At 44.6% G+C, this 72,089-nt stretch overlaps 1 protein-coding gene across 1 annotated transcript; it reads left to right on the top strand.

Annotated features, from left to right (window-relative positions):
• Positions 1-34,107: 34,107 nt before the first annotated feature.
• Positions 34,108-48,665, top strand: LOC144754958 (homeobox protein MSX-2-like). The gene is made up of 2 exons (XM_078643322.1): positions 34,108-35,284; positions 44,289-48,665. Exons 1-2 carry the CDS (start codon positions 34,960-34,962, stop codon positions 44,702-44,704), a joined length of 741 nt encoding a protein of 246 aa, XP_078499448.1. The 5' UTR covers positions 34,108-34,959; the 3' UTR covers positions 44,705-48,665.
• The last annotated feature ends 23,424 nt before the right edge of the window (positions 48,666-72,089 follow it).

Here is a 72,089-nt window from a genome sequence, read left to right as displayed (position 1 = left end):
GAGGATGTACAAACACAAAAGTGAAACAGCCAACTTTTGATTGGGGCAATAAACAAGCACTATTCATCCGGGGAATGGGACGGATTAAACACAATGGTCAAGAGTTACACAAAAAGCCGTACGCACATAACAATAGCAGTTATTCACACGGAATTACATCAAATATAAGAAACATATTACGCAACTTGGATTCAGCGCTAACAGCATCAATAAACATTACATAGGTCTCTTAGCTTCACAAAACAAATGTGAGCTACAGCATGCAATGATGTTTATCAGGCTTCAGGTCACAAAACAAAAATTATTCGGACAATATAACACCAACAAAACAACGAAGAAATATCTGGCAGGAAGCGAGGACGAGGATGTACAAACACAAATGTGAAACAGCCTATTTTTTATTGGGGGAATAAATAAGCATTATTCACCCGGGGAATGGGACGGATTAAACACAATTGTCAAGAGTTACACAAAAAGCCGTACGCATATAACACGAGCATTTATTCACACGAAATTACATCCAATATACCAAAAAAAAAATGTCCCTACTCTACAGTAATGTGGACATAAGTCAAAATTCTGATAGCAACATGGAGAAAGCATATATAACAAGACAATATTGCTTTAAAAATACATCGTAACACAAAGCGGAGACATTGCATTAATTATTAAAGAAGAGGAAGTATCACAAACCACAGCACGAAATTTACATACACATCAAAATAAAAAGCTATACAAACATACATTTAATAATAACTGAAATAACATAAAGGAAAAGATGAAACAATATAAATTATTCACGCAGATATACAACATACTACACAATTACACACAAAAAAAAACTTCTCTAATTATTAACACAACTACTAACCAAAAACAACCATTTTAAAAATTAGATCTGAACAATAGGATACAATGCATTACATACATAAAGAGCCGACAATTCAAAATAAACATCCTTCGTTGCAAAACAAAGACACTACTATGCCAATAAAACTAATAGGAAACAACAAATCGAATAATTCATAACACTATACACACACAAAACAAACAACAAATAACAACTTACCTGTCGAACGATGCACGGAACAGCCAACGAAGCCAACACTCCTTACACGGGACCCGCTTTCAACAATATGGCGATTACCAATTAGACGCAAGTAAATTGTTACGCAACGTGAGAGGATTTTGAAATCTCATTGGCTGACACGGACGTCAATCAAAATAGTACGGGATTCCAAATAAAAACTAGAACGCTATAACTTAAATACGTTAATATAATTATGGGACAGTCACACAAGCACACACACCACAATCACACAAATACACAACACACAAACACCCTCACACACCCTCACCCTCACTCACACCCACCCTCACCCCCCCACCCTTACAACACACTCACCCTCACTAACCCTCACACACACACCCTCACACACCCTCACACTCACACACCCTCACCCACCACCGCCCTCACTCACACACCTTCACACCCTCAACCTCACACATCCTCACTCACCCTCACACCCTCACACACCCTCATTCACCCTCATGACCTCAACCACACACCCTCACATGCCCCCACCCTCACACACCCCCACCCTCACACACACCCGCCCTCACACACTCTCACACATCCTCACACACCCACACACATTCTCAATAAGCCTCACACCCTCACCCTCGCCCACCCTCACTCACCCTCACCCTCACTCACCCTCAACCCCTCACCCTCAATCACCCTCACCCTCAATCACCCTCAACCCCTCACCCTCACTCACCCTCACCCTCACTCACCCTCAAACCCTCACCCTCACTCAACACCTCACCCTCACTCACTCACCCTCACTCACCCTCACTCACCCTCACCCTCACACACCCTCACTCACCCTCACTCACCCTCACTCACCCTCACCCACACTCACCCTCACTCACCCTCAACGCCTCACCCTCACTCACCCTCAACCCCTCACCCTCACTCACCCTCAACCCCTCACCCTCACACACCCTCAACCCTTCACCCTCAACCCCTCACTCACCCTCACTCTCACTCACCCTCACTCACCCTCAACCCCTCAGCCTCACCCTCACTCACCCTCACCCTCACTCACCCTCAACCCCTCACCTACCCTCACCGTCACTCACCCTCAACCCCTCACCCTCACTCACCCTCAACCCCTCACCCTCACTCACCCTCAACCCTTCACCCTCAACCCCTCACTCACCCTCACTCTCACTCACCCTCACTCACCCTCAACCCCTCAGCCTCACCCTCACTCACCCTCACTCTCACCCTCACTCACCCTCACCCACACTCACCCTCAACGCCTCACCCTCACTCACCCTCAACTCCTCACCCTCACCCTCACTCACCCTCAACCCCTCACCCTCACTCACCCTCAACCCTTCACCCTCAACCCCTCACTCACCCTCACTCTCACTCACCCTCAACCCCTCAGCCTCACCCTCACTCACCCTCACCCTCACCCTCACTCACCCTCAACCCCTCACCTACCCTCACCCTCACTCACCCTCACTCACCCTCACCCTCACTCACCCTCACCCACACTCACCCTCAACCCCTCACCCTCACCCTCTCACCCTCACCCTCACACCCTCAACCCTTCACCCTCAACCCCTCACTCACCCTCACTCTCACTCACCCTCAACACCTCAGCCTCACCCTCACTCACCCTCACCCTCACTCACCCTCAACACCTCACACTCACTCACCCTCACCCTCACTCACCCTCAACCCCTCACCCTCACTCACCCTCACCCTCACTCACCCTCACCCTCACTCACCCTCACCCACCCTCACCCTCACTCACCCTCACCCTCACTCACCCTCACTCACCCTCAACCTCACCCTCACTCACCCTCAACCCCTCACCCTCACTCACCCTCAACCCTTCACCCTCAACCCCTCACTCTCACTCACCCTCACTCACCCTCAACCCCTCAGCCTCACCCTCATTCATCCTCACCCTCACCCTCACTCACCCTCAACCCCTCACCCTCACCCTCAATCACCCTCAACACCTCACCCTCACTCACCCTCACCCTCACTCACCCTCACCCTCAACACCTCACCCTCACTCACCCTCAACCCCTCACCCTCACCCTCACTCACCCTCAACCCTTCACCCTCAACCCCTCACTCACCCTCACTCACCCTCAACCCCTCAGCCTCACCCTCATTCACCCTCACCCTCACTCACCCTCAACCCCTCACCCTCACTCACCCTCACCCTCAACACCTCACCCTCACTCACCCTACCCTGTGGAAGAGGTGTGGCGCCGCGGCCAGGGCGACTGACGCTGGAATCTGGGGACCACGGTTCGATCCCCGGCTACGGCGGCAGGTCAGCCCAGCACCATGTGACTCTGGGCAATAGCTCGCTTAATCTTCCCGACGGCCCCCCAGCGCCTAGAGACCCTTACGGGTGATTGTGCGCTTTACAAATGTGGACTTTACTTTACCCTCACTCACCCTCAACCCCCCACCCTCACCCTCACTCACCCTCAACTCCTCACCCCCTCACTTACCCTCAACCCCTCACCCCCTCACTCACCCTCAACGCCTCACCCTCAACCCCTCACCCTCACTCACCCTCACAACACATATTGTGTTACAATAGGTGTCACATTTGCGAAAGATAAAACTATTGGCATTGTAAATAACAAAGCTATTATTTCGCTATTTTAAAAACAAGCACATACATAAACAAGCATTGGAAATGCAATAGGTCTCGCAGCATTAGAGTTAGTGCTTTTAGAATTGTTTATGGGTTTTTTTTGTAAATCTTTAGCATTTTTGTTTCCTGTAGGCAATGCTAAAGAATTACAAAGAAAAAAAGCCATAAACAAATGTAAAAGCTCTAACTCAAATGCTCCGAGACCTATTGCACTGTTCCACTAAAGACCACCACTTCAGTAAACACCGCTGATCAGTTCAGGGATTGAAAGTGTTAAGTAATGGCTGGACAGATATTGGGAACTATTGAGAGCGTTAAGCTGTGCTTACAGTAGGCAATAACCTCAAGTTGAAAGTAATGTGAGAAAATATATGGGCTAATAATGTAAACATTAAATACGAAACTCTGCAAATGCTGAGAGGGTTACTTCTGATAGTCATCCTCATGTTTGGCTCTGTATCAATTACAAAAGAAAGTGGGGTGCATTTTGAATGTCTCTAATTTGACATTTCATAAGGGGGAGGGTGATGACAGGTTCCAAAGACAGTGGAAGTGCATTGCCTACTTTGATGTAGCTCAAAGGTGGCAAGCCAGGCATAGTGGAGGAAGAGAGTGACAGGGCTCCCTTCAGAAATTCAATGAAGACTTAGTAATCAAGGGTTTGTCGATTTTGTATGTGGAGGTGCTTCCTGTTGAGGGTAGTGAGAATAGGGAGCCACATACATTTGTCATTGTACTGAACACCTTCACTAACCATAAAATCCCTTATTCTTTTTAATATGTAATTTGCAATGCAACAGGTCTCGCATTTTAGAAACATTGACCTATTGGTATTGTAAATGACAATGCTTTTTATTTATGTGTTGTTTTTTAAACACATAAATAAATGGGATTGTCATTTACAATGCCAATAGCTCAAAATCTCACAATTGCGAAACCTATCAAATTGCAAATGCTTGTTATGTCACGTCATGCAGTCTTGAATAGGTTGAGAATACAATATGGCACAGTCAGAGCTCCCCACCCACGTTACATTGTATTTTTCTGCACACTAGGTACGGTTTATGGACAAGTTAGATTCACTGGGGACCCTTCAACCACCGAAAGGTACTTCATCATTTCCACATAGCTAGTTTGATATTTTGCACAATATGATAAAAAGCATGATCCAAAACCGGCAAGAGACCACGTCTTTTCAGACATAGCCACCGGGTACACACACATGTTTGCAGTGGGCTACGACAATCTGTGTATGCATTTCTCGTGCTTATCACAGTTCAAGATGGGCATTGCCTTTAAGCAACATGACAATTTTTGAACTGCATGGTAATTTGACTAACGTGAACACTTTGGAACAAGTAAGATAAAATGTTTGTTTAGATCCACATGGCACACATAAATGTCATAAACCGCAAACATGCACTCTTCACTAATAATATTGGACTGTAATGTTTCGAACGTAGTTGGATTAATATGCAATTGGTAGTTGGGAAGCCGTTTCAACTGAAAACAGCATGTCTACTTGTTATACGTTTGGATTAACACGCTACATGCAAGTGTTATTGGTCTTGGCTGCACTTCACAATTCGGGGGTTACATGGATGCGCAACCATTCTTTTAACAGGGCGCAACCCCTCATTGTTTTACCATTTGTTTTGCTGGATTCGGAATCACTTGGAAAATCTGACACATTCTCACTAGATTCAGACACTTACTGATTCAACACTTACTGAGACATGACGCCAGGGCCAACCGCCGCGTTAAGGAGTTTAAAGTAATTTTTTTATTAAATGGAAGTGCGTGAGCCTCGCCCTGCAAAATAAAATTAAAAATAGGGAGACATGACGAGTGTAAACACACAGAGTATGAAGGGAGACATGACGTAAGAAAACCGACCCGGCTGGCGCGCTAAAGATTTTAAAGTTCTTAAAAAACAAGCTCTCGGCATTGCGTGGCGGGAGGGGGCGGGGGGAACGTCGAGGGCAGGCAGGATGACTCAGGGGAGGGGGCGGACACATTCTCACTAGATTCAGACACTTACTGATTCAACACTTACTGAGACATGACGCCAGGGCCAACCGCCGCGTTAAGGAGTTTAAAGTAATTTTTTTATTAAATGGAAGTGCGTGAGCCTCGCCCTGCAAAATAAAATTAAAAATAGGGAGACATGACGAGTGTAAACACACAGAGTATGAAGGGAGACATGACGTAAGAAAACCGACCCGGCTTGCGCGCTAAAGATTTTAAAGTTCTTAAAAAACAAGCTCTCGGCATTGCGTGGCGGGAGGGGGCGGGGGGAACGTCGAGGGCAGGCAGGATGACTCAGGGGAGGGGGCGGACACATTCTCACTAGATTCAGACACTTACTGATTCAACACTTACTGAGACATGACGCCAGGGCCAACCGCCGCGTTAAGGAGTTTAAAGTAATTTTTTTATTAAATGGAAGTGCGTGAGCCTCGCCCTGCAAAATAAAATTAAAAATAGGGAGACATGACGAGTGTAAACACACAGAGTATGAAGGGAGACATGACGTAAGAAAACCGACCCGGCTGGCGCGCTAAAGATTTTAAAGTTCTTAAAAAACAAGCTCTCGGCATTGCGTGGCGGGAGGGGGCGGGGGGAACGTCGAGGGCAGGCAGGATGACTCAGGGGAGGGGGCGGAGCGGGGCAGAGCGGCATGTGGGTGTGAAGAAGCCGGGCCTTTGAAGTGAAGCTAAGCTTCACTTCAAAGGTGTCGGAGGAATGCGGGCGGCTGTGCACGCGCTTTTAAGCTCAATGCACATGCGCATTGAGCTTAAAAGTCACGGGCACTGCAAGGAATCGCCACGATTCCTTGCAAGTTAGATAAAGAGTCGATGAGCCCCTATAGTCTCGCTTGCTCGATGCGCATGCGCGTCGACAGGCGAGACCTAAAAATGTGTCCTTTACAATACCAATAGCTCAAACTTTCCTAATACGAGACATATTGCATTGCTGTGCTTCTCTCCCCTGCTGCACTCTCCTGCTCTCTAGAGATGTAGCATAACGACGAGAGCTGCCATATAAGTCACGTAAATACAAAACATGTTGCATTCCAAATGCTATCGGTGTCACATTCGCGAAAGTTATAACTATTGGGATTGTAAATGACAAAGCCATCAATTTAGCAATTTTAACAACGAAAAAATAAATAAAATATGTCATTTACAAGACCAATAACTACAACTTTTCTAATGCGAGACCTATTGCATTCCAACCCCACTCATCCACGCAACGCCACTCACACACGCAACGCCACTCACACACGCAACGCCACTCACACACGCAACGCCACTCACACACGCAACGCCACTCACACACGCCACTCATCCACGCAACGCCACTCATCCACGCAACGCCACTCATCCACGCAACGCCACTCATCCACGCAACGCCACTCATCCACGCAACGCCACTCATCCATTTGCAAAACGAAAAATTTCAAACTCTTCTATTGCGAGACCTATTGCATTTTCAATGCTTGTTTCTCCAGGCTCTATGCCCTCCGTGGTTGCTGGGTCTGACTGGTTAAAGTGGGTTTCTATGGATAAAGATGTTGTCGACCCCCGGGTTGATCTCTGTAATGGGCTCTTAGTTGTTGTATAGTCGGTGCCGGTTTGGAAATATGCCATTATGTTGGTCTTCCTGTTCTTGCCCTTGCTCCTCTGTTTCCAGCGACTTTTTTTTTCGTGTAACTTTCTTCCTTCTTTTTCTTCTTCATCAGGCTGGTCTGGCAGGTTGGAGCACATTCTAGTTAGATGTTCTTGCCCCAGTTGCTGCAGGACACTATTGGACTCTGAGTCTTCGGCGTCTGTGCTCGCCTCGGACTGATCTTTGCAGCTTTGTTCAATTCCTACGCTTGGCAGAATAGACAGTTGGTACCTTATTAGGTCCTCTCCCATCCACCTCCCTCCCCTTGTTCAAGAGTTCATGTGCCAGACCCCCTCCGAACAGCGAAACAACCAGATCGGGAATCACCCAGCTCTGGCTCCTGGTTCAGGCTCCGGCTTCCCTAGTTCCCGGCTCCTGGCCCTGGTTCTGCAGCCTTCTGTTCTTGTGGGCTGCCGTGTGTCACGCCGCCTGGAGCTACTGCCTCTGGTCAGTCAGGCGAATGTTGCAGGGTGTCCTTGCCATTCTTGGCCGACCTGAGTCCAAAGTCGACATGGGTCGGCCTGCCTCCTGACTCTGGCCGAGTCACAGAATAACGTGAAAAATGAAAGTGAAAAATGTACATCACAGTAACGTTGGAATTAATACAACCTACTCATACCGATCCTCCGCTTCAAGGGATGCAGATGGCATCTACAAGAGACATTTCAACAATACTCCTAGTTAGTTCACTAAAAGAGAAGATAATCTCTTGTCTTGTAGTAAACAATCACAACGGTTGTACAAGAATTTAATTTCTTACCCGTCTTGACCGGGGACTGGACCTCACCTCACCTGGACCTAACTCAGGATAACGATAGAGAAGAAAACAAGGGGGAAACAAAGGGTAGAGAGGTTTGTCTAACCACTGTCAGTCCTTGCCCTCTCATCCCAATTCAAACCCCCATATCTTAATCCTCTCCTGGCTCTCAGTACTGAGATAATCAAATTATAATAATGCCCAATGGCTCCCTCTCTACAGCATCTTTGCTCACTCAACTATGCATAACGTTGCTAATTCAAGCACATACATATCGATAAAACAGGAGGCTATCTACTAATAACCTATTAGTCTCCAGAGTGTACAGTTGTCTTTTGCAATTTCTATATGAATAATAACAACTGCCTCTAGTTCAGTACAGGATAGGTCCTCACAACACAGTTGTTTCCAGTTGCAAATGAACCCCCCTTAAAAACTAGGACCCACAATGGGGCAGTAAAGAAGGCAGGAGGAAACGCCAAAGATCGCTATCAAGTTCATGTTGAAAAAAAATGTCAACTCATATTACCACCCTCCTAACTGATGCAATCTAACATACATTGTGAGCAGTATTTGCGGAGCCTACCTGTCCGTCGTTACCTTAGGCGTCTACTAAGTCGAGTGGGAGGTAACGATCGGAACAGGCGGCGCGCGTTTATCTTCAAAACCATTACTGTCAGCAGATGTTCACAGTTATCAAACCAAAGCTTTGCGTGCCGATTGCATCAGAATTAAATAGCGCGCTCGCTTAACTCAATAAACTTACATCTTTTTGCACGTGCCCTCCATGTATAAAATAGTGGCCATTACCTTTCTCAATAGATGTTCGAACGCGATAAACAAGCACCTTGCTTCTATTGCCATTGCCGCCGGTCTGCGGCCGCCTCCTGCTGTTGCCGTAGCTCACGAGATTTTTTACTAAAGAACTACAAAATGACGTCACTGCCGTGACGCTGGTAGTTCAAGCAGTAGCGAGATACTCAATTACTAACGCCCTTGTTTTACAAATATCCTAAAGCTCCCAGAAGGCTACAATTGTTATAAAAGATGTTTCTTTTATGTCTTTGATGTTTATTTTGTAAAAATGGTAAGAGAAGATATATGGACCACACTGTATTTCGGGGCATCATATCCACCTCAATTACTGTCACCCGATTTTTACCCATATCCCAAGGCTCCCGGAGGGTTGCAAATATTCTAAAAGATGTTTATTTTGTATCTTTGATGTTTATTAAGTAAATAAAGTAAAAGAAGATGTATGGACCACAGTGTATTTCGAGGTGTCCTATTCACCTCCCGCCACTCTACATTATCTATATTCTAGTACTCTGTTCGTGATTCCATTTCTGGTAAAGAACGTGGCATGAAATCCAAAAGTATTTACTCAACCAAAAACACGGCCATAAAAACGGGAGCATTGTTCTTATGACAGTGTCGAGTGCTTGTGCAGGACAGATGCTATACCTAGGTCAACCAAAGGTGTTTAATCTACTGATGTTATCCCACCGTAAATCAGCTTAATCACCGTCCTCAACCGCCACTCTACCCTATAATATGTTATACGGAATAAATGTAAGTGTAAGGTCTCTACTATCGTTCTGACACCTAATGATGATCCCACTGCAAACTCAAATTAGTCCCTAATACCACTGCTCTGTTGAAAATCTGATTTCTGCAATTGGAAAATTCTGACCAATCTAGGTGACTACAAACTGGTCTAAGGTATATCATAATTTAGACCTCGTATGTCTCTATGAAGTCTAAAAACCAATTTCTGTTCCTTAATGAACAGGTATTTGGAGATGTCACTAATATGTGAGAATATGAAAGGTTTTTCCAGTACTGTCCAGTGGAAATCCTCTGCTCCATGGTTTTTCTCAACAAAATGCTTGGTGAGCCTTGTCACTGTTTTCTTGCATCTAAATGAGCTTTATGTTCAAGCATCCGTGCTTTAACTTTACGGGTAGTCATTCCAACATACTGGATCTGACAAGGGCAGGTCAGTAAGTAGATCAAATTATCACTGTTACAGTTTGTGAAATTAGATAGGACCCATGGTCGGTCAGTCCCTATGTCAGAGGTCTTCAAACTTTTGTAGGTTGAGCCCCCCCAGCAGAATTTGTTTAGATGTTGGGCCCCCCCACCACCTGATAGAAATTTCTGGACTCGACCGCCACGCGCACATTCCGGGCATATTCAGCGAATAACATTCAATACAATAAGAGTGTTTAGTAAACTGCAGGTTTGTGAGTGGGAGGGTGTGGTGAAATGACAGAGGCTTATTACACAGCTCAAAACACCACTTTCCAAGATAAAATGTGTTCATAATAAGGCCAATGTACAGCTTACTTATAGCTCGCAGCAGTCTGCAAATCATTGTCGACGTTGCATACGCAATGAGCGTGTATTGTTTCACAAATGATGCAACGCTAAAAACAAACCGCAATGTCTGATTTCGATGTAGGAGCCGTGCACTGCTTATGCAGGAAATTGAGAAACGAGGGCAGTATGGCAGGCAGGTATTTTGGCTGATTTTGAAAATCACACAATGACCTTGTTTTGCTGTTGTGTGACTGGAATGCTCTCAGGCAGCCCTGGAACGTCCTCGACCGAACGTATCATTTCTAGCCTGCCGTGCCGATTGATGCCCGATACAAACACTTCTGTGCCCCATTTCTTGTACTATGGCCAAGTCATACTTGAGGTGTGCAGGATAATAAATATCACTGAGCCCTCACTGAAACTCATCTTACACTACCCGGTGTGGAGGACGTACACCTGTGAACACGAACGTGTAGTCACATTCACAGGCGAGTCTATTGGGTCAGTGTGTTGGCTTGCCTATCGTCCACAAAACATTAACAACAAACAAAGAAGTAAACTTTTACGTTTATTGCTTGTAATGACTAGGCCAGTAAGTCCTACTTTAATGTGTTATATATCCAAACCTGCCCTCTCTAATGACAGCATAATGATGCTACCCAATGCTTGTTTCTAAATGCCTCGAATCCTATGCGTCATGTCAAAAGTGTCACCAGTTGGTAGGAAGACCAAAAACGGGTTCCTAAATGTTGGCTCTACTTCAGGACTGGAGATCCTGGCATGTTTTGCTTGACCCGTGTCCTTGGCCTGGGCTCTTCTGTCAAGCACTTAAACCACCTTAACCACTGTGTATATTCTTCCCAGTCCCCAGCTTTAGCATCCAGATGAATTTACTCACGGTCTTAGCACTTAAAAAAATATGAATTCAAAGCCCCTACGAACTAAATGTGCTCACTTTGCTGTTTTGCAACAAACGGGCTGTTGGATTTGTTTTTTATTTGATGGTTTTATTATTTGTGATGTGCACATTACACATGGGAAACTAATGGCGGCACTTCATGTGTTGCCATCTGGGTCTTTTCAGAGTATTTATGGCCAGATAGCAGGAGTCGCACCAGTGCATTGTCTTCATTTTTAGAAACCCTCCTGGATGCCTTCATCAGACTAACACTTCAATTTCCGCACTTCCCAAATCTAGCAAGAACAACAACAACAAAAAAGAACAACTAAAGTTTAATTTTTTTATGATATTGCTGCGTTCCCTCATGTGTTGTTTTGTTAGGCACGGGGAGATTAAGTGATTTGCCCAGAATCACAGGATGTTCAGCTTCTTTGCCGAGAGTCGAACTCTGGAAACTTTGTCGTTCTAACTCTCTTACTTGCAAATGCAACAAGGGCCGGAAGAAGTTTAATGTGATTTCATATTAACCGCCTTTGTCCAGTTACTCTGTAAGATGAAGTAAAATTGAAAACGGAATGCATCCGAGAGACGAACACGCCGAAATTCCACGTACTGACTCACCATCACAAGCCTGTAAAAAAATAAGGTGCAAGGTTTCTCGCTAAAGCAGGTAGAGGGATTGCATGAAAGTCTAGAATCCCGCAAAGCTTGCATAAGAAGCAGGCACCGGAGGCACCCTCCATGCACACAGGCATATGATTGAGGAAATGGATGGGAAGAGACCATAAAGAAGCTCAAATCTACGACTTTATGAGCACCTGTTGTATAATATCTTCACAAGGGATGACTCTAAACTGCACATTAGATCTGCTTCTGGCTAAAAACAATGCATGTCAGGTTCACCCATGTGATTCCTTATAACTGCTACCAAAGCCACACTGGCAGCTTCAGGGAGCACCCAGTGAAATCTAGAATCTCCCACAGAGAGGGCACTGGGGGTCCCCCAAAGGACTCGGACCATAAGTCACAATTTATGAAGGCTCTGCCATTTCGGGGGATACTAATAACAGAGAGAGGTTGATTATGTATTAAATAATGCTTCTCTCCGAGTGTATGGCCGCAAAAAGTATGTCAGTCACAAGCTTAGAGTACTATTTTGTGTCTTTCCACATAATTCCCTAAAACAGCCCATGCCACAATAAAGTGCGGATAAATGGCTCGCACCTCCCTTCACCCTTACTGCCTAGGAGGCGCTGTGATGCTTGAAGGACTGGGTTGGCCTTAGTTATTAGCTACATTAGAAAGTTCCACTTTGTTTTCAACCTTCCTTGACATTTCAATCGGTCACAAGAGCTGCACATAACTCTTTCCGACACTCTGCCATGCCAGCAATCTTCCGCAGATAATAGAGAAGGCCGTGTTCCACTTAGGAGTTCTAACTCTCCCAGGAGGGGGTTAATTCACCAAGCTGAAATGCTTTAGCTGCAGTGAGAGGCAAGGGGTCTCCTCTGCTAAAACCGAAAGCAAACCAACAGACACGCTTTCGGTTTTAGCAGAGGAGACCCCTCGCCTCCCACTGCAGCTGTAGCATTTCAGCTTGGTGAATTAACCCCCTCCTGGAAGACTTAACAAGACAAAAGAAAGGGCACGTCGTGCTCCATCGATCCCCCTCCCTCCCCCTTCCACATACCAAAATCGGCCAAGAAGACTTGCAGGGACGGAGTGACACAGGGAACAAATGTGAGATTGAAGTGGAGTGCGCGCCCGCCCTGGGAAGGTGTCGCGCCCCCCCAGGGGGGCGCACCCCACAGATTGAAAAACACTGTCCTATGTCTATTGTTGTCGAATGTTTAGTCTGAGCCAGATAGAACAGCCCCCACAGGGGTGATGTCCCAAGACTGCAGGTAGATCTCACAGAGTCCATACAGGTCTCCTAGGTGTCGATTTGGGGCGTGTGTGCACCAGACGATCCCGTATGCTTCCAGATCTCTTGAAAGCAAACAACAGTGGAGCAATCTTCTCATTGCAACAATTCAAATTCCGCCAGTGTCTACGAACAACCTTCTGTATACTGTTGGCCTTCGTGCTGAATATGCTCACAAATGTCATGCGGTCAAGAGCTGGTTTGTTTACCGGAGGTTCCAATAGGGCTTCACGATGGTTATTCCTGGCCTGTTTCAATGAACGTTTTATCAATTTATGCGGAAAATGCATAGATACCAATTGCTCAGTGTGAGAAGTTGGCCTGATGTATGATGTCCCCAGTTCTGTGAGCACCTTGTATCAGTCCAAGCAATCCCTTATGGTGGTGGTTGTAAGTCAACCTTATAGACTAGCTATCTTAGGGGTAGCATAGACCTAAGCAGCCTTAGGCTTAACTCAAGAGGGCATGTGAAGCCAGCTGTTTTACCATATGCAGTCCTGTAATATCAAATGAAAGGACACGACACAAGTTATATATTATAAAAATATATGTATTTATTACTAGAATAATCCCCTGTACTCTTTATGGGTGCAGAGGCACAAGCGTTTAAACAAAAGCACAGTTAAACATACAAAAGTTGCACAATTCTGGATATATCCGGTGGCCACTCAAACCATATATTAAATAAGTGGTATAAGAACCGCTTCATGAACAGTGGTAAGGCCTAGGGCCTTGGGAATCCCTGGGACTACACTGGACTAATAGTAATTAGGACAGGAGTAGCCCGCGGGGTTCGGGTGCAGTGCTAAAAGCACACGCATGCACCAATGCAAAGTCAAAGGTGCGTAAAAGTTACAAAGTTACTGTTTTAGAAGTCTTCCGACTGGACTAGAACTTAGCCACTTAAAACTAGGACACTAGAGGTGTAAACCACTACAGGAGCACCGGCGTTCAATCGTTACCTCACCCACAGGAAGCGGGTGCATAGGTGCCAAAGTGTGTCGGGTTTCGTCGTGGAGTTCTATGGAGCCTGGAGATGAAGATGCTGCAGGCGGCCAGGGGAGAAGAGTCCGGTTGGATCCAAGGGTGGATCAAAGATGTAGAGTACCTGAAAGCAGAGGGGCCAGAGTCTGGGTCACTAGCCAGTGACCAGGATGGAACCAGGAAGGAACCAGGCGATGTCGGGCGCAATCAGGTGGTTGTCGAGAAGCTTGTCTCTGCTGTCACGTGGACTCTGGGGCACCGAGGATGACCAGGAGTGGATCACGAGCTGTGCCACGAAGGCTCTCGCTGTTGGCGGTGTCGGCTTCCGGATCGGAGTCAACAGGCCTTGGCAAATGCAACCCACGCAGGAACTGCAGATTGCTTCTTACTCGGACCAGCAAGGTCAGAGAGGTGGCACCTTTTCAGGGGAGCGAGGGCTAGTCTGGAGCAACCAGACTAGCAGAGTAGTTTCAATGTTTTGTCGTCATAGTGACCACTAGCCAACGGGCAAGTGACCGGACAGATGCGTCGAGCAGGAAAATGCAAAAGGGCCCCACGCAGCACTCGGTGAGTGTGGAGGGGTGATCTTCGGTGCACAAGCTGCTCCGGGCGAAGGCTTCTCAAACCCCAATGCGCAGCTTCGAGGGTGCCTCAGGGGCTGCACGGTCAGCACTTGGCAGTCTTTTCAAGATGGCCGGCCTCACACTTCACGTCGCCTCCACGGGTCTCAGATTCGCTGGGACTCTGGATCAGGCTGTTAGAAGTCAGGGACGCTGGTTCTTGTCGATCTGTGTTGCTCGAGCTGCGGATGGAGCTGCAACAGAGCAAACCGTTGGAAGCTGGATGGTGCCTGTTTGCACAGGGTGGTCACTCCTTGACCACAAGGGAGATTCTTCAGTCTTCCACATCGGGATGTCGAAGGGTCCAGAGTTCTGTATCAAAGTTTCAGTCAGGATTATCTGCCTTCAGTGGGCACAGCTCCTTCCTTTATTCCAAATCAAGGGGCTGGATATCCTACTAGGTCCCTCCTATGGGTGGGACCCAGGAAGGGGGTGGTTACACCCCTTTCCCTTTGTCCAGTTTCGCGCCAGAGCTGGGGCTGGAGTGCCCCAGGACCGGTTTGAACTGGGCTATGCATGGGAAGCCTTGTGCACCCCAGGCAGTGTCTCGTTTCACTCGCCCTGCCTGCCTCAATCCACTATCTCCTGTCTGGGGTGGTGTAACACCTCCCTGTGACAGGATACCTTTTGTCCAAGCCTCCCCTGCCAAGTTTCGGTCAGCAGCAGGAGGCCAGACTTGTGTCGGTGGCAGCAGCATCCATTTTGTGATGCTGGGGCTCTGGTTAGATTTAACCGCATTTAAGTAAAGTTACATGTCTTTTCCCTCTATAAGGGTGGAATACTACCTCCGTCGCCAGAACTGGCGAGGGGGTAGTATTCCAAAGTGTATGACACCTTACACGACATGTTTTGATAAAGCCAAACCAAAGTTAGCAATAACCGCGAGGATTATAATGCACTTAATAGTATATGGTATGGCAATATCCCAGAACAGCTATAAGGGAATGGTTCCGAAAGCTGCGGACAGGCTCAGCTCATGCTAGAGCACCATCTCACATAAAACCAAGCACTCTGCCTCCAGGATTGTTAAGGCCTGCCATAGGAGTGACTTATAGGTATATATGTGTCCAGATATAGGTTTAGATATAGGTATACTATATCTAAGCAAGGGGTGATTACAAGACCTTGCCCCAGCTGAGTGATCAGCCAGTTGTGTCAGTTTGGATGGCCAGCCAGGGGTGGCAAAAGATATGCTGCAGCCCCTGGTAGGCCTTGGATGCACCTATGCCCTGGGTACCTATAGTACACTGTACAGGGGCTGATAAGGTGTCCAATACCAAATTGGTGATGTACCTATAGTACCTGTATGTGAATTTAGAGAGAGAACAGCAGGCTGTGGGTCTGATTAGCAGGCCCACAGCCACATTAAGTCGAAAACCAGTGAAGAAAAAAGCACAAATTGGGTTGACCATAGGAAAGCAGACCCTACTCTCCTACATAACCCCCCCCCCCAAACGCATGGACATTAAACTTAACCATGACCAGATAAGTCTTCATGTTCTAAGTGAAAATACCTGGAGAGACCATCTGCATTGCCATGGTCAGTCCCTGGTCTGTGCTCCACTGTAAAGTCCATCCCCTGTAGGGAAATGGACCACCTGAGCAGTTTGGGATTTTCACCCTTCATCTGATTAAGCCACAAGAGGGGCTTATGGTCGGTCTGAATCTTGCAGTGAGTGCCAAACAAGTATGGTCTCAACTTCTTCAGGGCCCAAACCACAGCAAAGGCCTCCCTCTCAATGGCTGACCAACGTTTCTCTCTAGGGGTCAGCCTTCTGCTAATAAAAGCAATGGGCTCGTCTTGACCATCTACATTAAGTTGTGAAAGCACAGCTCCCACCCCCAACTCAGAAGCATCTGTTTGGACAATGAACTCTTTGGAGTAGTCAGGACTCTTCAGGATAGGTGCAGAGCACATGGCCTTCTTCAGGTCATCAAATGCCTTTTGACAGCTAGCTGTCCACTGAACCTTTTTTGGCATCTTCTTGGATGTCTGATCATTCAATGGTGTCACAATGGACCCATAGTTCTTTACAAATTTTCTGTAGTACCCAGTCGGACCCAAGAAGGCTCTGACTTGTGTCTGGGTAGTTGGAGGAGCCCAGTCCTGACTACTCCAAAGAGTTCATTGTCCAAACAGATGCTTCAGAGTTTGGGGTGGGAGCTGTGCTTTCACAACTTAATGTAGATGGTCAAGACCAGCCCATTGCTTTTATTAGCAGAAGGCTGACCCCTAGAGAAAAACGTTGGTCAGCCATTGAGAGGGAGGCCTTTGCTGTGGTTTGGGCCCTGAAGAAGTTGAGACCATACTTGTTTGACACTCACTTCAAGATTCAGACCGACCATAAGCCCCTCTTGTGGCTTAATCTGATGAAGGGTGGAAATCCCAAACTGCTCAGGTGGTCCATTTCCCTACAGGGGATGGACTTTACAGTGGAGCACAGACCAGGGACTGACCATGGCAATGCAGATGGTCTCTCCAGGTATTTGCACTTAGAACATGAAGACTTATCTGGTCAAGGTTAAGTTTAATGTCCCTGCGTTTGGGGGGGTTATGTAGGAGAGTAGGGTCTGCTTTCCTATGGTCACCCCCATTTTTGTTCCCTTGCTAAAGCAAGTTTAGCTTGGGCCAAGGCTATCTCATCCCTCTCTATCTGGAGTTTGACAGCTCTCATCCTGGCCTTATGCTCTTTTCTCTGAGGGGAAGTCATTCGCCTTTGAGAAACCCTTGAGGCATCAGAAAGGTTAGAGTCCCTGCAAAGGGATCTATCTCTTCTGTTGCCAGGGAGTATTCTGCTATTGAGTCTGGGTAGGTGGTTACCCTCTCCATTCTCATGTAGGTTCAAGTTAGCTTGGCTAAGCCTTCTAACCTGGACCTGGACATCCCCCTGATCATCTGAATCTAGATCCACCTCCTCATCTTCTACCTCTGAGGTGGTGTTCTCATCATCTGGGGGGTTCACCCCTTCTCCTGGGTTACCTGAGGGACCTGCACTAGCTTTCTCAAGATCATCCCTTTCTAGGATACCTATCAGGATGGGAATGGTAGGGTTGTGACCCTTTTTCAGCCCCCTTGGAGTGCACAAGGCGCTCAAGTCTCTGAAGCTGACTTTGTCATAGCTGGAAGGTGCCTTGGTAAGGTCACCTACCACAGGTAGAAGACTGGGTTGCTCACCTGTGCCAGACATAACTCTAGTGAGGTGTAAGTGGTGCACTTACCTACACTATGTGTTTTCCTACTAGAACCTTGCTAGTGAGTTGTAGTCAGGGTGTGCTAAGCCCTTTAATCTACAACTACTAAGTTCAGTAGAACTTAAGTATGTAAGCTTTGTTTATATGTACCCATGGTACTCAATGTGATCTTTCAAATGATATAAAGATTGCAATGGTAAAACAACAGCAAGCTCAAATCCCACCGCTGCCTCCAATGTGAGAAGTTGGCCTGATGTATGATGTCCACAGTTCTGTGGGCTCCTTGTATCAGTCCAAGCAATCCCTTATGGTGGTGCTTGTAAGTCAACCTTATAGACTAGCTATCCTAGGGATAGCATAGACCTAAGCAGTCTTAGGCTTAACTCAAGAGGGCATGTGAAGCCAGCTGTTTTACCATATGCAGTCCTGTAATATCAAATGAAAGGACACCACACAAGTTATATATTATAAAAATATATGTATTTATTACTAGAATAATCCCCTGTACTCTTTATGAGTGCAGAGGCACAAGCGTTTAAACAAAAGCACAGTTAAACATACAAAAGTTGCACAATTATGGATAGGCCCGGTGGCCACTCAAACCATATATTAAATAAGTGGTATAAGAACCGCTTTACGAATAGTGGTAAGGCCTAGGGCCTTGGGAATCGCTGGGACTACACTGGACTAATAGTAGTTAGGACGGGAGTAGCCCGCGGGATTCGGGTGCAGCGCTAAAAGCACACGCATGCACCAAGGCAGAGTCAATGGTGCGTAAAAGTTACAAAATTACTGTTTTAGAAGTCTTCCGACTGGACTAGAACTTAGCCACTTAAAACTAGGACACTAGAGGTGTAAACCACTACAGGAGCACCGGCGTTCAATCGTTACCTCACCCACGGGAAGCGGGTGCATAGGTGCCAAAGTGTGTCGGGTTTCGTCGTGGAGTTCTATGGAGCCTGGAGATGAAGATGCTGCAGGCGGCCAGGAGAGAAGAGTACGGTTGGATCCAAGGGTGGATCGAAGATGTAGAGCACCTGAAAGCAGAGGGGACAGAGACTGGGTCACTAGCTAGTGACCAGGATGGAACCAGGAAGCAAGCAGGCGATGTCGGGCGCAATCAGGTGGTTGTCGAGAAGCTTGTCTCCGCTGCCACATGGACTCTGGGGCACCGAGGATGACCAGGAGTGGATCACGAGCTGTCCCACGAAGGCTCTCGCTGTCGGTGGTGTCGGCTTCCGGATCGGAGTCAACAGGCCTTGGCAAATGCAACCCACGCAGGAACTGCCGATCGCTTCTTACTCGGACCAGCAAGGTCAGAGAGGTGGCTCCTTTTCAGGGGAGCGAGGGCCAGTCTGGAGCAACCAGACTAGCAGAGTAGTTTCCAAGTTTCGTCGACGTAGTGACCACTAGCCAACGGGAAAGTGACCGGACAGACGCGTCGAGCAGGAAAATGCAAAAGGGCCCTACGCAGCACTCGGTGAGTGTGGAGGGGTGATCTTTGGTGCACCAGCTGCTCGGGGCTGGGGCTTCTCAAACCCCAATGCACAGCTTCGAGAGTTCCTCGGGAGCTGCACGGTCAGCACTTCGCAGTCTTTTCAAGATGGCCGGCCCCACACTTCACGTCGCCTTCACGGGTCTTAGATTCGCTGGGAGTGTGGATCGGGCTGTTTTAAGTCAGTGAAGCTGGCTCTTGTCGATCTCTGTCGCTCCAGCTCCGGATGGAGCTGCAACAAAGCAAACCGTTGTGCGCTGGATGGTGCCTGTTTGCACAGGGTGGTCACTCCTTGACCACAAGGGAGATTTTTCAGTCTTCCACGTCGAGTGGGATGTCGAAGGGTCCAGAGTTCTGTATCAAAGTTTCAGTCAGGATTATCTGCCGTCAGTGGGCACAGCTCCTACCTTTATTCCAAATCAAGGGGCTGGATATCCTACTAGGTCCCTCCTATGGGTGGGACCCAGGAAGGGGGTGGTTACACCCCTTCCCTTTGCCCAGTTTCGCACCAGAGCTGGGGCTGGAGTGCCCCAGGACCGGTTCGAACTGGGCTATGCATGGGAAGCCTTGTGCGCCCCAGGCAGTGTCTAGTTTCACTCGCCCTGCCTGCCTCAATCCACTATCTCCTGTCTGGGGTGGTGTAACACCTCCCTGTGATAGGATACCTTTTGTCCAAGCCTCCCCTGCCAAGTTTTGGTCAGCAGCAGGAGGCCAGACTTGTGTCGGTGGCAGCAGCATCCATTTTGTGATGCTGGGGCTCTGGTTAGATTAAACTGCATTTAAGTAAAGTTACATGTCTTCTCCCTCTAGAAGGGTGGAATGCTACCTCCGTCGCCAGAACTGGCGAGGGGGTAGTATTCCAAAGTGTATGACACCTTACACGACATGTTTTGATAAAGCCAAACCAAAGTTAGCAATAACCGCGAGGATTATAATTAGGGCTTCCGGTTTTATGGTATTTATTTTTTCGCCATTTCTGTCTGTATTTATCCATATTTATTTTTTGAGAATTTTTTCTGTATTTATCCACATTTATTTTTGCCACAAGTAAAAGGCGATACTATAGCTAGTATTTTTCCACATTTATTTAAATTGACAATGCACACATGCGCTCACTTAAACTAGCAATTTACATAGCACCAGTTGCATATGAGAACACATTGATGTTTGTTAGGCACCATTGCAGCAGTTGGAGGAGGGGACAGCAAACATAACAGGCTAGATCTCTTTAACCAAAGGGGCTTGCATTATGGCTCAAATTGTTCTGGAAATAGAATGGCAATCTCCACCCACTAGGACAGCTCCTCACACCACGGGACAAAGACCAAAAAGCTTGAGGTACCAAAGGGTTGACAAAGTGTGCAGTCACATTGGGTGCTAAAGACAGAAGTAACCACACTCAAAAAACTGGTTCAGACATCTCAGTACTCCACTGATGACAAACACAATTTTAAGTGAAATCGTGCTTTGGGCTCATGGGACACCCACAGTGCTGCCCTAAAACATCACAGGGATGGATGCCCCAGCTTTATAAAATCTTGGCAGATGACGTTTGTTCCGACACACAGACAAACCAATTTATATAATAATAAGACTGGCCAAAGATGGTTGGACATGCATGCTGACTAGGCAAAGGTTCAGCTATAATGGAAAGAACGCTCCTTTTGATATTCACTTATTGAACGAGTCAAAAAGCAACTACATGGGCAGAATTATCAACATCCTTAACAAGCTGGGTCCAAAAGAAAACTCTCCACTCAGCCAAGATTTTAACGAGTAAGAAGGCCAGCCTCAAAATCCTTTAGTCTCATCCTCACTATGATTCATTGGGTTGATCTGTTTAATAGTATTTAAACTTACAACATTGTGCAATGATATGCTGCAAAGGTCCTGCACCTTTAATAAACCATTTAGAAATAATTTTCTGGTAGTGTCTTCCATCACTACTATGCCCATTCACATCACCATGAAACAAAACTAGCATTAGATTAGTTTTAAGCCGTGTGCTTGGATGCGCTGCTGCAGCACTGTGAAATTAAGTGCTTAAAACGTGCACTGTATGTGGCCTGGGACTGGGAGTCAGGGGCGTCGGGAGAGGCGACGGCATGGGATGACAGAATAATAAAGCCTCATTAACAAGTAAATGGTCTTTGAAAAGACCTGTGAAGTACTCGGGTGTTAGTGTGTGCGCGCCCAGGAAGGAATTTCAAGCAGCAGGAAGGGGGCATGGCGAGAACCCTGGATTCCAGGGCGGGAACATTTTCTAGTATTTTACCGTTTCTACATATAAATACAGACAAAGGAAATATTGATTTCCGTCTGTATTTATATGTAAAAATCCGTAAATACGGAAAACCGGGAGCCCTAATTATAATGCACTTAAGAGTATATGGTATGGCAATATCCCAGAACAGCTATAAGGGAATGGTTCCGAAAGCTGCAGACAGGCTCAGCTCATGCTAGAGCACCATCTCACATAAAACCAAGCACTCTGCCTCCAGGATTGTTAAGGCCTGCCATAGGAGTGACTTATAGGTATATATGTGTCCAGATATAGGTTTAGATATAGGTATACTATATCTAAGCAAGGGGTGATTACAAGACCTTGCCCCAGCTGAGTGATCAGCCAGTTGTGTCAGTTTGGATGGCAAGCCAGGGGTGGCAAAAGATATGCTGCAGCCCCTGGTAGGCCTTGGATGCACCTATGCCCTGGGTACCTATAGTACACTGTACAGGGGCTGATAAGGTGTCCAATACCAAATTGGTGATGTACCTAAAGTACATGTATGTGAATTTAGAGAGAGAACAGCAGGCTGTGGGTCTGATTAGCAGGCCCACAGCCACATTAAGTCGAAAACCAGTGAAGCAAAAAGCAAACATTGGGTTGACCATAGGAAAGCAGACACTACTCTCCTACATAACCCCCCCCCCCAAACGCAGGGACATTAAACTTAACCTTGACCAGATAAGTCTTCATGTTCTAAGTGGAAATACCTGGAGAGACCATCTGCATTGCCATGGTCAGTCCCTGGTCTGTGCTCCACTGTAAAGTCCATCCCCTGTAGGGAAATGGACCACCCGAGCAGTTTGGGATTTTCACCCTTCATCTGATTAAGCCACAAGAGGGGCTTATGGCCGGTCTGAATCTTGAAGTGAGTGCCAAACAAGTATGGTCTCAACTTCTTCAGGGCCCAAACCACAGCAAAGGCCTCCCTCTCAATGGCTGACCAACGTTTCTCTCTAGGGGTCAGCCTTCTGCTAATAAAAGCAATGGGCTGGTTTTGACCATCTACATTAAGTTGTGAAAGCACAGCTCCCACCCCCAACTCAGAAGCATCTGTTTGGACAATGAACTCTTTGGAGAAGTCAGGACTCTTCAGGATAGGTGCAGAGCACATGGCCTTCTTCAGGTCATCAAATGCCTTTTGACAGATAGCTGTCCACAACCTTTTTTGGCATCTTCTTGGATGTCAGATCATTCAATGGTGTCACAATGGACCCATAGTTCTTTACAAATTTTCTGTAGTACCCAGTCAGACCCAAGAAGGCTCTGACTTGTGTCTGGGTAGTTGGAGGAGCCCAGTCCTGACTACTCCAAAGAGTTCATTGTCCAAACAGATGCTTCAGAGTTTGGTGTGGGAGCTGTGCTTTCACAACTTAATGTAGATGGTAAAGACCAGCCCATTGCTTTTATTAGCAGAAGGCTGACCCCTAGAGAGAAGCGTTGATCAGCCATTGAGAGGGAGGCCTTTGCTGTGGTTTAGGCCCTGAAGAAGTTGAGACCATACTTGTTTGGCACTCACTTCAAGATTCAGACCGACCATAAGCCCCTCTTGTGGCTTAATCAGATGAAGGGTGGAAATCCCAAACTGCTCAGGTGGTCCATTTCCCTACAGGGGATGGACTTTACAGTGGAGCACAGACCAGGGACTGACCATGGCAATGCAGATGGTCTCTCCAGGTATTTGCACTTAGAACATGAAGACTTATCTGGTCAAGGTTAAGTTTAATGTCCCTGCGTTTGGGGGGGGTTATGTAGGAGAGTAGGGTCTGCTTTCCTATGGTCACCCCCATTTTTGTTCCCTTGCTAAAGCAAGTTTAGCTTGGGCCAGGGCTATCTCTTCCCTCTCTATCTGGAGTTTGACAGCTCTCATCCTGGCCTTATGCTCATTTCTCTGAGGGGAAGTCATTCCCCTTTGAGAAGCCCTTGAGGCATCAGAAAGGTTAGAGTCCCTGCAAATGGATCTATCTCTTCTGTTGCCAGGGAGTATTCTGCTATTGAGTCTGGGGAGGTGGTTACCCTCTCCATTCTCATGTAGGTTCAAGTTAGCTTGGCTAAGCCTTCTAACCTGGACCTGGACATCCCCCTGATCATCTGAATCTGGATTCACCTCCTCATCTTCTACCTCTGGGGTGGTGTTCTCATCATCTGGGGGGTTCACTCCTTCTCCTGGATTACCTGAGGGACCTGCACTAGCCTTCTCAAGATCATCCCTTTCTAGGATACCTATCAGGATGGGAATGGTAGGGTAGTGACCCTTTTTCAGCCCCCTTGGAGTGCACAAGGCACTCAAGTCTCTGAAGCTGAGTTTGTCATAGCTGGAAGGTGCCTTGGTAAGGTCACTTTCCACAGGTAGAGGACTGGGTTGCTCACCTGTGCCAGACATGACTCTAGTGAGGTGTAAGTGGTGCACTTAGCTACACTATGTGTTTTCCTACTAGAACCTTGCTAGTGAGTTGTAGTCAGGGTGTGCTAAGCCCTTTAATCTACAACTACTAAGTTCAGTAGAACTTAAGTATGTAAGCTTTGTTTATATGTACCTATGGTACTCAATGTGATCTTCCAAATGATATAAAGATTGCAATGGTAAAGCAACAGCAAGCTCAAATCCCACCGCTGCCACCAATGTGAGAAGTTGGCCTGATGTATGATGTCCACAGTTCTGTGGGCTCCTTGTATCAGTCCAAGCAATCCCTTATGGTGGCGCTTGTAAGTCAACCTTATAGACTAGCTATCCTAGGGATAGCATAGACCTAAGCAGTCTTAGGCTTAACTCAAGAGGGCATGTGAAGCCAGCTGTTTTACCATATGCAGTCCTGTAATATCAAATGAAAGGACACCACACAATTTATATATTATAAAGATATATGTATTTATTACTAGAATAATCCCCTCTACTCTTTATGAGTGCAGAGGCACAAGCGTTTAAACAAAAGCACAGTTAAACATACAAAAGTTGCACAATTATGGATAGGCCCGGTGGCCACTCAAACCATATATTAAATAAGTGGTATAAGAACCGCTTTACGAACAGTGGTAAGGCCTAGGGCCTTGGGAATTGCTGGGACTACACTGGACTAATAGTAGTTAGGACGGGAGTAGCCCGCGGGATTCGGGTGCAGAGCTAAAAGCACACGCATGCACCAATGCAAAGTCAATGGTGTGTAAAAGTTACAAAATTACTGTTTTAGAAGTCTTCAGACTGGACTAGAACTTAGCCACTTAAAACTAGGACACTAGAGGTGTAAACCACTACAGGAGCACCGGCGTTCAATCGTTACCTCACCCACAGGAAGCGGGTGCATAGGTGCCAAAGTGTGTCGGGTTTCGTCGTGGTGTTCTATGGCGCCTGGAGATGAAGATGCTGCAGGCGGCCAGGAGAGAAGAGTCCGGTTGGATCCAAGGGTGGATCGAAGATGTAGAGTACCTGAAAGCAGAGGGGACAGAGTCTGGGTCACTAGCTAGTGACCAGGATGGAACCAGGAAGCAACCAGGCGATGTCGGGCGCAATCAGGTGGTTGTCGAGAAGCTCGTCTCCGCTGCCACGTGGAGTCTGGGGCACCGAGGATGACCAGGAGTGGGTCACGAACTGTCCCACAAAGGCTCTCGCTGTCGGTGGTGTCGGCTTCCGGATCGGATTCAACAGGCCTTGGCAAATGCAACCCACGCAGGAACTGCAGATCGATTCTTACTCGGAACAGCAAGGTCAGAGAGGTGGCTCCTTTTCAGGGGAGCGAGGGCCAGTCTGGAGCAACCAGACTAGCAGAGTAGTTTCAAAGTTTCGTCGACGTAGTGACCACTAGCCAACGGGCAAGTGACCGGACAGACGCGTCAAGCAGGAAAATGCAAAAGGGCCCCACGCAGCACTCGGTGAGTGTGGACGGGTGATCTTCGGTGCACGAGCTGCTCGGGGCTGGGGCTTCTCAAACCCCAATGCACAGCTTCGAGGGTGCCTCGGGAGCTGCACAGTCAGCACTTCGCAGTCTTTTCAAGATGGCCGGCCCCACGCTTCACGTCGCCTCCACGGGTCTCAGATTCGCTGGGACTATGATACCAGACATCGAATACGACACGGAGAGAGACTTTTTAGTCTCCTTCGATGTTGAATCATTATACACCTCAATTACCCAGGATGAGTCTTTGGATACTATAACATCCATCCTGGGAGGAGTCGACTTGGAATCAATTAGCCTTGTTCATTTCATCATGGCGCTTGCCCGGCTGGCCATGAAAGATAACTTTTTTAGATTTGAAGACACTATCTATTTGCAAATCATTGGGACCAGCATGGGCAGTGTTTTTGCGCCAAGTCTGGCAAACCTGTATGTACACTCTTTTGAGCAACAACACGTGCTGACACCTGCCAATCCTTTTTTCACGTCAATTCGCTTTTGGAAGCGTTATATAGATGACGTGTTGGTAGTGTGGCGAGGAGATCACGAGTCCATACTTCGTTTTCACCAGTGGTTAAATACCAGGAACCAATTTTCAGGTCTCTGCCTGCCAATGCGCATGCGCATTGCTGGCGAGACATATAGAGGGCCACCACCAATCCTACCAAGAGGGTTTTGGAGTGCGGATTCTCCCCAATGCATGTGAGGCATTCAAGCGTGAAGCTTCGCCAGCATACGATTGGCCTCACTTCTCGCTCACACCCCGTATGCTCGTTCCCTCCCACCCTTCCGATTTCAAAGGAACGCGCGCTCGCCATTTGCTCTCCCGCCCCATCAAACTTGAAAGGAAGCCGCTCGCACACCACCATTTGTCTGTGCCTCACATCAGACATCAAAGGCTGCTGCTCCCCCGCCCACCCACCCCCGCCACAGCAATGCCGAGAGCTTGTAATTTCTTTACTTTTGATCTAGTCCGCTCTGATAAATCGCCTTGCTTGTATTTCTCTACCCCCCCTCCCTTCCGTTGTTTCATCCTGTTTCTATCTTTCCTTGTTAATCTGCTATGGTTTCCTTCTAAACCTATTATTTCATGCCAAGTTTCATTTTATTCTTTACGTTTTTCGTTTATACCTTTTCACTTTGTGCGTTATCTTGCTTGCACCTTTCTTTACATTTTGTTGCCCGTTCTGTAATTCCTTTGTGTTTTATTTATTCTTTGACTTCTCATATGCCCCATTCATCGCGCCCCTTCCTCTAATTTATTTCCAATTCCGTTTCACGTGCCTCCTCGTAGTATGGTTGTCTTTTTTAAAGGGCTCCATGTTCCAGAGTACCACGCCACCCCAGCCCTGTACTCTCTAACCCTTGACGGAGCATGTCATTTAACATTGTCCGATCCAATCTTTCCCCAAATCCATAAACCTTGCCGCTTACGTTTCTCGAGAAAACCCCTCATACTTACTCTAGTGTCACAGTTTATCATGCACCTCTTAACATTCGAGAGCCATGAAAGTGGCTTCTGCACTTTCAAGTTTTACATGACCCAATCAGCGCCATGCACGGTCTTCTATATTTCTGCATCCCCGTGAGAGTCCCTTCTGTCAATAGTCATCGGACCACATGTGGGGGGTGTAACCTAGCTTGTCAGGAGCACATCGGCGGGAGGCCCTCTTTTAACCGATTATAGATACGCCTAGTGGTTGCATTTACATTTATTGTTTTATAAAAATGCAACCGAGTAAGAAATTGTTACTAACACACTTGTTTGCTCTGGGTGGGTGTTGCCTCTGTTGCCGGCCCGGTGTATTGAACCGGCCCCGGATGCCTCCATTATTTATGGTGCCGTTCTGCGGAATCGTGAATTTCATTTAAATTTACGATTGTTTCTGCCCTATTCCTTTACCCCCACTCTATTGTTACTCTTCGCCAATGTTTTACACCTTGATCGGACACAAAGAGTGTGTCCGGCACTGGATGTTTTTTACTTGTTCCCCCAACCGGTTTGTTGACACTTACTTCTTTGGTGTCCCCTCTAGTCCTATCTTCCATTGCTGCTGGTGTGCCATACCTAATCTACGTTCTACTCCCATGATGCTCCCCCACTACCTTCTATGCTCCATGAACTTGTTTGTGTGTTATTCTATGTTCTAGTAACTGATGTTATTATGTAACTCTGTTTGTAACGTTAACCTCACGTAAACGCTCTGATACCCCCTGGTCTAACCTGCGCTCTATAAAACTCTGCAAATCAAATGCACTGATGTGGAAGTTCTTAGTTGGGTAGGTTTCTGTGGTTTTTCGTAGGTGCATGCGTTTGACGCTCACAGTTCACTGAATCTCCCACCTCCCACGCTGAGTACACAGAGCTTGCTCGTAGGAGTCTTCGGCATTTGAATGCTCTTTTCTTCTTCTCCTTGTTTAAGTAGTAATTTGATTTTTTTTCTCGCAAAGAACAGTCTCTGGGCGTGGCCCACACTTTATAGGGTGGGATTTTTCATCTCGCACTATCAACGTGCAAGTGAAACTACCAGGCCCAGAATGCAACGCTCCTAGGCTTTAAAAGTAACACCGGTTGATGGGCCCCAGCCACGATTATGGAGCACCTGTCTAAAGCCCATGCACACTAGGCTCAGGGGTGCAGTCTGGTTGTGGTCTCGGCTCCCCTGTAGTTAGCTAGTGACATCAATACCACGCTAACCTGTGACCTCACAGCGCCTGATACCAGAGATGACCGAGAGCATGCAGTGTGCTCTTCTGTTATCTCACCATTAGTAAATTTCGTCCTGTCATTAGCTGCTACGGAGCACTTTTACTGCTGTGTTTGTTTATTTTACTGCTGGGGTCACAGCAGGAGGGCAGAGCGCACCTTAATATCACGCAAGTTTGAAACCACAAATCTGGCTTTAACCTTGATATACACAAAACTGCTTTAGAGATTTAAAGATGGGGCGGGGAACTCCCTGCCTGGCAACCCGGCACACATTTCCCCCCAAGTGCATTGTGGTAAATGCAGTGCATGGCAACAGTCGGGTTAGTGTACTCACAAATATTGCAGTGTTTGCCATTCTAGGCGCAGCCCGTGCAGCGCATCTCACAGTGACTGTGTCTGCTTTACATATAGAGGTGCTTATCTATGGGGTTTTGGCGCAGCGCTGCAGTGACGCTGCTCGGCCCTATGGCTCAAGTGAAAGGGAAGGAAGCACTGTATTTAAGCAGTGCGTTGCATTCCTGTCCTTTCCCCCTAGTTATAAATGGTTTTCATGTAGAGACTAGTTTTTTTAAGGCACGGAGAGATTTGCAGTGAATCACAGGCTCGAACCTGGTTCCCCAGCTTCAAACTCGGCTGATCTGACCATTGAGCCACATCCTGTTATCCAGGCCAGACTTCAAACAAATACCACATGACCCTGTTTCTTAAAGCAATTCGGCTCGGTTCCAAAACACGATCTGTTCTTTATCGGTTCTGGTGAAGCGATAGCAGACATGCGCAGAGGGCGCTTGACTCCACTATTTTCTCTGTGGCTACAAAATTGTCCACAGTGATTCTTTGTGGGGGTACCAGTACCACTTTGTCGAGTGTTCTCGGCGAAGACGTAGTTTGAGGAGATGCAGGGGTTTTTGGGCAGTTTTGTATTGCGCGAACTCGACGCCAAGGTATCAGAGTGCTTTGCATGAGAACCAGTTGCATTACAGAGGGACATAATATTTTTTTAAGGCACGGGCAGATTTGCAGAGAATCACAGGCTCGAACCTGGTACCCTAGCTTTAAAGTCGGCTGCTCTGACCGTTCCTCCACATCCTCTTGGGCATGAAAACCCTGAACACGCTGCGTGGTTTTTGCTCAACTGGTCTTCTTTACTTTACCACCGTGCTGGGATCTATCTATCGCTCTCACTCTATCTATCGCCATTACTCTATCTATCTATCTATCTATCGCCATTACTCTATCTATCTATCTATCTATCTATCGCCATTACTCTATCTATCGCCATCACTCTATCTATCTATTGCCATCACTCTATCTATCTATCGCCCTCACTCTATCTATCGCCCTCTATCTATCTATCTATCGCCCACTATATCTATCGACCACACTGTTATGTTATGTTATGTTAATAAGGCATTTATTAAGCGCACTATCACCAATTGGTTTCTTGGCGCTGAGATCAACAGTAACATAATCATGGATGTGAGGAGGAGAGTTACTGGTATGCTTGTCGGTACAGCCAGGTCTTCAAAGCTTTCCGAAATGAGAGGAGGTCCTGACAGGTCCGAATCTCAAGAGGGAAGGTGTTCCACAGACAAGGAGCCAGTGTTGCAAACCTGCGGCCGCCAGAGCGCTTGAGTTTGAAAAGGGGCGTTTGGAGGAGGCCGTGATGGGAAGAACGTAGGTTGCGAGATGGTACATATTTTGTGATGAGTTGGTCAATGAATTTGGGGCTTTTGCAATGAAAAGATTTAAAGATCATACATCCTGTTTTAAAAGCACAGCATTGGATAATTGGGAGCCAGTGGAGTTTCATGAGTAAGGGAGTGGCTGCGTGCCACCTGGGTTGATTCAAAATCAATCTAGCAGCATAGTGTTGTACCATCTGGAGGCGTTTTGACAAATAGAGGGGGAGACCTAAATAGATGGAGTTCGCGTAGTCCAGATGGGACAGAACGGTGGCAATCACTACTTGGGTAATTGCTTCCAAAGTGAGAAGACGCCGAACCTTTCGGATTTTTTTTAATTGGAAAAAGCATTTAGAGACCACCTGGCCCACTCGTGTTTTTAATGAAAGGTCACTGTCCACAGTGACCCCAAGCGTTTTTGCCGATGGTGAGGGAGTCGGTACTTCACCCAAATCCGATGGCCAATAGTGGGGACCCCAGTGCTTGGCGCTGTCTCCAGTGAGAACCAACTCTGTTTTTCCCGGGTTTAATTTCAGCTGGTTTTGGTCCATCCATGCTTTGATGAACCTCATGGTCGATTGGAAATGCGATATGGAAGTTTCAGAATTGTCAATCGTAAAAAGCAGCTGTAAATCGTCGGCGTAATTAAAAACCCTCACCTGCTCGTCTCTAAGGGCTTGAATCAGTGGGAGGATGTAGAGATTGAACAGGTGGGGTGACAGGGAGGAGCCCTGTGGAACTCCACATGTGATGGACTGTTTAGAGCCAACTAGGTCTCCGAGGCGTACTGCTTGAGAGCGATTCTCTAGAAAGGACATCAGCCAGCGCCGTGTCCCGGATGCCGGCCTGTCCGACACGGTCGATCAAGATGTTGTGATCGACCGTGTCGAACGCGGACAACAAATCAAGGAGCACCAGAGCCTGAGGAGAACGCCTATCAGCACATTCCCGGAGAGTGTCCAGGACTGTGGTTACCACTGCCTCTGTTGAATGTGCCGGCCAGAACCCTGCTTGGTGGGGGGTCAAAGCAGCCAGATTCCTCTAAGAAGTTGGAGAGACATTTAGCTACGTGAGCCTCCAAAATCTTAGCCAAATAGGGCAATAGGGAAATAGGGCGGTAATTTGCCTTACAAGATGGATCAGCCCCAGGTTTTTTCAGAAGTGGTATGACGGTGGCTTCCTTGAAGGCTAGAGGAACTAGACCGGAAGTCAGAGTCATTCAAGAGTGTAAGAGCAGGGGCCGGAATAACGGAAAAACACTCTTTCAGGACGTGAGGAGGGCAACTCTCCGAGGGGGCACCAGATTTAACTCTTATTAATAGTTCCTGAAATTGATCCTGGGTTATAGGTGGGAAACTGCTGAGAGTGCCAGGGCACTCTATCTATCGCCCTCACTCTAGCTATCGCCCTCAGTCTATCTATCTATCGCCCTCACTCTATCTATCTATCGCCCTCACTCTATCTATTGCCCTCACTCTATCGCCCTCACTCTATATATCTATCTATCTATCGCCCTCACTCTATCTATCCATCTATCGCCCTCACTCTATCCATCTATCGCCCTCACTCTATCTATCTATCGCCCTCACTCTATCTATCGCCCTCACTCTATCTATCGCCCTCACTCTATCTATCGCCCTCACTCTATTTATCTATCGCCCTCACTCTATCACCCTCACTCTATCTATCTATCGCCCTAACTCTATCAATCTATCTATCGCTCTCACACTCTCTATCTATCACCCACACTCTATCTATCTATCGCCCTCACTCTATCTATCGCCTTCACTCTATCTATCACCCTCAGTCTATCGCCCGCACTCTATATATCTATCGCCCTCACTCTATCTATCGCCCTCACTCTATCGCCCTCACTCTATCTATCTATCTATCGCCCTCACTCTATCTATCGCCCTCGCTCTATCTATCACCCTCACTCTATCTATATATCACCCTAACTCTATCTATCTATCTATCTATCTATCGCTCTCACTCTATCTATCGCCCTCACTCTATCGCCCTCTATCTATCTGATTTATTTATTTTTATTTTAAAAGTTTTATATAGCGCTAGCTTAACCCGTAAGTTTCAGAGCACTTTACATACGCCCTCTATCTATCAATCGCCCTCTGTCTACCTATCTATCTATCTTTCTATTTATCGCCCTCTATCTATCTATCGATCTATTTATCGCCCTCTATCTATCGCCCTCTATCTATCGTCCTCTATCTATCTATCACAACAGCATCACTCAGCACCACATCAGCAATGTCCTTGCTTGATACCAACAAGCATTGTCATAGCTAATAGGACTTGCATTAGGAAAGAGTAAGCTATTGGCTTTGTGAATAACAATGCTATTAATTTATATATTTTCAAAGCCAACACATATTTAAAAAAATTGTCATTTACAATACCAATAGCTCACACTTTCCTAATGCGAGACCTATTGCATTGCAAATGCTTGTTGGGAGTTAGTCTCTATGATCAAGAGACATATCATCCAAATTGGTGGATAACCAGATGATAAGATTGATCACACTGCCAATTGATGGGAATCCAAGCTCTGCTTAATGATGTCCTCCTTTTCACTACACTCTTGTTTCTTTGCTTCTCAACCTTTTACATTTTTTTTAGCAGTTTGAGGCACTTGGTGGCATTGTATATATCAGACCCCCAGTTCAGTTGGTTATTGTTATTCTGTAGGACAATTAGGCAGTGCCCAATGAGCTGAGCTGATAGATCAGAGTGGTGCCCACTTTTGTTTTGCAGTTTATGGGCCTGAATTATGGCCAGATGAGCCAGTATTTGTTGTTGACTTCCCTAATATTACCAAAAGGATTGCCTGCATAAAACACACATGCATGCAGTATCCCAGACCTTGTAAAATAACCCATAAAGCATGTCTTTACAACTTCAAAACTAGCTTGAATTGCAAATGTGGGCCACTTTTTTTTATTAGTTCTGTGGTTCGCGAATGGGGCCACTTTTACATAGGTGCCCTAGTCTATTTATTGTCCCAGTGCGAGTTTAGCCCCTTCATATCATTTCTGTCCGTGCCACATTGCGCAGGCAGGCTTCGCCCAGCCTCTTTACACCGCCTAAGAGTAGCCTCCACGCCACTTCTCTCCCGCCCTACCTCCCGTCTGCTCCTCAGCCCACGGCGGGGGCTGGCTCCCGTTTGATCCGCCGGGCTGGCGCCTCGCCCCGCATAGCTCGTCTGCTTATTAAAGGCAGCGCCTGAACTGAGCGACCGCTGGTGGAGGGGAATGGCAGAGGGGGCGCTGAAGCTGGAGCCAGCCAGGACCAATCCTCCCCCCCACGCCGCCCACCACAAAATTAGCAATTACTCCGATCAGCCTGAGATCTCGTGCCATTGACTGGGAAACACAGTGGTGGGCACAGGGAGCTTTCGTCACGAGAGGGGGGAAAATAACACTAAAAAATCCTAACACTGGAGAAGTTAAAATGCACTTAAAACTGCCTTTCTTTTCACGGAAGTATGCGTCTTGAAAAGTCCAGTTATAAAAATATTAACCACAGCCAGGCCTGCGGGGAGAGGGCACCATCGTTACGTTTTTATCCCAACATCATCTGTATGGAGGAGAGGGCTCTCTTTTGTTCTACTACCAATCATTTAGGCAGTAATTGCGAGGGATTTCTTTTCCCAAAGAGCTGCCCCACTGTGTAAATTACCCTGAGATGGCTGTGCTGGCTCTGGGTTCAGTGGCCGACAGACCAGCGCCAGCACGATGACTGTGATTAACTGCTCATTTCATCCCAAATCAGCCCTGGTGCCTTTCAGGAACAGGGGGGTTAGGAGGGGCTAGGGTGGGCGTGTTTTCATCCTCTGATGTCAAGGGGTAGCCGGCTCTCCCATTGGCAGACGGGGACATGAAAGGGAACTGGGCAGAAGTTTAATAGCTGTTGATAGGACTCCGGGGGCAGTGACACGAGTGAGAGAAGTGTTGAGTGGCCAGTGGGTCAGCAGGTAATCCTGTCCTCCAGTCAGCAGAAGCTACTGGAAGCGGAGCAGCTCTCTCCCCAGTCTGCATACTGGCCAGGATCCGACCCCAGTCTCCAGGCGCCACCAGATTACAGTTTCTGCTCTCCTCCAGTTTTACAGAAGCAACTGGAACAGGCGCTCCAACTCCCCGCCAGCCTGTGGGAGCCACTGGGTGACCATTTCTATTCCACTCCAGTTTGCAGGAGCATCAGGAACAGCGACGTCTTCTACTCTCCTCCAGCCTGCAGGAACACTGGATCAGTGACCGTTACAACTTTCCTCCAGCCTGCAAGAACTATGGATCGGCGACCGTTTCTACTCCCCTCCAGCCTACAGGAGCCACTGAGTCACAAATAGTTTCCACTCTCCTCCAGCCTGCAGGAACACTGTGTCATTGACAGTTCCTACTCTTCTCCAGCATGCAGGAGCCACCGAGTCACTAATAGTTTCTACACTCCTCCAGCCTGCAGGAACACTGAGTCATTAATACTTTCTACTCTCCTCCAGCCTGCAGGAGCCAGAGTCATTAATAGTTTCTACTCCTCTTCAGCCTACAGAAACACCGAGTCAGTCAATTGACAGTTTCTACTCTCCTCCAGCCTGCAGGACCATTGGCTAGCAGCAACTCCTACTCTTACCCGCATGCGAGTGTCATTTGGTCAGGAAGCAGCAACAGCTCTCATAAAGTTTGCAGGAGCTTCTGGGTCAACAGTTCCTACTCTCCCCGAGCCTGCTCGGGCCCCTGGGTAGTTCCAACACTCCTGCAGGGCCCTGGAGGGCTCCGGCACAAATTGGGGGACTGTGCGACAGGGCACCTTTATGGCCCCCTCTTCGCTCACCATGAATTTTTCTCAGGGGCCTTTCCTCAGCCCACGAGGCAGGGAAGAGGAGCCGGAGTCCTCTCCGCTGACCAAGCGCAAACCCCCGGCTGCCAGCCTCTCGTTCAGCGTGGAGTCCCTGATCTCGGACAGGAAGCCCCGCAGGGCCCCGCCGGAGGCCGAGGAGCCGCGGGAAGCGCCCGCGAGGACGCGGTGCACCGAGGAGCGCGCGCCGCGCGCGGAGAGAGACGACCCGGACCCGGAAACCCCGGGGTCACAGGACGAGCCCTCCTGGCACCCAAAGCCGTCATACGAAGCCTCTGCAAGTAAGTACCTCAGAGTGAAAGCTTCTCTTGCTGACACCTCCAACGCTCCGCGCGCCCCTCCCTCCCCAGCACCGACCCCCGAAGGGAAGGAGCAGCGGGCTGTCGAGCACTCGGGGAAACACCGAAGTGCAGGCGAATTTAGTTACTTTTGTGTAACCTGAATGTCGAACCTCCTCATAGACAGGCGGGATGAAAGCCATACACAAACGTTTTCCTGTTAATCTGTCAAATTGAGCGCAATGCGTCACCACATCGGGGAAGTGCAAGCTTTCCATCGGCGACCGCCTGCCTTCTACCTATGCGACATATATTTCTGAACTAGATTTTAATGACAGTTTGACCTCCAAAGCCTGCTGCTCGGTTTCGAATAGGTACATTTAAGTTATTAGTCTGCGGGCCAATATCGGACTATTCATAGGTTGCAATTTATAAGAAGCTATACAGTCCGCCGTGTGTATCTACCCTCACTTAAAAAAGTTCATAATTACTCCACGGGGAGCTGGTGTCATCCAGGAACATGGCGGAGGGGGTGTTAACTGAAAGAAACTTTGGAGTGTCGGGGCTGGAGACTTCCCTCCTGCTGTGAGGGTACTCGGCTCTGTACCTGTAACGCATGAGGTGGTAGATCTAAGCATGACGCAGTCTCACTTCTGTCACAGTTCTCATATTTGTGTAACACCTTCAGATGGTCCAATCCCTTATACCTCCTCACTCCAGGGACACGGCACCTGTGAGCCTTCCCGACAAGCCTGCACCTGTAGTCTCAGGTGCTCCAGCCTTCTACGCCTGTACCCATGCTAAGGCCCTGCACGTGCAATGCGCCACTCACCCTCCAGACACTACCTGCTGTAGGCTCCGACCCCCTAAACACCAACAACGTGCAAATGTGATACAACGAACCCCGCGCTTCCTGTGGCTTTCGTCTGCCTCGGGATGGATTGTGATGTGTGCGGGGCCCACCAGCCCCCGCCGTCTCTGCGCCCCCAACGGCAATTCTTTAAGTTGTATAAGCCTGAACTAGACTCAGGGGTATCGGGGCGCTACATTCTGTCCCACTTTGGTCTTCCCCACAAAGGAGCCTTAAGGATGGGTCCAGTAGGTACGGCGCGCGTGCCTGTGCGTCCGTGGCTATAGCACGCATGTACGTGCATTCACCAGATATGAGTGGCGTTTTACATCGTATTTATGCCGCCGCCCGCAACTTCAGAGCGCTTAGAGAAGAAGGGGGGGCATAGCTGTAATTAACGGAGCAGAGAGAGTGAAAACCGGGCACATGAATGTGAGGAGAACATGGCACACATGTTATGCTTCTCTTATGTACTACTCACCAAACCGGGGTGCTAGGAGACCCATGCTCCTTGTGTGCAGTAGGGTCCAATGTCAGTTGGAGGGAGATGGTTGAGAGGTTAGAGAGCACGGGTGTGCGGGTGCCAGGGGCGAAGCGAGGATGTCATGTGATGTGCCCTACGAAAATAAGGAACTGGCCTTCTGTCCACGTTTACAGCCACGATAGGTGTGCAGTGGGCTCCCGATGCCCAGGGCGCCATGCCATTGCACCTGTTGCTGTAGTATTATCAACTACGACCCTGGATTGGGTGAAGGAGGTTGACGCCTGTCATCAGTAGGTGCTTTTCGGGTCAGTAGCACTGTCTGTCTGTAGGCACGCAAACCTGTGGGCTCGCAGTGTTTAGGAGGCCGACGTAGCCGCTGGTACTAAGAAGGCCGAGAGCGAGGGCACGCTTTCTTGAGGGAGCGGGCAAGTCATCCATTTTAGGCATGGTGAGCCAAGCGTGGGGGAGCTTTGATTCGAAGTAGTGTTTCAGCAGCTGCCAGAGCAAAGTTTTCAATGCCTGGGAGATGACTTCTCACCACTCCAAGCCACGTTGAGGCAGAGACGATGTAAACGTCTATAACAATTAAAAATATATATATGTGTGCAGGATGGGTTTAGAAATTAATAGTTCATTAACGGTTTCTCACCCTCGGCATTTAGGTTACATTTGTACTTAGGGGATTTGATTCAAGAAAAATGCACAATGTAAAAGCCTCTGATGCTGACAAGAGCATAATCATGTGGTGAGAAGGCCTGCATAAAACGAGTGTCTTTGGTTGACCCTTTTGATTCGCTCCCTTTGTAGTAGTAATAGTTTATTGCGTGATTATTTAAAATCATTACACCCTTTGGTGCATGCAACAATGGAGGTAGGGTACAAGAATATCCTTTAACATAAATAATGTGCCGTGAATAACATTTACGAAACGTCGCCCTAGTACTGTTAATGATAGCCAATGCACACGCAATGGAACAATATTTTTGCAAATCTTAGGGCACAATTTTTGTCAGATGGCATTTCTGCAAACACCAGGCCATGGTCCTCTGTTTTTGTGTAGGTGTCTTTAGATAACGTAGCCTTTTTTCCCTTCATTTTGGTATTTATAATATCTTTGTTCTCTGTCAATAATGGAAAGAAATACAGTATTAACATGTTTGTTAGTCACATGAAATGAGAAATGTTGCCTGGTCCAATGTATCAATACCAAAAACATGCACTTACCTCTACGCTCATTTTCAGGCTAGTAGGCCCCTGTGCGATTTTGATAGCATTCAGATGCGTAGCCCGGGGTCTTAAATCTGGAAAAATATCCACTTTCTGCCAGTACTTTTGCCCAAGTCCAGGGTTAGGCCTCAGTATTTGTCTACACCTTCTAAAATCAAATGCAAAAATAATTTTCCCGTTTTTATGCTCCTAACTGTTCTCAAAATGGAACAGTTGGTCTGAAAAGCAACATTTTGTGGGAACCCTAGTGTTTATATAAAAGTCAATGGGGAATTTGACTTTCAGAATACCAAAGTGGCATAGAATCATGTATTTTTTTCAATCAATTATCAGCCCTTTGCCCTGCCGTAGTATTTAAGGTGGTGCTTTGTCAGATACAGGTGATTGTTAAGAGCCAGATAGCGGCCCTTATTCTGACAAGAGTCAAGGAGCCCACAAGGTCACCTTCATCCACAAAATGTTCAATGTTTAAACCTGAAGAGAAGACTGCCTGGTTCTTTTTCATTGATGACATTTCTCAGAGCTTCTCCTAGTAGACGTGAAAAGACCCCCTAAGTTCCTATGCCTTCTTCTGAAAGAATCAACCCTTATTGTCACCTTTATCAATGATATTTCTTAGGACTAGTGTTTCAACAGAAATACTGACACACAAGATTGGGTCAACTTTATTGAGGACATTACACAAGTCAACATAAACTTTGGTTACCTTTAACTGGCAGCATTTCTCAGCCCTCTCTGCTGGTTCTTGCATATCTGAAGGGTCTTTAAGGGGTGCATACACCTGTGACATTTCTCAGGTCTTTGGTGTGGCAGTCTCTCATCTGCTCTGAGGCTAGCCTAAGACCTAGGTTAGACATAATTAAACTCAGTGAGGAGGGGGGGACTAGACCTCAATCTTATCTGATGTAGTGATGGCACCCCAGTTTGCTCAAATTTTACTTGTGTTGAGAGGGAATATGCTGAACTAGCCTGTTTTCTGCCAGGTTCACCCGCCTGAGCTGATGCCAGCTGTGGAAGGGGTGAGGGGATCTCATTAGAAGATATAGCCTTTCTATGAGCAAACTAAAATACTGGCCGGTCCCCTCTTTATTGATGTATGTGTATATCTCTTCCTGTCTACGATATTTGCCAAATTCTGCCTCCATATACACAATAGGATGCAAATATTAAGCCTGCTACTTTTGTCTCATGGCTCCTTTGGGCGTTGCTTCTGCTGGCATCTGCCTCCAGGGCTCGTCTCCAGCCGTGGTGGGGGTGGTGGACTGCAACCGCCAAGAGACCAGCTAAGGAGAATAGTGTGGTTTCTGTAGAAAGTGAGCCCGGCGTTACCAAAGTGCTCAGCGTGGTTCATAAAGTTACAAACTTTCACAATGCCTTCTTATCTGGCATGCTGCTTGTTTGGTGACATGGAAACATGTTGCCTCCGTTGCTATTTTCGAGACTTGAGACGGATTTGTTTTCATATTCTTCTTCTGCCTGTAGGAAATAAATATTCTGAATTCTTTTGAAAGTAGGATACTATCTACTTCTCCCACGCCTGTGGTTTTCTCTTTGTCACAGTCTCTTGTTTCGTGTCTGTGGCCATACCGTCTGTATTTGGTGAGCGTTTGCCTGAAACTTGTGCCTCCGATTATGGTCAAATAAATTCTGCAGCCTGAGGCCTTGCACTAACAGTCTGCATTATTATTTTAGCACCTTGTACTGACCCAGAGTTTCTAGGGCCAATTTGAGGTTCCCTTCTGTGGCACCCCACGCCATTATACTAGAAGGTGGTGGAACTATGGGGGGTACGTACACATAAGATTGTGGCAGCTCTAGGCAATTTTGGGAGGAACTTAATATCTGTTATAGTGGCTTGTAGGCAGGACGTTCGAGTGACTTAGCACCTGTAGATATTGAACAGGGGAGCTAGGAATGGTACATGGAACACACAGCCTGAATTACCCCCCCCCCACCCACCACCACCACCACCACCACGACCACCACCACGGAACAGCTGCAGTACAGGCCTCTATGCTGACCCTCCTGGTTGAGCCGTAAGGCAGCTGTCTTACATTGTATTATGGAAGTAAAGCGCTCTAACTCCCCAGGGACACGTCCAGACTATAGCAACTCGCACATATAGCGAAAAGGGACGTACTAACTCCCAGCTGAGCACAGTTGCATACTTGTTTATATGCAGCCACGCTGTGGGCAGGCTCTGTGCACACTTGGAGCACTATACAGCCGTCCTTATTGTCTGCAACCCAGAAAGCGCTTTAGGCCTCGCATGGGGGGGAGGGGGGGGCACCCACAAGAGTACAAATGTGACACAACACCCGTTTACAAAACTGGGGGTTGTGTAGGGGGTTTATTCCATCCTCTGTCATCCCCGTTTGAGAATTGGCCCTACAGTAGCACTGGAAGTTTTAGAAACCGCTTTACTGTTGGGTTAAAAAGCTGTGTTTTTTTTAACGGCATAGGTCATTAAAAAGGCACACCTGTTTCAAAGTACATAATACGCCCCTTTTACGAACAAACAATATTCCAGGCGGATGGACAGGACTGAACAATGTATATATGTATAGTAATGCAGGCACAGTGGAATTATATGGCAGCGTTAAACCATATTGGCGAATTGACTATCCCACATATTATTTCGAAAGCTCATTACTAAAAAAAAAAAAGTTAGGTACTCACTCCCGCCCCCAAACCCATTTTTTTTAATCGTGCGACCGCGTTTTTCGTTTTTTTTATAAGCTCGTTCACTTTATTGTAAATCAGATTCAAAATTCTGTAACAAGCTTTAGTTCGCGTTTTATTTTCTCTGTCGCAAATGATGGTGCACGAAGGCTTTCAGAAGCCACAGGTGGGAGACGCTGGCAAGAGCGGTTTGGATGAAATCTACTGCAATGCAATCGAACACGCCTTTATACCGTGGATCATGCAACGACCTATCCTGTGTTCGATCTCTGGAGCGCTTAGAAGCCAAAAGTCAGCTGGGGACCAGGGGTGTTTCGTAAATTATAATAAACCGAGTCAGAGCAAACTAAAAAAAACACATCCGGGTGGTGACCCTGCCTCGGCTTTTCAGAACACACATGGTAATAATAATAATGCAATGATTGGAAATAAAAACAGTTCATTTGAGGGTGCGGGAACAGGTGGAAGGCGGACTAATGTGAATGAAAAATCACAAAACAGTTGAGTAGTGGATTCCACAAAAAAAATGCAACATGGCACCTGCTAGAATTAGCAGTTATGTAGTAACATAAATTCACAACCGTGCTCTGGGGCAAAAATACTAGTGCATAACTAGAGACCGTGCATGTCTTTCATTGTAGAACTCAGATTCACGTGGTTGTTCATTTGGTATCATGGTATTCGAACTAAAATTCACCTCGGGTCTTTGTTTCTTGTTTTACTTAAAATCTTCGTTTAAGAGTTGGATACTCTCAGTGGCTTAATGCAGCTTTGCATTTTGCAGGGAAATATTGAGGGCTTTATATCAGACAAAACCATTTTGGGCTAAACATTCCCTGCCCTCCGTGGCCCCTTCAACTTCCCTTAACCTCATGGGAAGCGAAAGTCTAAAAAAAGTTTCAGGTCCAGCCGCATATTTTAGAAAACTTGCTCCTGCGCGGATGAAGAATCGATCCGTTTCTAAACGTCACACCACCGAGCAAGGTCTATTTAAAGGAAGTACTCTTTCGCAGGTAGTCCGTTTAAATAAAGCGACAAGTCCTTTATTCGGCCGGATGATGGGAAAGAGCGCCCTCCTACCTGGCGCCACTGAAATAAACTGTTAGGATCCATCCGCGATAGAAACAGCCAGGCATTTTGCACTGGTCCAACTTTCAAGGTTAAAAAAATGATAACATCTACTTTCTGGTGAGAACGAACAGTAAGGTGAAAAACGCATGTGAAATGAACATGCTTTAGTCAATCTACCCGGAGGCACAAAAGCGAAGTTGAAATAGGCATACTCTTTGGAAAAAATCACCACACTGCTCTCTACAACCATTGAAATGAGACAGTGCTCGAACGTTGGTTAAACCCTCTTATAAAGGGCTGCAGCGGGCTTTGTGGAGTTTCACCGTAAATTATTTACATTTATTGCATGGTTTTTATTTTGTAGCTTTCCTTCCACCGACTTTTAGTATTAAATGTAGCTTTTTAGTTAGTGTTTTGATTCTATTTAGAACTCTGCATTCGTTAATGTTTCTAAAATAATGTTTTATGCATTTTCAAAAATGTTTTAAACTTGAGTCAAACACTAATAAAATACACATACGATCGGAAAACAACAGGTAAACCGGTTTCTAAAAAGTTTAAGGCTTAATCTGTACCTTTTTAAAAAACAAATTTAGGGGCGGGGCAGCAGTCGGTGTGAATCCGTGTGAGCTAGAGTTTTTATGCCTACTTCCTATATACCTTAGCGCTTTTTAGAGCCTGGTCTACTACTGGGCACGGCAACCGACACACTATAACGAAAATAATGATATCTTCTATGCTAGTGCCAAGAATGAACTATGTCAAAGTTGGGCGCTCTGCGATTTGCTCGTTATTGGGAGTTAAGACTTATTTTGTAAGCTCCCAGCGGTGCGCGCCAACCTTTACCAGGCAGTAAACATAGGTCGGCTACTTTGGCCGTTTCGAAGCGCTAGTTACACAGTCTGGGCAGTGGGCGTGTGCTAAGACCGAGAGGGCATACTCGTTTTATTTAGGCTAGGCAAATACCAGTCGCATAACAAAATATAAATACACGTTTGATTTTCGTCACAGAATAATATGCCGAATCTGTGAGCCCCCTACTAAATGTAAGCGTTCTTAGGAAATCCCCTGAAAAAGCTGGGAGAATTAAATGTGTGTAAGATGCTGACATCTATCGAAAGTGGAATGGAGCTTTAAAAACGCGCGGCTGTCTACAAATGCATGTTAGGGTGTGTAAAGCAGTGCTCCTGAAGTATGTTTTACCTACTCACACGAGCCTTTGAGGACTGGCCCCAAAAGTATCTAAAAGATTAATACAGTTGGAATATCCCGGGGATATGATTGTACAAATGGATAGGACTGTGCTTCTTTTGTACTTTTACCAATATGTTGTTAGACATTTCGGCGTCAATTCACCAAGGCATAGAAGTACTAAAAGATGACTCCTGCGGTCCTACCTGGACTCATAAATCCCTTTGTGATTCAGCCCCAAAATCTTGAAGGTCAGCTCCTAAAAAGATGGCTGAGGGGCTACGTGGAGACGATTAATCTGAGATTTCACGGGTTTATGAGGCGCAGCAGTTCAATACTTCACTCACAAGAGGCCTTTCCATGATATTTCCTTTGTGCAGGGGTGTAACTAGCAAAAGTGCTGTGGTGCTGGCCCAGGACTATGGGGAGCATTGCACCCCATTTATTGCTCTCTTTACCTAAGTTGCAGCAGAAGAGCCCACGTTCTTTCGTGTATTAGGACCCATGGCACCATTGCTACACTACTGTTTCTCTAGGTTATATGAATTGTAAACAATGATTTGTCTTCTCTATTCGCCTGCAGGAGCTACTACTTGCTTTATTCACCAAAGCGCGCCAAATAAATCATTGTCAGTCACAATGCTGCTTTCAATCTTTATTTTTTATGTTGCTTTCATTATTGAGCGGATCTAGCCTGGGTGTGGAGGTGGGGGGGGGGGGGGGGTTTAGAGGAGTGGTTCACATAAAGCGGGGGCTGGTGCGATTTACGGGTTATTGAAAACTAGATTACAGGAGCATGGGTGAATGTTTACAAAAGCAGGAGGTGCACCTGTTGCGTCAGATTGGCAGACACACACGGAACACAAAGTGCAATGCTTTGAAAAATAAAATGTTAGAATTTTTATGTACAGTATTTATCAAGTGTTCACAGTTTCTTTATTTTGATTGCATGTTCCATGAGGTTGTACTGTAAGAAAAGCAGGACCGTGAGTTTCTTTCTTTTGTTTTACTGTTATCAAATGCTATAAAATTGTATATAGGATTGATAGTGGATAATCGTTTTGGTCTACAATGCAAGAGCGGTTTCGAGGAACACAATAGACATGAGGCTGAATGCAATTGTCACCAGAAACTTGTTGAATCATAATGCTCAGCAGCCTGTTACATGTTAGTAAAATCTATAATTTTAGGAAAGCCTGCATTTCCACAAACTGCGGGAATTAACTCAAGGTGATGACATATATAAAATATGAAACAATGGCTATGTGTAACGACAAACAAACACACACATTCTCTCTCTACACACAATATTTCCAAGTGAAGGAGAGAAAAATATTTGATACACAAAAGAATGAAGGAACAGCAATGAAAATACAGGACTTGTGAATTATGTTGCTGATTTCACAATACCTTTGACATTTTGTTAGTGTTGGTGTATCCTTTAAATCATTGTACAGTATCTCTCTTATACACGTTATTTTGCCTCTCTCCTCTCCACTCAGGAAATCCCAGCCCTCCGCCCTGCACCCTGAGGAAGCACAAGAACAATCGTAAACCACGGACTCCATTTACCACCTCACAGCTCCTAGCCCTCGAAAGAAAATTCCGTCAGAAGCAGTATCTGTCCATCGCAGAGCGGGCCGAGTTCTCCAGCTCCCTCAGCCTCACGGAGACTCAGGTGAAGATCTGGTTCCAGAACCGACGTGCAAAGGCCAAGCGACTGCAAGAAGCAGAGCTGGAGAAACTAAAGCTGGCCACCAAGCCCTTGCTGCCCGCCTTTTCTCTGCCCTTCCCCCTGGGCACCCACCTGGGCTCTGCCTCAATTTATGGCCCATCAAGCTCCTTCCATAGACCCTCGCTGCCCCTCCCAGGACTTTTTGCATCCCCAGTCACATACGGCATGTACTACTTATCTTAGTGCCCAACACCTTCCCCACAATTCCATGTACATGGATGAAATATTTCCTGAAAATAACTACTTAAGTGCGAAGGATTGAAGAACTCGATTGTTCAGGGCATTAAGATTATGTCCTCAGCACTAGAGGAACAGCAGTGATGAAAGCAGATGTAGCAGCTAAAGCACTTACCACAATCTTTGAAAACTAAAATGACCTATTTGTTGCTAAACTCTTTCTGCTTCTTATCTGAGCCCATTTATCAGCCCTATCAAAGAGCAGCTTGATTGCTGTTTTTTTTATTGAATACAAATGGATGCACTTCTCATTCTCTGTCAACCCTACAATGGAAACTTGTACATTCAGAAGCCATTCTCTAGATCCTCACATACTGTGTCTTGGCAGACACACATATATTCAAACACAAAGCCACACATACGAGCACACAGACACATATACAGATAATGCAAACACTATTCCGCCAGAGGGATAGGTCAGCAATGCAGCAGCTGGATGTGATGGTGTGAGAAAGGGCGGCCATACTGACTATGTTGAAGTTATGGAAACTTAAAGTGCTTGTTTTACCTCAAACAAGCAGAAAATAAAGAATGTAAAAGCAAGGCTGCAGAGTATGATACTTCTGCGGGTTTTTGCATCACCACAGACTACTTTGCTCCCTACAATATTTTTGGGGATATTTAATCATTTCAGGTGTAATGCCTGCATTAAAATGTACAGCCCAATGGGTCAAAGGGACAAACTACTTTTGGAACGTAAGCAAACTTGTTTTCTTAGAACTTAGCCAACCCTGTGAAAACACTTACACATCAGCTTAGACAAATCTGTGGATGTTATGCATCTGTATTCCTCCTGACCTGTGTATTTAGAATATTGTTCCAACTGCTCAGAGAGCGATGCAATGAGTTGCTGTCATTTAAGGCATCTCTTGCAGATATTTGAAGGTTCCTTTTCCCCATATAAATTCGAACCAGCAATGGTTTCCCATGTGGTTGGAGGTTGGGAGTGGAAAAATGTCAATGAATCCCACATATAGACTTCGTTGTTAAATGTTGCTGAACATGCATCACGCATACAGTGTTGCTGATCAGTGTATAGCTTAACATGGCCACTTCTAAAGACTGGTCATAATGATCCCACATGTGGCATAGGTTTTCGGCCGCAATGTGAACATTTCAATATCGATCTGTCAAATTATTGTGGTGAAAATGCCCACTATCACAATATCATGAAGTTAAGTATACCTTGGTACATATAGATTTACTATTCTAAACACCACATATATGTATCATGATTATATTTATGTATCTTCAAGGAAGCTAGAGATGGAGTTAAGAATAGTAAATTTGCAAGCCTGTATACACTTACCTACAGGATATAGTAGTATTTAAAATCTTAGTCCCAGAATTGTGAAGGTATTATTTTTTCCTCGCTATTTTGACTTACAACATTTGGGCAGCATGTAAAGGCAAAATGGAAAAAATTATTTCTAGCAGTTTACAAATAATTTAAGCCTCTATGTTGACTTCCCCTCCAAAGCACTTATCTACAGTTCACTTTGTGAACATCTGTGAAGGTACCACACTTGCTTCAAACATGTTGGTTATCATAGTCCTACCACTGTGGGAGCATACACGGATCTCTTGTGTATTTTTATTTGTTATTTTCTATGAGGACATAATAAGGATAAATGGTAAAACACGTTTCTGTATTTTACAAAACGACAGCCATTATGATTTTACAAACTGGGAAATGCTTTTTTCTTTTTGCTTTCACTTGACACAACAGTATGTTTTTCCTTCATTGATTATGCAACAGTAATAATGTAAGTGGGCGATTGCTTTAAAAAGTGCACGCAATTAGAATATTGCATTACATTCAAAACTAATAATGATGCATGAAACAGAGAGAAATCTCCTCTCGTGATTTCCTCTTTGGGACCTGCTGAAAGGAAGCATTACTTCCGGGTTAGAGATGTTTATTACTGCGGGACCCCCTGCTGAGAAGGATAGTCGCGTGTTATGAACCCTAAGTCACGCATAAACAGCTTGCAGCACTTTGGTAAAGATAATCATTCAGGGCTGGCCACCTGCTGTTCTGAATCCCTTCAAAGAAATAGCTGCGCAGTGCATGGCCAGTCAAATGTCTTGTTGAGATCTTCAAAACGTTTAGCTTCAACATTTTGGGAAGTCTTGAAAAAACCAAATGTTTTTATTGCCAGCAATTAAGAAAGTTACTGATAATTTGAAACCTTGCAGACGATTACCCAATTTGCAGAAAAAAACTGAAAGATTAAAATATATAACTTCACTCAGAAATTCAGTATTCGTAGACTTTTCCCCAGAAGAAGGAGAAAGAAAATTTTTTTTATCGAAATAAACTTTAGATTTAAAATATAAATGTCCATTTTTGTTTACTGCTCTAAATGCTGAGTGATAACCTGTTTTAAGCACTTCCTGTGCTAGCAGGTGAAATCCGTGAAGCTCAGAAAACTTCGACTGAAAGTGCTGTTTTCCATGGGCTGAAGGCTATCCAGTCTTGGCTCAATGAGCTCAAATTGGAGATAGACTGCAACCTATGGTGCAGATGGGGCAACACCACTCAGTATAGCCTCTGGAGACTGGTCGTGTTGGGACAGAAACAGTCACATGTCGCAGAAATCCCTTGAAGTCAGGGGCGAGCCTCTATTGGTGCAGCAAGTGCATTGGCACCGGGGCCCAGAGCCTTCGGTGGACCAGGCAATTAGTATATTTTACTATCCCAGTTGCTTGTCAGGCGTTCCTCTGAAAGGCTAGAGGGGCAGGGACAGAGTTGCCACAATCTCTGCCCCACTTCCCCCACCATTTCAAATTCACAGGCTTGTAGATAATGCTCTAGATTCCAATATTGACAAATCTACCTCTGCTGGGTAAAAAATAAAATATGAAACTGCTGTATCAGCGATGAGATTCATAAGTCAGCCATCCTATCGGTTTAATGTAGTAGTTTTGAAAAATTCTGTATCACCTTTCTCTCTTAAGGTTTTTGGCTGAGTGCCCTTATTTCCAGGACCACCCATTATCAGCACACCTTTAACACAAGGCGTTCCGTGTTTAAAACATAATTAAAAATCAGGAACAGAAGAGACTGTTCCCATCGCATTGTGTAATCCAAATTCACTGGGGCGTGATCAGTGAAACAACAGCCCCTCCCCCAATCGGATCCAGAATTCCATCCATGCAGTTACATATGCACGCCAGCACGCGCGTGGTGTATGAAATTCAGAAATGGAACAAGAATTGAAGGATTGTATTGAGGATTTTATTCAGAAAGGGCCTGAGCTGCACAAGGACATACATATTGTTTTACACTCAGAAAAGATCTTTTCAGAATAGTGCTTAATTTGAGCCCGTGTATCCAAAATGCTCCCCATGTTTCTTCCTCTGACCAAATTCTAGTGGAAAGGAGGGAAAGCACAAAAGATGGAGGATGAGAAAGATGCAAAAATAAGGACAGAGGGAGAAATCATGCATGAAAAAGAACCTACAAGACTGAGATAAAGAGGCAGGGAGTGTGCGCTGGTGGAACACCCATCCACCGTGGATGAAAGAAGCATGTGGTGGTGGAATTGTCCGGCCTCCTTTGGCTTTCCTTGCTTTATTTATAATGCAGCGGATGGTGGGTTTTCAGAGTATTTTCCCGGCCTGATCACCATTGTTGCTCCCTGTGCTCATCTGCACACAGAAAAAAATCCCAGCATCTAAGGCAACTAATTTATGTTTTTACCAAAGACAGATCCCAACTTTGGAAAAATCTTAAGTAATGACAAGTCCACCATGCCAAAATAATGCTTAGAATTAAGTGCACCTGTCAAATCTTGTAACAGAAGACAATTTACGATTTCTAACTTCAGCCCTAGAAGAACTGTGGAAAAGTGTTACTCAATGCACCTTTCACTAGCCTTTTTGAGGTTAGCTTTTTTTTTTTTTTAAATATTTTTTGTTTAGATATTTTTAGTATGCTATCATTAGAGCTTAGTGGTTCAGCCCTCACCTCTTTTAGGTGTGCACATCTATAAATCAAAAATGTTTTAATTATGCAGTTGAGAACTAAATCAAATAAATAAACGTATACTCGAGGACACAACAGTGAGCTGGGCAGGGGTGGGGGGCATGCTTCCTAACATGCACTACGAGCATGTGCGAAAAACTCATACTGCAAGCCTGATGTTACCTTGTTACAGTGTACATATTTTTATTTGTGTCCCAGTCCCAGGAGATCTTTTTTTGTTCTGTACAGAGAAATCAAATAAAATCTTTCTAAGTTAACAGAGATTCCTTTTAACATGCCTCCACTTTTTTATTCCAAATATTGAGACAATAGCTATATATATATATATATATATATATATATATATCAAACCTACTGGCACTCGCCAGTAGGTAGTTATAGTTAGGACCTATTTTCCATAGGAAATCCGCAACATTCTATTTGAAATAACTCTGGCGCCGGTTGACGAATCTTCACAAATTTTTCAAAAATAATGGCCAGGTCCGGTCCGCTCCTATCCTGAAAGTCTTGGGGTGATTTGTGAAGCCGGGGCAGAGAATATATATATATATATATATATATATATATATATATATATATATATATATATATATATATATATATTCAAGTATCAGAACTCAGTTCTCCGCACTGACATCGCCATGACCTTGCCACTTACGACGATGGTCCGTGGTGAGGGGGCGAACCTCCAAACACCGCAAACAATCGCTGTTAATTACCCACAGAGAAGACAGCAACCACGGACTCCAGCTGGCTTCTTAAGTAGTACATTTATTCAGCAAGATTCTGGCAACTCGACACGTTTCAGTACTGCGTCCCTTGATCACGAGGGATGCAGTCCCGAAACGTGTCGAGTTGCCAGAATCCTGCTGAATAAATTTACTGTTTAAGAAGCCAGCTGGAGTCCGTGGTTGCTGTTTTCTCTGTGGGTAATTAACAGCGATTGTTTGCGATATATTTATATATATATAAATATATATATATATACATATATATATATATATATATATATATATATATAGAGAGAGAGAGAAAGAGAGACGGAGAGCTACATAACAGAACACCACATAATATGGTCCAATTTAGCAATCGGAGGGCTCTGATGACATTGTTAACCATATGGTTTGTAAATGTCAGTGGAACTCGAAGATGGCAATATAGTTCACATATTACCGGTTATGTATTGTTTGTATTACATGTTAGTTTTGGGGTAGTTATTTTGAAAAATGAATTTTCTTCAAGTTACAGCTAGCAATGTGTAATGATTAGAATATTTAGGTTTACCTTTCATGAATAAATTACTGATAATTCAATGGACAATTGTGAAGGCCAGAGGATTTATGCAATTCAGTGGCTGCAGAGTTTACCATATAATTATGGATTTACTGTATCTGCCACATAATTTTCTGTATAATGTGTAAAATTTGATAATTTCTCAGACCTGTTTCTAGCTAAAATGCATGAAAATAATGCTCCCAGAGAATGAGCCACGTAATTATGAAAACCTTGCTGCATAACACAGTCCTCTGCCACGTAATCCTAGTAGCCCAGACAGTGTTAAAGCTCTGCACAGTGGTTTTGGAGGTATCGTTATGATGAAAGAAGTATTTCCCAGAGAACCATGAAATATGGGTTTTTATAGCATTGCATGAAAAAGCACCAAAACATGATTAAGACATACTTGTGTACATGTGTATGTGTGTGTGTGTGTGTATATATATATATATATATTTGAGATGTCATCAGTGATGTCACTGACCATGTCATGAATGATCTAATATGTGACATCATCAGCAGTGGATTGCGGGTGCGCGAAATATAGTTAGTCCAACTAACTATATAGGAGCAATTTCATTGGTTTTGTATCAGTAAAATGTCCAGCTAACTATAACACCACTAAAACTTATAGTTTTTTGAGTGAATTTCAAAGGTTTTTTAAAAACGAATTCCTATCTATATAACTCCTGAAACCTATGATTTTTTCAGTGAATTTCAAAGGTTTTTTTAAATGCTAATTCCTAACTATATAAGGCCTGAAACCTATGTTTTTTTCAGTGAATTTCAAAGGTTTTTTAAATGCTGATTCCTAACTATATAAGGCCTGAAACCTATGTTTTTTTTTGTGAATTTCAAAGGTTTTTTAAATGCTAATTCCTAACTATATAAGGCCTGAAACCTATGGTTTTTTCAGTGTTTAAAAAAAAAAAATTGATTGGTTAACTGGCTTATTAAGTGTATCTTAGTGAATACATATATTAGCGAGTAACGTTTAAATATTTAAATATATGCATGAGTGATGTAATATGTGACGTCATCAGCAGTGCATTGCAGACGTGCAAGTTATAGTGAGTCCAACTAACTATAACGTGGGAATTTCAATGGTTTTATGCGAGTAAAATTTCCAGCTAACTATAACTGGTGTGAAACCTATGGTTTTTTCAGTGAATTTCAAAGGTTTTTTAAATGCTAATTCCTAACTATAACTGGTGTGTAACCTATGGTTTTTTTCAGTGAATATATATAAAATTTCTATGGCAAAATGAAACCCCTCATTTTGTTCCTTTTCAAATTAAATGTATTAAGTGTTACCACTTTATTCCAATCAAGATGACTTCAGGTGTGCCATACTTTTGTCATAAGTTAGACTGTTAGCGTTCTAGTTGTTCTTTAGAACACTCTGGGACATTCTGTCATTGGGCTATAGTTGGGCTACATCTGGCTGATATTTGGGCTACATTTGGCCTCTTTTGTCTCTGGTGGCCATCTTGGGAGACTGCATATCAGAATTTTTTTAATGAAATATAAGAGGATTTGAGAGGTCACTCAAAGTGTGCCCTAATTTTTCTTTCTTCAGCACTAATCATAATTTCTATGGCAAAATGAACCCCCTCATTTTGTTCCTTTGCAAATTAAATGTTTTAAGTGTTAACACTTTATTCCAATGAAGATGACTTCAGGTGTGCCATACTTTTGTCATAAGTAACTGTTAGCGCTCTAGTTGTTCTTTAGAACACTCTGGGACATTCTGTCATTGGGCTATAGTTGGGCTACATCTGGCTGATATTTGGGCTACATTTGTTTTTTTTTGTCTCTGGTGGCCATCTTTGGGCTACATTGGGCTACATTTGGGCTCTAACATATATATAGCCCAATGTAGCCCAATATATATTTTTTCAAAGTTAATTTTCGTAAAAACCACTGGAGCACATATCTTGAGACATAGCAAAGGCACATCGGGCTACCAGTCCCTACAATTTTGCCAAGTTTGGTGGAAGCCATTCAGCCGTTCGGGCTAAAAGTGAGTCCAACCGCCCTATGGAAATTAACATGGGGAAAACACGTTTTGGGACCCCCCTTTTATCTCGGCCCCCGCTTGACGAATCTCCCCCAAACTTTCAGGGAAGGAGCGGAGCGCAGTGAGGCAAAGTTACGGAAAATTTCAGGAAGATTCCTCAACCGGCGCCAACGTTATTCCCAATAGAATGTTGCGATTTCCCTATGGAAAACAATCCTAACTATATATACCTACTGGCTATCGCCAGTAGGATATATATATATATATATATATATATATATATATATATATATATATATATATATATATATATATATATATATATATATATATATATATATATATATATATATATATATTCAGGTCCACATCCTTCGCGGCGCCGGGACACCAAGACAGCGGTGCAGCTCAGGGGCAAAGGCAACCCTGTACAAATATTCAGGTCCACAAACGTAGCAGCGCTACGGTCCTGCACTCCCCTTGAGAAACTCCAAAAATGATTCAGTATCAAGTGCGCTCTTCCAAAATCATTTGTTTATTTCAAAGCAGCAACGTGATGAAACAATGAAAACAGCCCAACGCGTTTCGGCGAGGCAACTCGCCTTGGTCACGGGTAGTTTCAAAACAGTGAACAAACATTAAATAAAGTTTCACGTGATTAAGTGTAATAGAAATCAATAAAGGACTCAAAACATTGCATCACATAACGTGGCCATCTTGGAACGGAGTGTGTTTCTCATAAATTAGATAGTACACAGGAAAATAAATCTCTGCCTTATGCCTTCCAAATAATATTATTAAAGCAGCAATATGAAATTACTCAACTTAATGCAAATCAGTGCGTTTCTAGTAATGAGTCATTTCATTGTTGTTAGAAACCAGTATTGTCAAATAATATAGACATGATGTAAACATAATACCCCCAGTTATTAAACAAAGTCATTCTGACATTTGAAAACCAATTCATTATCAAATTAAATCCTGGGTGAGTATTACATTTTAAATTAAGCTTTTGCAATATTGAATAATCAATTTTAACTTTTGCATTTCTAGATTATTGCAATGCAGCCCATGTGGGTTTATTCTACTTGCAAACATACTGATCGCAGTTGTAAACAATCGAAACAACTCATAGTAGTGATGATCATAATTCCTCAAGCGAGTTTCACTTGCCCTCTCAAACCGCACTAGATAAATGTCTACGTGATTTCAAAAAGTCTCAAGTGAGTAGTATATACAGTGCATAAACTCAGACCGCTCCAGGTATAAATATCTCAGTAGAATTTCTTCCTGTGCACCATTAACCTTTCAATACCTACAAGTGAGACATAAAAGACAGAGAAAGTGGACTAATCAAAATACTGATAAATTGAAGCATACCAAGCTACCACCATCATTGTAATGAGTCACAACTTAAGTGAATTGAACAGTGAAACATACAATAAAAATTATTGGTTAAAATCACAGACTGCGCTATGAAGACTAAGGGTCCTATTGCATATCTCAGTGGGTAAGGCCCCAATCGTCTACTGAGGAACTTAGCATATACAGGTTGCCTATACCCTAAAAATTAATGGATGCTGGTAATTATATCAATGAGGGCATGAAGCAATTAAATGTAAAGGAATGTTATGAAGTTTCCTCTTTACAGGCGATTGAACAAAGTAACATTGCCTATTATGAAATGCTAAAAAATTGGCGTGAAAGTGGCATCATTGAGTATTTTGATTAGTCCACTTTCTCTGTCTTTTATGTCTCACTTGTAGGTATTGAAAGGTTAATGGTGCACAGGAAGAAATTCTACTGAGATATTTATACCTGGAGCGGTCTGAGTTTATGCACTGTATATACTACTCACTTGAGACTTTTTGAAATCACGTAGACATTTATCTAGTGCGGTTTGAGAGGGCAAGTGAAACTCGCTTGAGGAATTATGATCATCACTACTATGAGTTGTTTCGATTGTTTACAACTGCGACCAGTATGTTTGCAAGTAGAATAAACCCACATGGGCTGCATTGCAATAATCTAGAAATGCAAAAGTTAAAATTGATTATTCAATATTGCAAAAGCTTAATTTAAAATGTAATACTCACCCAGGATTTAATTTGATAATGAATTGGTTTTCAAATGTCAGAATGACTTTGTTTAATAACTGGGGGTATTATGTTTACATCATGTCTATATTATTTGACAATACTGGTTTCTAACAACAATGAAATGACTCATTACTAGAAACGCACTGATTTGCATTAAGTTGAGTAATTTCATATTGCTGCTTTAATAATATTATTTGGAAGGCATAAGGCAGAGATTTATTTTCCTGTGTACTATCTAATTTATGAGAAACACACTCTGTTCCAAGATGGCCACGTTATGTGATGCAATGTTTTGAGTCCTTTATTGATTTCTATTACACTTAATCATGTGAAACTTTATTTAATGTTTGTTCACTGTTTTGAAACTACCCGTTACCAAGGCGAGTTGCCTCGCCGAAACGCGTTGGGCTGTTTTCATTGTTTCATCACGTTGCTGCTTTGAAATAAACAAATGATTTTGGAAGAGCGCACTTGATACTGAATCATTTTTGGAGTTTCTCAAGGGGAGTGCAGGACCGTAGCGCTGCTACGTTTGTGGACCTGAATATATATATATATATATATATATATATATATATATATATATATATATTTGCATATCGTCATCTTTTTAGTAACTTTTGATCTGCCCCACCTAGAAACAATATTTATTGTTAAAATCTGAGGATCATGCAGCAGATGATGGACTATATAATAAACAGTTTGGTACAGGTGTTTTCAATAGGGTATGATGTCTGTCGGATTTCACTTGGGATTTTTAAATACGCAGACAAAAATACAGACACATTCACTCTCTTCTCTGTTTTGAAGGTCTTAAAACATGGTTATTTTTTTACAAAATACTGTGTTTTAGGCCCCTCTTACAATGCACACTCCTTTCTCTTTCCACCGCCTCTTATGCCCCCCTCATGCGCTGCTTTTCATGTAATGATTAACATGATACGCCAGCGTAAGTGTCGGAAGATTTCAAGACCCCCCTCCCCCAACTTCCCCTAGTCTTACTGAATCTATGTACTGTCAGCATGGCTCTTCTAAAATGTTTCCTATCGAACTCGTATTGCAAATGTTGAATGTGGGGAGAAATTGTGCCACAGGATAGGCGAAACCGGGAGTGGGTCATAATGTCACTGTGCCCATTATATAATTGTGATAAATAGCATATTGCTGTCAACCACGTAAAAATTATATCTATAGGCATTTACAGAGAATCACAACATGAAAGTCTTAATTCCATGTATTGAGACAAAGTGTGACTAAACAGTAGAGGCGCTACTTTGCTTCAGCGTAATTTCTTGAAATATACGTGAAATTTTGCGAAGTCCAAATCCAATATATTTTAGTTTAAAATGCATTCTTGTGTCAAATTTTTGAATCAAGGATGCACTTGATTCAAAACTAGGTTGAAAAATACAATTATCGGGAGCAATAGCCACTTGTGTTCTGGTTGTTCCCGTTGTTCCCGTTGTTCCTGCATTTCCACGCTATAAATGTGCAGCGAACCGCTGCGTAATGTCATGACCTGGTGTAATAGCATAATTTTGTTAATTTCGCTTAACAAGTGCAATGGTAAATTCCCGAAATTATGCAAAGTTGGCCACAGTCATTTAAATGTTGCTCAGGCCTATTGAATAGGCTATGTGTGCATTGGGGCAATTCTTTTCAACTGTAAACTGATTGTAACTTGGAGTCTGCTTGAGCAACAAGCTGTGATTTCTCAAATTATTCTTATTGTGGTTTTTTACCATGAAATTTGAGCTATGCACGGAAAGAATATGCGTGATTGTGTGTTTACCAGTAAAGCTGCTTCTAATAACTAGTTTTATTGGTGCCTATATATCTTCACTTGCATTACATAAGCAGCAGCGGCCTAAGAGCGGTGGGGCTGGGTTGGGAGGGATTCAACAGATGGTCATGAGGGAAAACTAAATACATAATTACATTTCCCTCGTCGTCTGTCAAAATCACCCGCCCCACCGATCTTACCTGCACGGGCCGCGGCTGAGTATAAGTACGTGTTGTGTGTATTTGCATGCGGTTTATTACCATTTAAAGCGACTTGTACTGTCAGAAATGGGGGGGGGGGGGGGGGGGGGGGGGACGACGACCACTGTGGCTCTGCAGTACCTGTTGACATTGTATTTGGAATTGTTATGCATTTATTAGAGCAGACATTTATTGGGCAGGGCAGTGGCCAGCTACATCCTGATATGGGTTAGGGTAGACCGTTATGCGCATAACTGCCTGTGTCAAAGGGCATTGCTATTAGTTTCACTCTTCTGGTGCCCTTTCCATGCACTGTATATCACCTCACATATTACGTCACTTATGACATATTCTATCACATTATTCATAATATCAACACAACATCACAAATTACATTATTGATGACAACGCTGTGCATGGTGAGGGCGCGAGTTATAGTTTCTTTAAATGATTATAACTCGTGAATTTCAATGTTATAACTTCACTTTAACCAGCTTTTTTGAGTGAAAAAAATCTACATATGTGTGTGTGTATATACATATAAATATACACACAAATGAAAGATGCGGCCCCAAAAGCGCAAGTTTTCATTTTAATTTCCATAGGATGTTTTGCTCTTCAACATTACTGAACAGATTGACATAACATTTTGTACGAAGGTAAAGTTTTATTAGCTTTCAAGAAATTTGTGTTTAAAAAGGTGCTCAGGTTGGGCATGGAGGGGTTACATTTTATCAATAACTGAACCATTCATTTGCAGCTCCTCATCTGATTAACGAATTTAGAGAGGATTCTTAACTCTATTAAAACAAGCATTGAAAATGCAATAGGTCTCGCAATAGAATAGTTAGACATTTTTCTTTTTGCAAATGGAAGAGTGGCGTTGCGTGGATGAGTGGCGTTGCGTGGATGAGTGGCGTTGCGTGGATGAGTGGCGTGTGTGAGTGGCGTTGCGTGTGTGAGTGGCGTTGCGTGTGTGAGTGGCGTTGCGTGTGTGAAGGATTGGTAGTGCGGGCACTGCTGCTTGGGGTATCTGCGAGATTTGTGTAAGTAAATGGAGAGGGGGGAGAGAGTTGTAAGAGAGAGTGAAAGAGGCAGAATCGTTGAGAGGAAAAGAAAGTGCGAATCTGTAAGCTGAGAGATGTGGCATAACAGAAGGATTGGTAGTGCGGGCACTGCTGCTTGGGGTATCTGCGAGATTTGTGTAAGTAAATGGAGAGGGGGGAGAGAGTTGGAAGAGAGTGAAAGAGGCAGAAACGTGGAGAGTAAAAGAAAGAGCGAAGGAATCTGTAAGCTGAGAGATGTGGCATAACAGAAGGATTGGTAGTGCGGGCACTGCTGCTTGGGGTATCTGCGAGATTTGTGTAAGTAAATGGAGAGGGGGGAGAGAGTTGGAAGAGAGAGTGAAAGAGGCAGAAACGTGGAGAGTAAAAGAAAGAGCGAAGGAATATGTAAGCTGAGAGATGTGGCATAACAGAAGGATAGGTAGTGCGGGCACTGCTGCTTGGGGTATCTGCGAGATTTGTGTAAGTAAATGGAGAGGGGGAGAGAGTTGGAAGAGAGAGTGAAAGAGGCAGAAACGTGGAGAGTAAAAGAAAGAGCGAAGGAATCTGTAAGCTGAGAGATGTGGCATAACAGAAGGATTGGTAGTGCGGGCACTGCTGCTTGGGGTATCTGCGAGATTTGTGTAAGTAAATGGAGAGGGGGGAGAGAGTTGGAAGAGAGAGTGAAAGAGGCAGAAACGTGGAGAGTAAAAGAAAGAGCGAAGGAATATGTAAGCTGAGAGATGTGGCATAACAGAAGGATTGGTAGTGCGGGCACTGCTGCTTGGGGTATCTGCGAGATTTGTGTAAGTAAATGGAGAGGGGGGAGAGAGTTGGAAGAGAGAGTGAAAGAGGCAGAAACGTGGAGAGTAAAAGAAAGAGCGAAGGAATCTGTAAGCTGAGAGATGTGGCATAACAGAAAGATTGGTAGTGCGGGCACTGCTGCTTGGGGTATCTGCGAGATTTGTGTAAGTAAATGGAGAGGGGGGAGAGAGTTGGAAGAGAGAGTGAAAGAGGCAGAAACGTTGAGAGGAAAAGAAAGTGCGAATCTGTAAGCTGAGAGATGTGGCATAACAGAAGGATTGGTAGTGCGGGCACTGCTGCTTGGGGTATCTGCGAGATTTGTGTAAGTAAATGGAGAGGGGGAGAGAGTTGGAAGAGAGAGTGAAAGAGGCAGAGACGTGGAGAGTAAAAGAAAGAGTGAAGGAATATGTAAGCTGAGAGATGTGGCATAACAGAAGGATTGGTAGTGCGGGCACTGCTGCTTGGGGTATCTGCGAGATTTGTGTAAGTAAATGGAGAGAAATTTGTTTAGCAATATTAGAATCTGAGTGCTTACTCACTCAGCATCAGAGTGGTTAAACTGCTGACCATGGAACGACTAGTTTCGTTCCAATTGTGCAGTACGGTACAAATAAATCTGTTTTGTGGCGTTCATTCAATTTCTTCATGCATGCCAGGTCACGTGCTTTAAACCACAGCCATATTACGTAGGCCATGCATCTTAGAAAGGATTTCTAGTTACACTTTTTTTGGTCATTCCCTTTAGAGAACACACCTCAACTTTCACGAAAGTTACAGCACATTAACAATGAGAGCTGCATTAGTGAGCGCAGGACCCATGATCTTCAAATTGCACACAGTTCTCTACAACATGCACATTAACCCACTTAGCTATGACACCGCTCAGAAAAAAATGCCTTGATAGGGGAGGGTGACACAGAAATTGAGCTGCAGGTGTGCTTCGTGCAAATTATGATGCGATATGTTTGGGGAGCACACTCACACACAACTCTACTCCACACTCCGAGCTCGTGCTAAAACCCGAATCTCGAGGGAGTTGTGTGTCTGTGACATTGTAACCTGGTAGCTTTTCCATCTTCCTTCCTTGTGTGCAGATATTTTCGGTGTGACGATTACGATGCAAATACACTCGTTCGAGAGATTGGAGCTGTCACTGGGGCGCTGGAGTCACAGCTGAGTTTGGAATGAAAGAGGCGGATGCGTGCACTCAGCATTCAAAGACCCTCGGACGCCTTAATGGCACATGGAATACTTTACAGCCTTCTAATGGCAGGCGGCGGTTATTGACTGGGAAGAACAAACAGAAAGCACCAGAAACTAGGCGGAAATGCAAGACACATGGCAAGCTGGAGGGAAAACGTGCGATATCGGCCTCTGCTTTTAAGGGATCTGAGATTTAATGAAAGGTTGGTGCATTTCAAAGGCATGGTGTTTGACGTCTGTGCCCCTTCACATGCGCGGGAAAGGCGGGAAGACATAGCCCTACTTGGCTTTCTCTGCCCTGCTCTCTACAGAGAAATCTCCCGAATAGCCCCTGCATTCTGTTGGTTAGAGATGCTGATTTATCAATTGTTAAGGTAGGTGGAAAATAGAAATGGAACTGTCCCCGGAATGGGTAATCAGCATGCATGAAAGTCTACAATCCCTAAATAAAACGCCTGTCTCTAATTTCTTTATACCTCAAAGAAACAAGTTAAACAGGTTTTAAAAGGAGACACGGCCTCCGGCCGTGAAAGTGAAAGTACGGCCGGGCGGCCGTGAAATGCACAAGGCGGGCAGGGGAGGGGGCGGAGCGGGGAGAGCGGCATGTGGGTGTTAAGAAGCCGGGCCTTTGAAGTGAAGCTAAGCTTCACTTCAAAAGGTGTCGGAGGAATGCGGGAGAGAGGAACAGATGGAGATTGCGGCTGTGCACGCGCTTTTAAGCTCAATGCACATGCGCATTGAGCTTAAAAGTCACGGGCACTGCAAGGAATCGCCACGATTCCTTGCTTCTTAGTTAAAAGTTGTTTAAGCCGCAATAGGCTCGCAAGCTCGATGCGCATGCGCATCGACAGGCGAGACCTAAAAAATAAAGGCACTTCATTCGACTTAATTTGTGAATTGCAGGTACACAATTCTAGCTTTAGATTAATGAATTCCGATTGGCTGACTGACAACATTTTAGTTGCAGCTTCCATTTCCCAACATGGTGCACTGAGAACTGTGTTGTTGAAATTAGAAAGGAATGAGGCATAAGGGGACAGAGTGAACCTAGACTGACCACCAGCTCTATATGGAGTGGGGGCCCAAAGGGACCGCCGGTATTAAAATAAAAGAATAGCATTTGTATTCCAGGATTTGTGGATCCTATAATGAAATCATGGATCCCAAATATCCTCTGTGTCCCGATGACCCTCTCAAGCCTCTGGATTCATAAGTCCAGCATAGGGGCAATGAATCCTTGTATTTTAAAAAAATAATAAAGTATTTACATGCTGTGCTTGGCCAATAGGCAAATGTAGGGGTAGGCCACACTTGGTAGAGTGGGAGCCAGGGACTATCCAGTGTGGCTGCCCCCTTGCTGGGGGTACACAGCAGGGATTCACCGCCAACAGAGCATTGGGTGTTGGGCCTGGCAACCCCTGCTGCAAACACACATATTATCACATGAAGGTGACAGAATGCACACCTTTCTTGTCATAATATGTCCAATAATAATCCAAGAACGTGTGCTAACTGGGCTAATGCCTTGCCTGATGGCATACTAGTCAAAACCATGCTGTGTGGAGCGACATTACGCCCCAATCCCGGTCGCACAGCGAAATCATCGATATACAATGATGCTCCAATATAATTCAATCATTCATTTTACTCCGTTTTATCTGAATTTATTCCAATCCTTTCGACACTATTTCTGTTTTATTCCATATGCAAGGTGTCCTGCCTTTTCAAAAGCTTCTGTTGCTCAAGCTGTGCCCATCCAGACCTCTTTCAAGAACACGGCAAAAACACATGATACTTCTTAAGCAATATTCTTTATTCCAACCCAATGCATTTCGGGCTTAGCCAGCCCTTCTTTGGGGGTAACTCCAAATATCAAGATAAAAAATGCCATTACTACATAGTCCTTCGTATAACATGTGACATGCCTCTTATTCCCCTTAATACATCAATACAACCGTGATGACATGCAAAAACATGGATAGCATTCCAACCCATAATTCTTTTGTCCACTATGCCCCTTCAGATTAAACCTAGCCATATGCAAATCAGGCTTGGACCTGTTCCAATAGGAATAGCCCAGCCTGAACTACCACTACTGGACAGGAAACCTATTGTCCAAGCCTCCCCTGCCAGAGTTTCGTCCAGCAGCAGGAGGTCAGACTCGTGTCTGTGGCAGCAGCATCCATTTTGTGATGCTGAGGCTCTTTTAAACTTTAACCGAAAATACCAGTGTGTAGAAAGGTGCAATGCAACCCCCGCCGCCAGAACTGGCGGGGGGGGGGGTAGTATTCCAAAATGTTTAACGCCAAACACGACATGTTTTGATAAATCCAAACCAAAATTAGCATTAACAGCGAGGATTATAATGCACTTAAGAGTATATGGTATGGCTATATCATAGAACAGCGTTAAGGAAGGATTTACGAAAGCTGCAGAGGGGCTCTGCTCATGCTAGGTCACCCTCTCACACAAAACCAAGCACTCTGCCTTCAGGATTGTAAATGTCTGGCATAGGAGTGACTTATAGGTTAATATGTGTGTATATGTAAAGGTAATTATAAGTATACTCTAAGTCAGTAAGGGGTGATTACACCACCTTACCCAGGCTGCAAGTGCAGACCTGTGGTGCCATTTTGGAAGGCTTACCAGGGGTGGCATAATACATGCCTCAGCCCCTGGTAGACCTCTGGGGTACCTATGCCCTTGGTACTTAAGGTACCATATACTAGGGGCTCACAAGGTAACTCAGTAACCAATCTGGTATGTACCTAAACTACATGGTATCAATTTAGAGAGAGAACAGCTAGGCTGTGGGCCTGATTAGCAGGGCCACAGCCATACTACAGTCGAAAAACCAGAGAATCAAAGCAAAAAGTGGGGGTAACCATAGGAAGCAGACCCTACTCTCTTACACAACTCCCCCCCCCCCCCCAACGCAGGGACATTAAACTAACCTTGACCATTTGAGTCTTCATGTTCTAAGTGGAAATATCTGGAGAGTCCATCTGCATTGGCATGTTTACTCCCAGGTCTATGTTCCACTGTATAGTCCATCCCCTGTGGGGAAATGGACCACCTGAGTAGTTTGGGATTTTCACCCTTCATCGGTTTTAGCCACAAGAGGGGCTTATGGTCTGTCTGAACTGTGAAGTGAGTACCAAACAAGTATGGCCTCAGCTTCTTCAGGGCCCAAAGCACAGCAAAGGCCTCCCTCTCAATAGCTGACCAACGTTTCTCTCTAGGGTTCAGCCTTCTGCTAATAAAAGCTACTGGCTGGTCTTGACCTTCTTCATTCAATTGTGATAGCACAGCCCCTACCCCCAACTCAGAAGCATCTGTTTGAACAATGACTTATTTGGAGTAGTTAGGACTTTGCAGAATGGGTGCAGTGCACATGGCCTGCTTCAGGTCATCAACTGCCTTTTGACAGCTGGCGTCCACTGAACATTCTTAGGCATTCTTTTTAGAAGTTAAGTCATTCAGGGGTGTCACAATGGAACCATACCCCTTGACAAATCTATAGTACCCAGTCAGGCCCAAGAAAGCTCTGACCTGAGTCTGGGTGGTTGGAGCTCCCCAGTCCATTATGGTCTGGATTTTGCTCTGCAATGGTTAAACCTCTCCTCCACCTACAAGGTGGCACAGGTATACAACCTGACTCTGCCCTATCTGGCACTCAGTAGCCTTGATAGTTAGGACTGCTTTTTGCAGGGGCTCCAAAACATTTTTCAGGTGGATCAGGTGATCTTCCCAGGTGGAGCTAAAGACAGCAATATCATCAAGGTAAGCTGCACAGTAGTCATCCAGGCCTGAGAGGACTTTGTTCACCAACCTTTGAAATGTGGCAGTTGCATTTTCAGACCAAAGGGCATCACCACAAATTGATAATGCCCACTAGGGGTTGAAAATGCTGTCTTTGGCTTGGCATCCTCAGCTAACCTGATTTGCCAGTAGCCGGCTGTCAGATCAAATGTGCTCAGATATTTGGCAGAGGCCAACTTATCTATGAGCTCATCTGCTCTGGGTATTGGATGGGCATCCGTCTTAGTGACAGCATTGAGACCTCTGTAGTCTACACAAAACCACATCTCTCTCTTACCATCTTGGGTGTGAGGTATTTGCACCAGGGCTACTGGACTAGCCCAAGGGCTTTCTGAAGGTTCAATAACTCCCATTTTCAACATTTTCTGGACTTCTGTCCAGAAATAAGATTTCCAGGCAACCTGATCCCTGGCATGATCAAGTTGCCTGTAAATCTTATTTTTAACAGGCAGACTGTCCCCAGTGTCCACTTCATGAGTGCAGCAGGTAGCCTGACTTGGAGTCAGTGAAAACCTATGTCTGTAGGCCTGCAAAACGTGTCTGCAGTCACTCTGCTGCTGGTCATTGAGGCTGCCTGCCAGTGCTACACCATCAACTGACCCATCATCAGGGTTCTGAGAGAGCAGGCCTGGGAGAGGATCACTCTCTTCCTCCTGTCCTTCATCAGTAGCCATGAGCAAGTCCACGTCTGCACTGTCTGTTGACATGAATCCCCCTTTGGGGGCTCCTGGGAGTTCCAAGATCAACCAAATAGGTGACCTCTCCCTTTTTTTTTTTTTTTTTTTTTTAAATTTACTTTTATTGCAAACAAGTCAGATAACAGCACGAAATAACAAAATAAGAGCGGACAACAATTTAAGACCAGCTTAACAAAATGAGAAACAAAATTACTGTAAGTGAGTAATATCTTAATTTTGTCCATTGATTCCTTATTGTGTCCATTGATATATTGGAGCCCAGATTTTTCTTCCTATTTGTTTCTTTTTCCATCCTTTTGTTTCATAGATTGCAGATTCTAAATTGAATTTGGCTAGCAGCCGAGATCTCCACATGGAGAAGGAAGGAGAATCTGCGCTGATCCATTCTTGTGTGATACACGCTCGGTATACAGACATCATAATAAAGATCAAGGATTGATGTTTCTTTCCTACAGTATCAGTTGATAGTCCAAATAACACCAACTCCGGGGTTAAATTTAGTATATATCCAAATATGGTCTGCATAAATGTCTGCATTTCTAAAAATAATATTGTAAGTTTGGGGCAGGAAAAAAACATATGAATAGTATCTGCTCCTATCAAGGAACATCGGTTACAAGAAATACCAGTTGTAGCGCCCCATTTCATTACCTTGGCTGGGGTGTAATACAAATCAAACAATATCATGTAATGTTGAGTACGTGACCTACCAGTGATTAGCACAGAATTAGCTAACTCAATTGATTCTTCAAACAGTACATTTTTTCCTATTTTCGATTCCCATTTTTGTTGTATCAAGAGTAGGTCATCCAAGAGAAAGGTAAGAAAAAAATCATAAAAGTAGCCGATTTTCCTTTTCTTAAAAAGAGTCTCAATCAATGGAATCTTGTGTAGTGCTTGTTGTTCTCGAGATAGTATAGATTGTAGAAAGCTATGTATCTGTAAATATTTAAAATAGTCAAATCTCGTAAGATTAAATTTAGTTTGAATTTCATCAAATGAGGATATACGATTCTTCGTCCAAAGATCACCCAAATGTACGATACCATTGTCACACCATTTATGCATAATAGCATCTCTAAAAATAGGAGGAAAACAATGTGGTGAATTTAGTGGAGTATATCTTGATATTTTTGGAAGGCCTATATATTTTCTAAGAATTTTCCATGCTTTATATGCTGCACTTACGATCTTAAATTTTATTTTCTTGTAGTAACTGGGTTCGATCAATCTTAAAAAAAGCCCTCTTGCTTTAATACCTAAGGAGAATTCATATATCGAAGGGGTATGTGCTAATGAAATTGGGGCTTTGTTACCAATAATTAAAGGAGATATATATTGTAATACCGCCGCCAGATAATAAAACAAAAGATGTGGTGTGGCCCAACCTCCTCTTTCCTTCGGTAGGATCATTTTTTTATAGGCCCTTCGAATGCCCTTATAACCCCATAAGAATTTCCCTATCATTTTTTCAGTTTGTTTAAAGAATTCTAATGGAAATTCTAGTGGTACTGTTCTAAATAAGTATATGAATTTTGGTAAGATCAGCATTTTTAATATATTGTTCCTTCCGTATAATGATAAATGTAAATGATCAATACGTTGTAACGTCGAATTGGCCTTTTTTAATACTGGATTAAAATTTATTTTAGGTATGTTAATAATTGGAGTAGTTAACTTAATACCTAAATATGTCGCTTCGGTAACTATGTTCATTCGGGATGGAGGATTTTGACTTACACAAAGAATTTGTGTTTTAGAGAGATTTAACTTATATCCTGAAAAGGAACCAAATTCTATTGCCATTTCCTCTACCCTGTTAAAAGCCTTAACTATGTCCTTAGTTACGACTACCACATCGTCTGCGTATACCAGTGCTCTATACTTCACTCCCGCTACCTCTACTGGGTTTATCTCATCATCCTGATTTAATTTATTCAAGAACATATCTATATAGATAGCAAAAAGAAGTGGGGAGGTTGGGCAACCCTGACGTGTTCCACGTTGGATAGAGAAGGAGGAAGATTTATTCAAGCCCAGTCTGACTCTAGATGTTGGATTTTGATATAGAGCCTTCAGAGCCACAATTATACCTGGTCCAAATCCCTTCATATCAAGTAGGTCCCAAAGATAGGGCCAAGCTACCCTATCGAATGCTTTTTCAGCATCCAATAGGGTAATTCCCATTGGTGTGTTGGTACCTTCTGCCCAATCCATCAGTGCAATAATTCTTCGAATATGATCAGAAGTATCTCTATTCGGGATAAAGCCATGTTGCCAACGTGATACTATTGTAGATATTCTTTGTGCAATTCTATGAGCTAAGATTTTGGAATATATTTTACTGTCGGCATTTATTAAAGAAATTGGCCTGTATGAGGCCAGGTTCTGGGGATCTTTATCCTTTTTGGGAAATGTCATAATTATAGATTCACTCCACGAGGATGGTGGATTCCCTCTCTGTGCCTCAAGGAAAGTGTTCAGTATATCTTGTTTTATAACATTCCTGAATGTTTTATAGAATTCCAGCGGAATACCATCAGGACCCATTGCTTTTCCTAACGCCAATGATTGTAATGCATTTTCTATTTCATCCCATAAAATATCAGTTTCTAGAGCCGATTTTTGGGCATCAGATAAACGAGTAACCTGGAGTGTTCTTCCAAAGGTCATGAAAAGATCTGGTGAATACGTTGAGGCATCATATTGGTATAGTTTAGCATAAAATTGACAAAAAATTTCCAATACTGACTCAGGTTTATTCTGTATCTGACCTGTGTCATCATATAGAGAATCTATAGTATTGTAGACCTCTCGTTGCCTAATTGTTTTAGCTAATACTCTACCTGAGTTCTCACCTAGTTCGTATATCTGAGAACGAAAAGTTGCCAACTGTTCCGCTAGTTTAGTTGCAAATATATCGTATACTCGTGATTTGTAAATAGCTAACTTATTCTCGATCTCCATTGTATCCTGTGACAGAGCAATTGCTGCTATAAGTTTCTTTTCCCAATCCAAAACTTTCTTATAGTTTAGTTCGGTTTGTTGTCGAGTGACCTTTTGTTTCTTAATAACATAAGACAATGATTCGCCGCGAATCCCTGCTTTAAAAGCATCCCAGACATTCTTAACTTGTGCTGTTCCTCTATTAATTTCAAAAAATTCCTTTATCCATTTTGACATATATTCTACATAATCCGAGTCTACTAGTAATTTCCTATCAAATGTCCAGGGTCTAAGCTGGGAAGACGATGAACTGTCTGTTTTAATTTCAATCATTATTGGATTATGGTCCGATATAATACGTGGATATAGTTCAAATGAAACATCTTTAATAAATACAGATTTGATAAAAAAATAATCCAAACGTACAAATTTTTTATGAGGGAACGAAAAAAATGTGAACCCTGGATGTATAGGATTTTTTTCATAGGCTACATCAGATAGTCCATGATCTAATAACAAAGAGCGAATTGCTCCAAATGTTTTTTTTTTGCCCCCTTGATACGGAGATGTACCACATATATTTACATTATCCTCAATATGAAGATTTAAATCTCCACAGACAATTAACGCAGGTGACCAGGAGGCAAGTTCTAAATTTAAGAAATTTAACACCTCTGGATCATCTATATTCGGAGCATATATTGAGCAAATTGTCCATAATCTATTGTTTATGCTAAGTTCCACTATTGCCCACCTACCGTATTCATCTGCCTTACATCGTTTAGAACATCCAAGACCTCTCCTTATCAAAATTGCTACTCCTTTTGTAGTTGTTCCCTGCCGTGTACAGGTTAATACGTCCATTCCTAGCTCATTATACATTTGTCTGTCCCTCCACATAATATGTGATTCTTGGATACAAAGAATATCGATCTTCATCGTTTGAATAATATGCGCAGCAATCCCCCTTTTTTAGGTCTCGGCTAAAGACGCGCGGAAGCGCGTCTCCGCCGAGATCTTTTGTTAGGGAGTGTGCTTCCCAGGAGACAGTTTGGGGCGCGCGCATCCCTGGAGCCGATTTGAAACGGGAACGCGCGCTGTGGCCAGGCGCTGTCTCCTGGGAAGCTCAAGCACCACACACGCATGCGCATACACACACACAAGCGCCCATGCACGCACATACATACATACATACAGAGACTCCCCCCCTGACACATACGCAAACACACAAGTGCACCGAGGCCCCCCCCTCCCCCGCCGTCACCGTCGCCTCCGCCGTCGCACACACACACGCAGACATACAGGCATTCTCTCCCCCCCCCCCGCCCCGCTCACCGGTCAAAGGCCCTCCGGACACGCAGACATACAGGCATTGTCTCCCCCCCCCCCCCGCCCCGCTCCGCTCCGCTCACCGGTCAAAGGCCCTCCGGACTTGTGCAGCCTCCGACCGCGGGGCTCTCCCTCGGTGCTCCTCCAGGCAGTCCGTGGGCGCGGGCTTCACAAAACGGAAGTCCCGCCCCACGATAGGTTTCGTTTTGTCAGTCCCGCCCCACGATAGGTTTCGCATGCAGCTCGTCTGTCTGCTGGGCCGGTGTCGGCTCGGTTTGTATCCTCGTACTAAACACATTTTTTATCATAAATGTTTTACTTACTGCAAAAGGGAAAGCTTGTTTGTTAATAGTGCACCCGTCAGCATTATGGAGCTAAACACATATTTTATCACATATTTTTACTTGCTGAAAAGGAGAATGTGTTTTGCAGTGTATTTATCAGACTCACGTCACGCCGCTTGCTGCGGGTCGGGGGCGCACCGGCTTTTGTTTTCCCAATCACGACCAAACTGGCAGTAATATTACTTTTTTTTTAAAATGGTAAAACAGTTGATTTTAAAAGTTTGTCGAGCGCAGCCATGGCCATTGCAGAGAGTGGAGTGCCGTGCTGGTTTAATGGACCGACAAGCAACACGCAATGCGGCTTTAAACATATATAATAACCACGGGCATATTGGTATCAGAGATTATATTTAGTTAGACTAAAGGGACAGGTGTATATGTAAGCAAATGTATTATTGTTTAAAAATAGAATTAACAAAGGCATCGTGCTCCAAAATGAAGAAACTTATGCAATTTTTTTTTAAAGCACCAGTGCAAACCTCCCGCACTCTGTTGACTTTATAACACCAGTAACCCGATCTTGTTCCAATTCCAAGAAACCTTTTGTGTTCCTGAAATATGGAAGGTGAAACCATGTGTAGAACATACATAGCCAATGGGAAATTTTAATGAACAGTAATTAATAATAAATCACAGCCGATCCTTAGCCTTTCAAATAATAAATAATCGACGAATACATTGATTTTCTTTCCACATAATCACATCTTTTGTAAAGAACACGTATTTCTCCACTTCTACTTGTTATGAAGTGCAGAGAATAGAGTGAGCGATGACTTATTCCACTTATGACAAATACCATCTTCTCCAATTCAACAGTTATGTGTTTTAACCACTCAGTCTACTTTTTTTTATCTGCAATGCCATGGATATCTGCAATCTTGATTGAAGAGATCGGCGACTTCTTAACTTTGGCAAAGGAGTTTTTGTAAACTAAATGGCAAACCCCCAGCTGTTCTCATCGCGCTGCAAAAAAACTGCTTATTATGAAAAAGTGAATCACACAGCCATCGACACACAAGAATCCCGTTTGCACTTCCTGGTGCACTAAATTCCACTCAAGACTCAAGTGAGTGCAGAGTAGTGAGTGCAGAGTAGTGAGTGCAGAGTAGTGAGTGCAGAGTGCAGAGTAGTGAGTGCAGAGTAGTGAGTAGTGAGTGCAGAGTAGTGAGTGCAGAGTAGTGAGTAGTGAGTAGTGAGTGCACAGTAGTGAGTAGTGAGTGCACAGTAGTAAGTAGTGAGTGCACAGTAGTGAGTAGTGAGTGCACAGTAGTGAGTAGTGAGTGCAGAGTAGTGAGTAGTGAGTGCAGAGTAGTGAGTAGTGAGTGCAGAGTAGTGAGTAGTGAGTGTAGAGTAGTGAGTGCAGAGTAGTGAGTGCAGAGTAGTGAGTGCAGAGTAGTGAGTGCAGAGTAGTGAGTGCACAGTAGTGAGTGCAGAGTAGTGAGTGCAGAGTAGTGAGTGCACAGTAGTGAGTAGTGAGTGCAGAGTAGTGAGTAGTGAGTGCAGAGTAGTGAGTAGTGAGTGCAGAGTAGTGAGTAGTGAGTGCAGAGTAGTGAGTGCAGAGTAGTGAGTAGTGAGTGCAGAGTAGTGAGTGCAGAGTAGTGAGTAGTGAGTTCAGAGTAGTGAGTAGTGAGTGCAGAGTAGTGAGTGCAGAGTAGTGAGTGCAAAGTAGTGAGTGCAGAGTAGTGAGTGCAGAGTAGTGAGTGCAGAGTAGTGAGTGCAGAGTGCAGAGTAGTGAGTGCAGAGTAGTGAGTAGTGAGTGCAGAGTAGTGAGTGCAGAGTAGTGAGTAGTGAGTAGTGAGTGCACAGTAGTGAGTAGTGAGTGCACAGTAGTAAGTAGTGAGTGCACAGTAGTGAGTAGTGAGTGCACAGTAGTGAGTAGTGAGTGCAGAGTAGTGAGTAGTGAGTGCACAGTAGTGAGTAGTGAGTGCAGAGTAGTGAGTAGTGAGTGCAGAGTAGTGAGTAGTGAGTGCAGAGTAGTGAGTAGTGAGTGCAGAGTAGTGAGTGCAGAGTAGTGAGTGCAGAGTAGTGAGTGCAGAGTAGTGAGTGCACAGTAGTGAGTGCAGAGTAGTGAGTGCAGAGTAGTGAGTGCAGAGTAGTGAGTGCACAGTAGTGAGTAGTGAGTGCAGAGTAGTGAGTAGTGAGTGCAGAGTAGTGAGTAGTGAGTGCAGAGTAGTGAGTGCAGAGTAGTGAGTAGTGCAATACGGGTTTAGACCCAAGAGAAGCACCCTGGACCAGTGCCTCAATCTCCACCTACTGATTGAGAAATACACCAGAGCTAAGGATGGGTCCATGTACCTAGGGTTCATGGACCTTTCCTCTGCATTCGATATGGTCAATAGATCTAAGCTTTGGGGTAAACTGGTCGAGATGGGTCTGGACAGATCTATAGTTAGCTTACTGTCCGACCTGCATTCTGGCCTGTCTGCTAAAGTTAGAGTCTCTACTGATGGAAGATGTACTGAAGTGTTTGCTTCGGAAAGAGGTGTCCGTCAGGGATGCATCTTGGCACCTCTACTGTTCACGCTGTATGTGAATGCTTTAGAGCCCGCCCTAAGAGGGGTCACCTGCGATATTCCACGTGCGGGGGGACAGGGTATCCCAGTTCTCCTGTATGCGGATGACGCGGTGCTTCTGGCACGAACAGGAGTGGGGCTACAACGGCTGCTGGATGCTTTTGAATCCTTTATGGGTTCCTTAGACCTGAAAACCAACGCAAAAAAATCCCAGATTATGCTTATGGGTTTGGCCTCAAGGAAATCCGCCCATAAAACCTTTCTCTGCGGAAGGGAAAAACTTGTTCGGGTTACTACTTTCCCCTATCTAGGGATCACTTTTGACGACAAAGGTAGTTGGGGCCCTCATGTAAAAAGTAGAGTAGCTATACTGGCTAGAACTTCCGCGGCCCTTCATGGTTTTTCAAAAAGACTAGGGGGAAGGCCTTTTGAAGCTATTAGTAAAATATACAAAGCCAAATGTATCTCTGTAGCTTCATATGGGAGCTCCCTTTGGGGGCATAAAAGAGTTGACCCCATACAGACCGCGGAAAACAGATTTTTCAGATTAGTTTTGGGCGTCCCGCAGTCAACCCCATCCTATACTGTCCACCAGGAAATAGGAGAAGGCTTCATTAGCGATATGGTTAGAACAGCCCCATTAATCGCATGGCTCAAGCTGTGGCTTAATCCTGAAATTTCCCTAAACCATTCCATAATAAGGGACTGTTTGACCCTGGATAAGGTACATAAGATTGGATGGTTAAAGTACATTAAGGACAGTTTTTGTAGGTTGGGGAGGCCTGAACTATATACAGCCATTGACTCTATAACATCCAATGATGTTGTATTCATCAAGGCCGCCATGAAAGATCTTCTTTCCTTGGAGAGGGAGGAAATCGAGCTACGGAAACCCTGTGTTAGGGCCAGCCTTCTGCTGGCTATACCTAGTGGTCCTGACAACTACCTTAATGTGGTGACTAACTCTTATCACAGGTTCATTTTAACCCGTTTTAGACTTAACCTAATTCATTTTAACTTGGGTTTTTACTCTGAGTGGAGTACCCCGGAAAAGGCCCCGCCATGTTCATGTGATCTTTTTTCAGATCAGAGCACAATGCACTTTATAATGTTTTGTAGCCATTATAATGATGTCCGGAGGCAGTTTCTCGTTCCTATACTTAAGGAAGCGGGATTCATTCTGGTCCGACCTGCTCTTATTTATCTACAAATGTTGCAAACTCCCAGGATCATGTTTTTTGTGGCAAATTTCCTGGTAAGA

Source organism: Lissotriton helveticus, chromosome 5_1, assembly GCF_964261635.1.
Source record: "Lissotriton helveticus chromosome 5_1, aLisHel1.1, whole genome shotgun sequence".
Classification (NCBI taxonomy): Eukaryota; Metazoa; Chordata; class Amphibia; order Caudata; family Salamandridae; genus Lissotriton; species Lissotriton helveticus.
The sequence above is the reverse complement of the archived record's forward strand: the minus strand, read 5'-3'. Positions and strand labels throughout refer to the sequence as shown.

What these genes read in the sequence shown, in the direction of transcription:
- LOC144754958 (XM_078643322.1), top strand. Translation starts at nt 34,960, where the DNA reads ATGGCCCCCTCTTCGCTCACCATGAATTTTTCTCAGGGGCCTTTCCTC. An exon ending in GTCATACGAAGCCTCTGCAA is followed by an intron (nt 35,285 to 44,288) that starts GTAAGTACCTCA and finishes CTCTCCACTCAG; the next exon opens with GAAATCCCAGCCCTCCGCCC.